The sequence below is a fragment of the Etheostoma spectabile genome, chromosome 18, assembly GCF_008692095.1.
Source record: "Etheostoma spectabile isolate EspeVRDwgs_2016 chromosome 18, UIUC_Espe_1.0, whole genome shotgun sequence".
Taxonomy (NCBI): Eukaryota; Metazoa; Chordata; class Actinopteri; order Perciformes; family Percidae; genus Etheostoma; species Etheostoma spectabile.
Window position 1 is genome coordinate 18,729,699 of NC_045750.1, and position 72,089 is coordinate 18,801,787.

The 72,089-nt window shown below is 41.5% G+C and overlaps 3 long non-coding RNA genes across 3 annotated transcripts; 1 reads left to right on the forward strand and 2 right to left on the reverse strand.

Moving 5' to 3' along the window:
- The first annotated feature begins 683 nt into the window (after nt 1–683).
- Nucleotides 684–8,759, forward strand: LOC116705985 (uncharacterized). Its single transcript, XR_004336110.1, has 3 exons — nt 684–697; nt 6,155–6,255; nt 8,748–8,759. It is a non-coding gene; the product is annotated as an uncharacterized LOC116705985 (long non-coding RNA).
- A 17,212-nt stretch (nt 8,760–25,971) lies between these two features.
- Nucleotides 25,972–44,006, reverse strand: LOC116705984 (uncharacterized). The gene is made up of 3 exons (XR_004336109.1): nt 43,996–44,006; nt 26,379–26,383; nt 25,972–26,057 (listed from the first exon to the last, which is right to left on the reverse strand). It is a non-coding gene; the product is annotated as an uncharacterized LOC116705984 (long non-coding RNA).
- A 5,601-nt stretch (nt 44,007–49,607) lies between these two features.
- LOC116705971 (uncharacterized) lies at nt 49,608–59,200 on the reverse strand. Its single transcript, XR_004336096.1, has 3 exons — nt 58,916–59,200; nt 58,192–58,197; nt 49,608–49,618 (listed from the first exon to the last, which is right to left on the reverse strand). It is a non-coding gene; the product is annotated as an uncharacterized LOC116705971 (long non-coding RNA).
- Between the last annotated feature and the right edge of the window lie 12,889 nt (nt 59,201–72,089).

A 72,089-nucleotide genomic window follows, 5' to 3' on the forward strand; every position in this document is an offset into this window, starting at 1 on the left:
AATACAATATAAAAGCAGGAATTATTGCTCCTCAGAACTTTTAAACCAAAAACAAGCTTACCATAGACAGGCAGACGCCAATCTATTAGGAGGAAGGACAACAGTGTTGACACATGAGGACAAAACAATAACTACATCACTTGTAAACCAAAGCAGGGAGTAGGAGGCAGCGGGCAGGTTTTGAAGGTTTATCAAAATAAATAGATTCACACCAAAGGGTGGCCTGAGGCAGGCAGGCAGGCAAAAGTATCCAAACACAATTCCAAAACAGTTAGACTAGGAAAATCAAAAACCCCATAAGAACAGAGAGACGCAGGGCCGGAAGCACATAGACTAAATACACAAGGTAACTGGTAACATGTGACAGGAGGGCAGATGAACAGGTGAAACACATCAGAGCAAGGCAGACAATCACAAAGGCAGGAAGTAAAACAAGACAAGACAAATCATGACACAGGAGAAACAGACTACAAAATAAAACAGGAAACAATAAACAAAATGACAGGGAACAAGCAAAGAGGGAATGCGTTAACAAAAAAAAGAATAAACACAACTGAAAACTATGAACTATCAACTATGACACACTCTCCTTTAAAGGTCCCATAACATGCTGTTTTTTGATGCTTTTATGACCAACTGCCACTTTGCTTGTTTGAAAGCCAAGCGGGACACATTTTCAAAAGCAGAGAAAGAGGAGGTAACCTTGCCCCTTATGACCTCATAAGGAACAAGAATCGAGATCGGTCCATCTAAGCTTTCATTTCCTCAAAGACAAAGCAGGATACCCAGGGCTTGGTTTACAATTATCACCATTTCTAGCCACCGGGGGACCATTTAGCCTATTAATAATAAAAACCTCAAGTTAAATTTTCATGCCATAGGACCTTTAAGGAAAAAGGAGTAAAAACTACCAACTACAAACGCTCCACCCAGCACAGTCAGCTGCCAGCCGGCACAAACAAAGGAGGAGAGGAGAGTCGCAAGGAACTAAGAAGAGAGGGGGGTAACAGTGGGTACTTCTTTTTTTCTATCTGTCACTTATTCAGTTTCTCTTTTAAACTCAATGTTGACTGAAGGGTGATTTATGCTCCTGCATCAAATCTATGACATGGCTACGTGCGTAGTTGAAGATGTGGACCCTACACCGGATCCTACTCTCGAAAAATGTAACTACACATCGCGGCCACGCACGTTGCTCGGTCTTGGGTTGGTAGCATTGCATTTCCCCCCGACTCATTTCCTGGATCTCATTCTCTATAAACAACATGAAATCAAGGAGAGGGTTAACTTTTCCTGCTACAGTTTTCCCACCGTGGTCTGAAAGTACAAGTGAGACACTTTGTTTCTCTTGCTATGACTCTAAAGTCGCTGTTCGCCCCGAAGCTAATCACCTACACAAGCTCTGTGTAGAGCCTCCGCAGGACCATGAATCACACTAAATTTGTAACGATGTTCAAACACTGCTTGCACAGAGACAGATGTAATTTCAACACGCGTCAATAGCATCACGCCAGAAAAGAGATAGAAATGGCCGCGTCCACCCCGGGTGTCATGTTTCCATCACTGACAGTAAATAGGTGTGACTACTGCAGAGTCATTTATCCTGGAAATAAATGCCGATGGTAACCTTTGCCAAAAAAAATCTAAAAAAACAGATGTTTTTTCTTTGGCTCAAGTTACCCTGTGAGTAATCAATGTGTCACTAAGCTCCTAGAATAACCCGTTTTGTGACGATTTGCAGATGAACTTCACCTTCACTCGGGGCGCCTGGTTGGCTCACCTGGTAGAGCATGTGCCCCATGTACAAAGGCTAAGTCCTCACCGCGGTGCCCACAGGTTCGGTTCCGACCTGTGGCCCTTTGCTGCCTGTCAGTCCCCCTCTCTCTCCCCTTTCATGTCTAAGCTGTCCTGTGACAAAAAAGGCTTAAAATGCAAAAAAATGAAAAAAAAAAAAACGTCACCTTTACTCAAACTGGATCTCCAGAATCACATTTCTAACTTCTACCTGCACCAACACGCCACCATCAACCTAGCCCTTGGCATGTTTTTATTTTTATTTTTTTTAATTCCATACAATTTATGTTCTGAATAAAGCCCACTGGGCTCGAATCTGCCTGGAAAATCTGTTATATGTCAACTCCATTATTCTCCTTGCCTCTACGGTGTGAGTTGTGCAATAAAGACAAAAAAAATCATCAAAATGTAATCTGTGAAATCAAATTATGCCAAGCTGATATGCACCTGTTGAAAATGTGCTTCCTAGAAAGTTTCCTCTCAAAAAGTGACAGAAAACAATGGACCAGACACTCTTATTTTTACATCAGTCTGCCCATCAAACTACCACAGCTCAGTGCCAGGTAACTAGTCAGTGTCATCAACACTGACAGCTCCCATTTTGAGTCATATCCATCGGGATCTTTTCCATCATTGCCTTTCAACATGATGTGATCATACACATCATAAATGTATAACTGCAGTGTCATCTAACTCATTGCCATATATTATTAACATATTTCCATTGGTTTTCCTGCAAAATGAAGGATGGTTTTAATTTTCTATTTCATTAGACTGTGGCACATTTAGAGAATATGCTGGGGACTATTTTGTTTGCTTGTGACAAATAATCCTCATTTAGAAGAATCCCTTTAAACAGATGATTCTTTTACAATAGGTTTGAGGTGTTTGATACTCCATCAAATGATTCACTAGAGCCCCTTTCAAACATGCACAGCAAACCTGAGATAATCTAGACATTACACAGCAGAGCTGTACGCGAGAACGCAAATGTCCGAACAGTCGAATCAGACGGACGTTACCCTGCCTGCTCCGGAGTCAGTGTAATTTCTGATTGAGCCCTAAGTGTGAGAATTCCCAGCAAGCTACTGGGCGTGTTGGTGATGTTTCATGCAGCTAGCGCGATCTGCGTCCTGTCCTGGTTCCTGCGCGCTCCACACAGGGGCCACCCCTCGTCTAAATCAAATGGAATATGTCCAGTAAGTGAGAGCCCATCTGACATTTACAACCTCCTGTTGTGTGCTACGTGTGTGAGTCGGCAGTATTTGCTACTGAAACTTAGTTGAGAATATATAGAAAAGAAAAAAATGTGGAAAGACAGGAGGACAGGAAGTGCAGTCCTTGAGTTAATGTACTTAGTGACATCCCACCAGTGCTAAAAAGATTGCCCACCGCTCAGTGACTTAAGGTAGTGAAGTACAAGTACCAGTGCAGTACTTAGTTACTTTCCACTGTGCCTACACATGACACTTATTGCAGCAGGTCAGCAGTAGGTTTGTGTGTGTGTGTGTGTGTGTGTGTGTGTGTGTGTGGTGTGGTGTTGTGTGTGTGAGACAATAGATTTTGACTGAGCTGGCACTGCGTGTTCCATATCGTATCTCTGCCCAGGGGGTCCAGTGGGGGAGAGAGACAAACACACACCCATCTCCTCGGCTTCTGTGTCCTGAAAGCTATTAGAAATGGAAAACAGTCCGTATTAGCTGAGTTGGAAAAATCTATCAGTATCATGTTAATGGCGTCCACAGCTGTAAGGATCCCGCCCTACGCCGGGCAGGCAATGCATAACTTGCTGAGCAGTCCGAGCCTTTGAAAACCATCATCAAAATTCAACATATTGCCTAGATAGAAATGCTGAGTTGCTGCATATTGCAGTGCTCCTCTGATTCATTGAAAAGCAATCATCCATTTGGGTTGAAAATTAGGATAAATCCCTGATGTAAACTCCAACAGGCTGGAACGTTTTTTTTCATCTGGCACAAACTGACAGACTGACAAAATAAAGAGCTGTTGAACACTCACTAAAACACACTGTAAAAGTCTCTTTGACATCTGTACTGGGATCTCAATTCATTCTGCTCAGCTGACCTTTATTTGCCTGAGCGGGGCACTAATTCCTGAGTGGCAATCCAAAAACACTTATTATGTGATCTCATTTTAATTTACTTTGGCAAGAAAGCTAATTAGTTACAATTTTTTTTTATGATTATGCAATGAGAAGTGCAATTCGGGTAGTGAATATTAGGAAATGTGGGCTCAGAAGCATTTTGGAATGAAAGCTTTCAGTTGGGAGCTGTAAAAATCACAGGTTTGAAAAGATTCACGATGAATGGAAATTGAAAAAATACACAAGAAAAAGCATCACATCGCACATGGACACAGTTTTGAAGACTACCTTTCGGTACCTCTGTACACTTTGCCTCATACCCACCAGCGGAGCAATTTCCTTCAGTGGAAACAGCATGTCAGAGTGGAAGTAATTCCAACTGTGAGCAGAGTACAGCAGAGTGATCCACAGCAGCTCTGACCCTCCACAATACCTGCTGTTGCTATGTCACAATTCTAAAATGCAGCCGGCACTGGTCTTTCTATCAGCTTCAGTAATGACAGACAGCCTGAGGCAGGAGGGAACTCAACTGGCTGCGAAGCTCCCTGCAGCTCCACACACACATGACTAATTACAAGGTTTCACTTCTTTGATACTAATTTAAATATTAAATCAAGATCGGATTTGTATTTGCATATTCTTCCTCCACAGCGCTGCGGAGGCGGGTCTGGCTAGTTCACACAGCATTCTTGGATGGAGAAAAATATACGCTGGTTTATAGACATTTCCAATCACCAATCACAATCGTCTTGGGTGGTGCTAAGCTCCGGACAGAGCCACGGTGCCTCTGCTAAATAGTATCAGGAAGGAACTTGTTTTGGTGGAACATGTGTACGTTCAAAAGTAGTTTTAAACGTCAACAGAAATCTCAGATTGGACAGATAGTCTAGCTAGCTGTCTGGATTTACCCTGCAGAGATCTGAGCAGCAGTTAACCATAGTCCTCAGAAATCCACCGGAGGTTAGAACGCCAACACAGAGACAGAGTAAGGGGACGGACATCCTGTCGACAGGATATAGATATGACGGACATAGACTTGACTGACCAAGAACCTTTTCAACACACATATGTGTATAACATTAAGATAGACTTTAACTAAATATCTGAATCTAAAGCTGATGTAAAATCATAAATTGGGTCTGGCCCTTAGCCCTGGTAAAACACACAGGCTTCCTCTGTGAAACATCCTGCAAAATCGCACAGACCGACTGTGACAGTGTGGTGTGGGGTGTGTTGTGTGTGGTTTAGTGACCAGCGTACAGTAGTGATAGGAGCCATAAGTCAGCACTGGTTTACAAATCCCTCCTATTATCGAGCAGCAGCAGGGTGTCTTTATTTCCTGCCATGCTCTGCGCTCCTCACTCTGGCAGGCTGTTGTGCTTCCCAGCCGCTCTGGCAAGGCATCACAGCCCCGGTTTTTTGGAAAGAGCTCCACCGCCCCCGACACTCCTGGGTAGTGCTGAACTTCTGACCCCCGTGGAGACAAGTGTCACTGCTCTGTAATCCCCTCATCCTGTGTTAAAAAAAGAAACAGGTACAGCCTTGTTTCTGCTTCTGCTGCAAAGACAGCCAAGCTCATCTACATTACAGAAAGAAAACAGCATTTCTGTGAATTTCAGTGTATGGCGGAGAAGAGAAGATGAGTGGGCTTGAATTTAGCCATCTCTGCTTACCATCTGTTTTATCCGTCTCATATTGCCTGTGTGTAAATAAGCCTGTTTCAGCATGTTAAGCCGCGAGAACAGGCGGAGCTTAATGCAGATGAGCGAGTAACCAACTAATCCCCTTAACACATGGGACAGTGGCGGCACCAGCTCTAATTGATTCCTGAATTGGCTGGGGATGAACCTGCGAGGGAAATGAAAGGTTTGAGACTCCTGCGTGGGATGAGGCTTCCAGCAGCTGCAGCAGCAGCCAGAATCTCCAGGTGCTGCTCATCCCAATTAATAATCACAAGATAAAAAATGCAGATTGTTGCTGTCTCCACTCCTTTAACCCTCATGTTGTCCCCAGGTCAAACTCTACAACAGACATTTGTTTTTTTTTTTCAATCAAATTCCCCAAAAATGACATGGACGGTTCCATACAACGCTCTTCACAAGTAAGATTAATGATCAGATTGCTACTTTCATTGAATGGTGTTTTTTTTATTACATCTTTTTTCTACAAAAAACAATGAAATGGTTTTCTAAACTTTCACAGTTTGGGATCATCCACTCAATTGATATTATTTGTCGAAATCATTTATAATGTCAGATGTTTTTAAAGGCCCTGAACACCCATCCAGGTGTTTTCAGTTAATGTGGCAGATTGGGCCTCTTCCCAGGACGGTGTGGGTGTCTATAGACTGATTGAGTGTCCCCTCTTGGTGGTGTTGCACCTGTTAGGGCGGGACGAATGACACCTGTATAATTGTTATTGGTAGAAAGAATTTGTGACCTAATAAGTTCTCATCAAAGCTCAGGCTCATCTTCAATCTGAGCAGAGTCTAATCAGCCAGAATATCTGAAAACACCTGTGTGGGTGTTCTGAGGCGTTAACTCAAAAATGAGACATAACTTCATAGGAATGAGGGTTTTTTAGACCACGAATTTAAAAAACTTGTAAAACTAGTGGTTGTGGTAGTTGATGTTAGTGGTGAATCCGACAAAAAAGGGCAGAAAAAAAGCAACGGAAGGCTAAAAAAAGGGACAACATCTAAAAAAAGGGGTTGACCCGGGAGGACAACACGTTGCATGGTCGACGGGAACACAAGGGCACAAACATTTTCAAGCTTGTGACTTTCAGAGCGAGGAGATGTTTGATATCTTGCTCCCTCCTCCTCCCATCATATATTTATAGAATCTCTTTCAGAGGCTGGGAAGGCAGAAAAAGAGATTACGATGGTTCCTCTGAGGACTGTCCTTTCGTGCCAAACTTCTCTATTTTTTCCCTCTTGCATCCAGGCATCCCTCCTGATTGGGCTGTCAGACTTTTTTCTCCCAGACATCTCAATTTGTAAAGATTTGAAAACATATTTCTATCTCACGCTGTGTCTTTCTCGCAGCCGATGCAAGCAGACACTGCAAACGAAAGCGACGCATTACACTATCAAATGTGAGCACCAACCCTTTGGTCTTCAGTGCTTACAAATGGAAATTTGTATATCCCTTTCAGTGTGATAAGTGTTTGCATGTGTTTAACAAAAAAAGGCCACCTCTGACGTTGACAGCTGATGATTATCAAGTATCTGTTTACGATACGATGTATGTAGCTGCGAATGTTGCTTTTTAGCAATCACTTGTGAATCTGCAGTATGTCTAATTTGACATACAGCCTAACACACGCTGCCCTAATTAGCAGTAACTGCATATAATCTTGGCTCCATCAGTGAAAGTCCTCCTGCCCTACATTCTCATCCAGCATCAATGCTTTTCTGAGAGTGAGCCAGTAGTTATGTTTCCATCTAATTGTCAAGCAAATTTAAAACAAACTTTTAAAATCTCGCAAAAGAATGTGACTTAGAAATGTTTCCAAGAACTGGTTTAGAGAGAATAAACTAGACTACACAAAGTGTAGTTTTGTCATAAGTTGATATCATGCATGGTTGTAGAGAAAGGTCCAGCTAATTGGGATGGACTCACACTTGGCCCAGTTGCCTTGGACCGTGCTAGAGCACAACTGTCCCCTAGCCCTTCCTGCCCCCCTTCTGGCATGCACTCACACTGCAATAAAACATGTGTGAAGCGCTCTCGTACAACGCAATGGAGTCCATCACTAATGCTAACTACGTGGCTTATTCAGAGTTTTTTGGGGCACGAGGACATGCGAGTGAATATAAATGTACTGTATTTTTATAGCGCTTTTCAACTACTACTCAAAGCGCTTTTACATCATACAGGCACCATTCACCATTCACACACATTCATACACTGTGGCTGAGGCTGCCGTACAATGTGCCACCTGCTCATCAGATAAACACTCACACACGTTCACAGTCCGATGGCGCAGCATCGGGGGTAACTCGGGGTTCAGTGTCTTGCCCAAGGACACTTCGACATGGGACAACTGGGCTAAGGATGGAACCACCAACCTTCCAATTGGCAGGCAACCGCTCTACCACTGAGCCTCAGCCACGTACCTAACAGGTGTATTGTCTCTGGCGGACGTGTAGAGTTTGACATGCTTTTATTTAATCAATGTCTCATATAGCCTCCCCCTTACTGTTTGGTTGAAATAAAGCTCTAAAAACAGTCAGCAAAAAACAAATTTTCTCAGCCCTCATAGAGTTCAGCAAATCATGCAAAACAATGAGCACATGTTATAGCAACCTGTGTCACATGCTGGATATGAAAACGCTCTGCTTCTGGGGTCATTTCTGAGTCTCAAAGTTGGCAAATCTGCCAAATTCGGCTTTGAGTGTCACTTAATTGCAGTTTACATTCTTTTTGGTGTGGCACACAACTAGGTGGACAAACATTTATTGTGGAACCTAAATTGATATGCGGGCTGGATCTATATTTGTGAAGGGCCAGGGTTTGGTCCAGGGGGGGCCTTGAGTTTGACACATGTGGTTGAGCATACCTGGCCAGTATGGAGCGATCCCACTAACCTGACCTTGGGGTGAAACGTGCTTTGGCCCGATTTTAACATGGCCAAGTGTGAGGACGCCCTAAATTGCTCTAAATCAATGCTGGGATGAGATTGTTTTGTCAGCTAACCAAATAGACTTTCAACTGAAATTAGTTGAAATTAGTTGATTTGTTATTCAAAGAATTTGTCTGCCTAATTCAACAGCGTACCACTGGCTTTTGCAAGAAGAAGCACCGTCATGAAACTAAAATGAAATCCTCTATTCAGGAGAGCAGAGGACTCTTACTGAAGATCTGAATGCCGTAGCAGAAATTAACATGCAGCATAAGTGCAGCTGAATTTAGGAAGTCAAGCATGTATTAAAATGTGTGCATGTGCTCATGTGTTCATCCAAAGTAAGCACATCCCCTTACCATTTCACCTATGGCAGTACACACCACAGCTGACACATACTGTAGTACCTCTTCAAAGATACTTTCAGACAACAATAGGTCTTTTTATGTCTTTTCAGCTGTTCCTAAGTGCTACTTGAGATGTTTGGTTCCTGTAGGCGAGATCCATGTTAGGAAGCAGAATTTCCTCAAATGTTACGTTTGTATGAAGTGACTAATCTTTTTAATCCCTGAGTTAGAGTGGCCTTTGAACAGGGTGACAGAAAGATAGGGTGGATTAGGATGGAGAAAGGGCAGCCTGCTCTCCACAGAACAACCCTACAGGAGATATCTGAGCGCTGCAGAACACCCCCGATTTCCACCACCTGCAGAACGTCTGCGGATCGGCCCCGCTGTGTGTCGGCTCCGTGCTCCGCTGTCCGTCAACACCCACCAGGTCCGGATTTGTTGTGGAACCGCTGTGCCCGTGACTCATCAGAGGGCTGTGGATCACCGGAGCTGGGACGGAGTTGGTACGCAGCCGCTCCATAGTCAGGGAAAATACACACAATGACTTAAATGGAAACCTAATTACTCCGCCACCGCTCCGGAGCGGATCCACAGACGTTCTGCAACTGGTGGAAATAAGGAGTTAGAGTGCAGTGATAATACAGACTGAACATGCTTCACTGTGTAGATTCTGGAAAGTGGAGGTTTATAAAGAGCTTCAATTAGATTTTCAAAACAGAGAAATTGTACATGAGTGGCATATTTCAGATACTGAGTAGTGAACATAAAGTCAATGTTTTCCCCCAAAATGAAATATTACTCTCACATAAAAGCTAAAAGAAAGGGATAGGCAATAATTCAATATGATAATTTATTGCCTTTCAATGGAATCATATCTACAGCGCTGCGGAGGAGGGTCTGGCAAGGCCACACAGCATTCTGGGATGGGACAAAAATGTGCTCTAGTTTATTGGCATTTCTTTAAACTAATCACAATCATCTTGGGCGGTACTAAGCTCCGAACGCAAAGATGTGACTCTTCAAAATAGTCTCGGGAAGGAACTTGCAGCTATTTAAATTAGCTGGATGGAAGGTCACTTGCTCGTACCCGTGTATTGCCGTGTGTATTTTGTCCTTAGCAAATCCCCACCTAGCCGTCTCAAAACGTCCCAGTTAGAGAGGAGATGCCGTAAACATATTCTTTACAATCTTAACAATGATTTGCCGAAAGAACCTAGCAAGCCTGCGTTGTTGCATGGTCCAAATTTTCTTTTAAAGTGCCCATACTATGAAAACATCACTTTTTCTGGGATTTGGGGTGTTGTTTTGTGTCTCTGGTTCTTCCGAAAAAAAACTACCCATGCTGTTTTGAATGAGATACGGTTTCTGACTGTCCTCTGCTTTCAGTCTCAGAATCTTCACGGCTTTCTATGTCACTAGCCGAGATGAGGTGAGCCAGTAAGGACGCTGATGCTGCAGTGGAAACAAACTATGTGGTCAGTGAATTGATTGCCAAAGCGGGAAAACCATCACCGAAGGGCAGTTTGTGGCCGACTATATGTTGCAAGTTTCTGATATTCTATATAAGAGGAGCTTATTCAACAACGTTTCTCTATCAGCAAATACTGTGGCTGAGCGGATTGATGGACTATCATGTAACATCTATGAGCAGTTACAGGACAGAGCCCACCGTTTGATTGCGTTCTCTGATGCGTTTGATGAAAGTACTGCCAAAACGGACATTCCTCAGCTAGCAATTTTCATCAGGGATATTGATGACAAGTTTGAGATGACAGAAGAGTTGCAGAGTATGTGTCCAATGTATGGCCGTACCACAGCAAAAAAAATATTTTAATCGTGCGGTGCAATTGAGCGGCTTGGTGTGCCGTTAGACTGGTGGGCTTTACCACTGATGGAGCACCGTCCATGACAGGGAAGAAAAAACCGACTGGTAGCGCTAGTACAGAGAAAGTTAGAGGAAGAAGATGCTGGTCCAGCTATTGCTCTGCACTGCATTATACATAAACAGCATCTATGTGGCAAATGCTTGAATTTTGGACATGATGTCTGTCGTCCTGAAATGTGTTAATTATATCATGTCCAGAGGTATACAACCCCGCCAGTTCCAGGCCTTTTTAGAAGAAATTGAGGCACGGTACGGCGATGTGCTGTACTTTACGAAAGTGTGCTGGCTAAGCAGTGGACACGTGTTGAAGAGATTTCTTTGAGTTAAGAGCTGGCGTGAGGAGATTCATGGAAAATGGCAGGCTGGATGTTCCAGAGCTTGATGATCCAAATTGGATAATGGATCTGGCATTCCTTGTGGACATAACACAAGAACTAAACATCCTAAAGCTGCAGGGCCCTGGTCAGCTCATCGCAACAGCCGATGAGAGTGTGAAAGCTGGTGAAAGAGTTGGTGGAAGAAGGCACAGCTTTCAGTGGTGATGAATAGGTCTCTGCTATTGATAACCTGCGCAAAAGTTTGATGAACGTTTTTGATGACTTTAAGGTACACCGTGACACTTTTCTGCTATTTGCAGATCCCTTCTCAGCTGATATGGAGAGTGTATCCAGCATGAGAGGCACAGGGAAAAGCAGACACAAATGGAAAGTATTTCTGAGCAGTGACGTGCAGTCAGGGTAGGCAAGGTAGGCACTGCCTACCCTGCCAAAATTCAAGCATAAAAATGTTTATTAAATAAATGTATTTAATAAACTTGCATTTGTATTTTTACTGTTTATTCTGTTTATTCTTGTGATTTATATGTGTGTTATTCCAATTATTTAGACGGTACGATGACAATAGTAGCAGTTACGCATAATCAAATAGAAAAAAGGCAGAATAAGCAGTGCCTTTACTGCCCATTCAAGCGATTAGCAATGTTGCGCATGCGCACTTCGATCCTGTATTCTTTAACATGTACGTCAAAAGGCACAACTCTGCCGTGCCTTTGTACGTAAATGTGTTATGCCAGTAATCGTCTAAGTTAGATATTCAAAACATGAACCAATTAAAATCAGATATTCCTGTCCCTTTGCGTAGCTGACGTCATTACACCACTACGTTGTAAGCGCAATCCCCGCGAAATTCAAGTCAAAATGACAGCAGCGGAGTCCGCCGATATCACAGCTTTAAGGAATTTCTCAAAACTAGATTTTAATTCAAAAATAGAACTGATAGCAAGAGGGAGGTCTACGCCAGCCTTAAATGGACTACTGCAGCAAAAAGGACATAAACTCGTCCGGTCGTTTCAAACTGACTGGTATGGAAGAAAAGATTGGCTATGTGGCTGTGCTAACAGTCAGCGGCTGTACTGCTATCCCTGCCTGCTTTTTTCAACGAGTCAGACTGTTTGGACAACAACAGGTACTGTGATCTGAACAACCTGCCTGCAGCTTAACCAAGCATGAAAAATCATCAGCTCACATCCAGAGTCAAATTACGCTGAAAACCTTTGGTAATCTCGGATCGACCTTGCACTTGACGAGCAAAAGAGGCTGAATATAACCTACCATAATGAAAAGGTAAAGAAAAACCGAGAGGTATTAAAGGATCTGATAAATGCGACCTGCTTCCTTGCAAAGCAAGAGCTTGCTTTTCGTGGCAATGATGAAAGCGCTAGCTCTAGCTACAGGGGCAATTACATCGAGTTGTTGGATGTGCTAGCTGAGAAAGACGAGAGATTGGCCAGACATCTACGTACATCTACTGTATTTTCTGGAACATCTAACAGGATACAAAACGATCTGATTGACTCAGTGGCAGACGTGCTCCTCGCTGACATTAAAAGTGACATAAATGCGGCCCCCTTTGTTGCTGTGGAGGTGGACGAGTCGACTGATGTGACAAATAAAGCCCAAATATCTGTTGTTGTACGTTATGTATGTGGAGGTAAAGTAAAAGAAGCCTTTCTAGGCTTTGATGATGTCAGCAACGACCGGAGAGCAGCAGCTATTTCGAAGTATGTACTGAGCACATTAGAGAAATTCAACTGCTGCGATAAACTGGTTGCGCAGACATACGACGGAGCTTCTGTCATGGCCTCAGAGCTAAATGGGGTGCAGGCAAAGGTTAAAGAAAAGGTGCCCGAAGCTATTTTCACGCATTGCTATGCACACAAGTTGAATCTGGTTCTAGCCCAGTCCAAGAATGCATCCCCGAGTGCAGAACCTTTTTCAAGACAGCTGAGGGACTTTCTGCTTTTTTTAGCAAATCATCCAACAAACCCATCTCCTGGATGAGACTGTCAAACGCCGCATCCCAGAGCAGCAGCAACCAGGTGGAGCTCCAATTCAAGGCTGGTCCAAACAATTTTATTTCACCTTCCAGATCTACTGCCATGTTTAAGTTATCGGCGACAATCCTGACAACTGGGACGGTGAAACTTGGCAATGGCTGCTGGGTTTGAGTTGTGGCTTTCAAAAACGGTCAACCTGTTTCCTTCTGATGGCCTTTGAAGGATCTTCAAAACACTGATGCTCTCTTTAGCATCCTTCAGTCCAAAACCATGGGTATCGGATTCTGCTGTAATCGCATCAAAGACACAATGAAAGTGTTGGACAGCAAGCGACAGGATTTTGACCGTTTTCATGCACACTTTGAGGGAAAATGTGATGAGATGGAACTCGTTCACCACGAGACACGAGATGGGTTGTCAAATAAAACAGAACGAGCTCGCATCTACTACTGCATTCTGGACAATGTCAATGTTCAAATGAAGACCAGGTTTGTGGATAACTTTTCCGATCTGATTTCATTGGACTGGTAGATTACAAAAAGTTTGAAGAGATGTTGCGCCGTTTGATGACAGCAAACTGGAGAAACTGTCAAAGTATGCAAGGTACTTTGACTTCATCAGGCTGAAAGTGATCTTGTGTGGGTTGTATGGCTCCACAAGAACTGAGGGGCAAATCACCGACACAGCTTCTTGACTTTTTAAAAGAACATGACTTGGAAGCAACAGTTCCTGAAGCAACAAAGTTGCTGCAACTAATCCTGACAATACCAGCAACTACAGCTTCGGTGGAGCGCACATTTTCCACCCTGAAACGCATCAAAACATACAGTCGGAACCGGACCGGGCAAGAACGTCTTTCGGCCCTCGCCATTCTGTCTATTGAGAACAAGAGACTATGCCAACTGAAGGCCCGTAAAGATGTGTTTTACAACGCGGTGATAGAGGTCTTCACGAGGAAAGAGCGTCGGATGGATTTTATGTACAAATAATCTACCGATTGGTGAGTCAAACTATTTTGGGTTTAGTGCGATTGAATGAATGTCGGCTGCTAGCCATCTGCCTTCATATTCAGTTGAGCAGTGTATGTCTTCATTGTTGCTGACTGGGACTGACAAACATAATTGGCCGCTGTGCAATAATTAGAACAAAGATGTTTCATAACTTGCATTTTGATGCTGGACATTACTTTGTGTGTGTTTGTGTGAGGAAGAGAGAGCGGGAGGGAGAGAGAGAAAAAATATATCTGAGTCTGGCTTTTAATCCGTAGCAGTGGTGTGACAGTTTCATTCTTTTGTTTCTTTGAGACCTTTTCTGATTTTACTGTTCTCTATGTTCACTCTTTCTATTGGATGATGTGATTTTACTTATTCTGTTAAGCACTTTGGACCCTGCTGGTTGCTGTAAAGTATTATATAAATACATTAGATTGATTTTGATTGATAGATTGATTGGAAATGGCTTGCTATCGACCGTGCGTGTGTGGCGCGCTTGTGCGTAACGTTTAGCCCACTGTTTTGATTGAGTATTAGCCTAAACAATAAATTAGATAATCTGGCTTTCATAACTCAGTGCCTACCCTCTTACTGACATCACCGCACGTCACTGTTTCTGAGAGAGCTGCTTCCATCATTCACAGAGCTGTCCAGATTTTTTAGTCATGCACTGTGCCTTTTTGAAAGTACATACACCGGTCAAAAGTCTGGGGTCACTTAGAAATTTCCATACCACTCCATTAAAGACAGAATACCAGCTAATCTGAGTGGGGGGCTGATCTTTAATGCATTATCTTCTTTGCCCATTATCAACAACCATTCATCAATTGTTCCAAAGGCACGTTTGGTTCACTAATCTGATATTTAAAAAAAACTAACTGAGAAAACATTGGACAAGCACATAATGTAATCTGAGAACTGCTGCCCTGGTTAAAAAAACAATGCAACTGATCTCAGCTGGTAATGGAGTGCAATGGAAATGTCTAAGTGACCCCAAACTGTTAACTGGGAGTGTATATGTGTGAGAAGTTGTTCTCAACAATGAATTTTACCTAAAGCAAGTACAGATCAACGCTTCCAGATGTCCATCTTGAAGCAATACTTAGAGTTTCAACTGCGACGTCCATTAGAAGAAATGTGACTCAGCTTTGTGAGCACAAGTGCTGCCAAGTATCGGACAACAAACACAGCACAAATGGGCGCAAAGATGATTAGTTTGTTGAGGGCAGTACAATAACTTAAAATAAATAAAGTTAACAGTTAAAGAACAGTTAAAATGTGGATAAAAATGTATACTTGTGTTTGAGAGTTTGATTTGTTGTTAGTAGAAAGTAATAGATAGATAGATAGATAGATAGATAGATAGATAGATAGATAGATAGATAGATAATTTATTGATCTCCAAAAAATGGGAAATTATAGTGTTACAACAGCAAAATATCAGTCACACATACAGAATATAAATGAAATATTAGGATACAATATACATATATACATACATACATACAATATACATGAAATAATAGGATAAAATACAAGAACAACTATTTAAAATATAAACAAGTTGGAAATGTAGTAAACCTATTGTGCAAGTTGCACTTAGTGCAGTACTGTATATTGCAGTAATGCATTCTGGTATTTCATTTATCTGTTCTGTGCCAGATTTAAATAAGTTATGAGAGGCAACTATTTTTATTAGGTGTGAAACACACGTATATTACATATTTCTTTGTAATTTGTATTCATATTTATTGTCATTATTTCATTTATAAGCTGAGGTTTCTAGCACATGTGTCTAAAAAGACTTCCACTTTATGTTTACAGTTTGGTGTGACACAGTATTTGAAATAAATTAAAAAAAGAAATATCTGTTCTTTTTTTGTTAAAAAGTATGTGTTTAAGTGTTCTTAAACACTGATGTGGCCCTCCAATCAGATGACGTTGGCAGCAGTGGCCCCGCAACTCATTTGAGTTTGAGACCGCTGGCATAAAAGTGATTACTTAACAGGTTCCAGGAGTCTTTTCATTACCTAAATGTTGCTGGGCAACCAGCGGAGACCCTTGGTCTACTGCATCCTAACGACCAAGAAACAGCACGGCTAAAAGTACACATTGTTATTTTCACGTTAAGCTTCTTCTAATAATAGATTATAAGATACAACTCTTTAATTAGGCAAGTCAAGGCAGCTTACTTTGAATAGCATGTTTCAGTAACACAGAGATTCAAAGGGCTTTACATAAAACATTAAAGAGCAGTTAAAAACATATTAAATGAGATTATTAAAATGCTAAAATATATTTTCCAGTTGTAATGCTGACCTTAGCCAAGTGGCTGCAGCCACATATTAAATGGAAAGATATAACAGTGATATGGATACTGAAACTATTTTAAGTCTGAGCAAGAAATATATATATCTTTTTTTTTTCTTTAAAATGTCAAGCAAGTCCTCTAAACAAAACCCTAAGCAAAAACACCACATGTAAAAAGGATCTTGCGAGCACAACTTTGAATAGAGACGGACAACGACTGTCAATTATGCAAAAGTGTGCTTGTTATGTTTTATTGGAGTAAAAACCCCAAGTAGCAGTGATGCCGTTTGGCTGAAGTGAATTGCATCAGACCTCTTTGTCCCGTAGGCTCTGGCTCAATGTGAACTGATTGGGTCTTCATTTGAAATTGTGGGGCTTGTCAGGCACTGATGCCAGCTGCCGTTGCATATCTGCTACAAAGTCCCCTGTCAGAAACCCACCCCAGCCCAACAAGAGGCGGTCGCCAACATGGTGCTGTCTGCACACTTACACACGTAACAGATGAGTATTTGTTCTTTCTTTAAACTCCATAGAAAGAAACAAACAAATGAAATGTGAATCTTCTAAAAAAACAACACTGAGGTGAGAAGAATGATGTGGGAAAATGGCTTTCTGGAACCTTTTTTTCAAAAGGCTAGTTTATTTCTGTCAAACAATGTCTTAACATTTCATGGCTGCATGTGAAACAGTTCTGGCAAAGTAGCAGAAATCAATTATACAATGCTGAATCTATTATCCAAAGCTCCTCTGAGAGGCTCATTGATGTTCACATAACTGGTGCAGTAATAAGATCCAAAGAGCCGCCGTAGCGATTTGTCCCTCCTCATACTAAATTTAACAATATCTACTGCTGTATTTATACTACTTCTCCAAAGACCCACCCATTAAGACATTATTACAAGCCAATACATTACTGATAAATGCAGTCTTCAGCTGCCTTAATACCTATCATTTGTGGCAATGAAGTGAATTCCATCCAGCCTTCATCCATCTCGGCCTTTTTTATCCGTTTTTTAAATTGAATTAAAGTCGGCGCTTCGCTCAAAAGGGATTTAAAGCAACCTGCTCAGAATATTCCGGGTTTGTGAGCCTGGAATGTCAAGTAACAATCAATCCCCATGAAATGGAGCTCTGTGGCGTTGGCTGGAATTAAGGTCCTAACACAAAGTCAATCAAGAGGATCAGCAGACTGGCGAGTGGAGCGCCAACGGCCCTGTCGCCCAGATGTGACAGGGCCGTGATGTGATGGGAGATGAATGGTTGGCTTATGTTCCAGAGGATCAGATCTTACCAAATATCCACAAAATCATGGTCTTCCAATACTTTCTGTATTTTAATTAGTGTTGTCCCATTAGTGGCAAGACCTGAGGATGTTTGTCAGCAGGTAAAAACAGTGGTTTATATCCATATAAATTCAGAATGTTATTTTGGTTCATTTTTATCATTTTATGTCAAAAATGTAAGTTTTAACCAATGCTAGCAACATTATCCAAGACCACTTTGGCCCGGACTGAAAAAACTCCACTAACGGCGGTATATCCATAACATTTTGTACAGACATTCATGGTCCCCAGAGGATGAATCCGGCTGACTTTGAGGATCCCCTGACTTTTCCTCACCGTGAGGTTGACTTCTTTGGTTGGTATTAAACTAGATCGACAACTATGACATGGATTGTTGTGGAATTTAGTACGAACATTCATGGCCCCCAGATAATGAACCGTTGACTTCCATCTTTTGTCATTTCATCCAGCAACACCTCCAGACCAACTTTTCAACGTGTCCAAAACTTTGGGTTATCAGCAAAAACCTACAAACTAATGGTATTCCCATCCGCTTGAGAAGTATTTTGTGTTTAGTGCTAATTAGCAAATGTTAGCACGCTCAACATGCTAGCATTGTCATTTTAGCATTTAACTCCTTAAAGCACCACTGTGCCTAAGTAAAGCCTCACAAAGTTGCTAGCATGACTCTTAGTCTCATTTCTGGTTGTGTTCACTATTTTCAACAGGGATTTAGCTTCAAGATTGTGTGTAAATCATTTATGACTCTTATGGATTTCCAATTGCGAGCTCTCACCAGAAATCTTACAGTACCACCTTCTATCGAACTGCATCTAAATGCAACAATAAAAAACATATTTCAACCAAATTCCCATTAATATATAGATTATGTAAATTCTGTCCGACAGACCTAACTTGCCATCCATGGAGCCATGGTTAAAGCAGTGTGGCTGCGTGGCTGAGGGAGAAAAGACTGTGGTCAGTGACAGATATAGTTCAAGTGTGGTAATCATTTCCAGTGGGAGTGTCTTCACACAGTGCCACACTGCTTTTTTTTTATTTGCTCTGGAGGAAACTACTAGAACTGTTGGGTCCTTGTAAATTCTGTAAAGTGTCTCAAGATAACTCTTGTTATGAATTGCTACTATAAATAAAATTGAATTGAATTGAAGTGCTTCAACAGCAGTAATTTCTAAACACAGTTCACAGACTCCCACCACAGCATCCAGATCACTAACATGACGCGCGGCGTCTGAGAAGCCGTCATTGGAAACTGTTTGGAAAAGAACAGAGCAAATAAAAAAATACCTGGCAGCGGATCGGAAGAACCATCTGTCTATCACATACACCAGTCGTGATTGTCACACACACACACCTACAACTAAACCACTGCCATTGCTGCCAGTAGCTCCTCGCTGGACGCTGATTGGTTCGTCAATCTGCTAGTTCAGACACAAACGCATTAGGTTAGAGCCCGACAGTAAGGGTGATATTGTGTATCTTGTATCTTGTGACATTGTGAGAAACCGTGCAAGGTAACCAAAATGTACAGCTGGCTCCAACAGGCAAGACGACGTCATTCATCAGTAAGAGCCATACAATAATTACAAAAATGACTCATATGACTGCTTTCTGGTCTGGATCCTCCATGATTAAGGTTTGCAGATACAAAACATTAAAAGAAAGGAGAAAAAAAAGGACAAGACAGACTAAGCAATAAGAACATGACATGAGAAAACATGACAAGCATGTACGAATAAATAAAATAGTTGAATGCTGATAAATACAGTATTCTCATAGTTTTAAGATGCCTAAGAGTTTAAGTTTATATTTGTGCATTCTAATTACTGTAGGCACAAAAGACTGGCTGTACCTTGTAGTCCTAATTTTCCTTTGCAGGAGTCTGTCAATTGATCTATTGCTTCTTGAGAAATTCTGATGAAGAGGTTGAATCTGATGAAGAGGTTGAATCTGATGAAGAGGTTGAATCATTTAGAATTTGTTCTATCTTGTTTATATTGTGCTCATGCTTCAAAGTGACCAGTGCGGACTGTTGGTAAGAGACTGGATTCAATCTCAATTCCTCCTTCGTACGAAGTCTTGCAGCCGTATAACAATGTCACACACACCTCAGCTTTTGCTTTTAAGAGATGATGGAGATTCTCCAACAAATCTCCAGACTGCCCAATTTTTCAATGAAATGTAACATACTGTGGACCATGTGGTATGTTTATTATTTTACTAGGAATAAAAGTACCTTTAAAGTATCCATGGTCAGAACAAATAACAGATTGATCTACCATCTAGAGTGTTCTTCCTTTTTACTTTCACAACTATCTTCTGTGCTTGTTTGAAGATACTTGTATTTTTATACTTAGTGAGAACACGCCACCCACATTCACTGTGAGCTAAACCAATACTTTGTGCCCACAAGTGTGACATTCCTTTTTGCCAGAAGACCTGCTGAGAGCGCAGCCATGTAAAACTGTATCATATGGCGCGTGAGAATGCCAGTTTGAAGGACCTCATTATTCACTCAGAGGTCACGTTAAAATGGAACACCTTGTGACTTTTTCCTCTACTTTCCTCTTGCCAGAAGCATTCATGAAATTAGAAGGTGAACCATTTTAAACATGGCAACTAATTGCAGGCAGGAATAAAGCTGGCAGCATGGTGGAGATAAGCACCTTGTATGAATAGAAATCGGCAGTTACATATGCAGAAAATGTGGACCTTGCACATAATAGGTGTAAGTAGGAGTTGGCAGCCGGCTGAAGTGAACCTGGGTGCATGGTGAGAATGGGCCACCCTCAGGATAATGAAGTGAGGCACTAAGTGTAGAATTGACTTCACTGAAAATGTTTCATTAGCTGCACTCAGTCCCCACATTGTTCTCCTCCAGAGTACACCTGAGTCCAGATACGGAACTCCAGTTGTATGGAATATAAAAGAGAAAGGGAGTGTCACAAAATGAAAGGGTTAGTTCACTCAAGTTACAATAAACATATATATTTTTCACATTGATCTGCTAGTGTGTAACCATGTGAATAAATTTGTATGCCATATATATATATTTATAGTTTTCTGAGTTTAAAGTCAGAATCCTGAGACTGAAGTTACTACTGTTATTACTAGTCATAGTTCTATTATCTTTACTGTTACTTTAATTGCCACTGCATCACGTCATTCCATTATACCCACTGCTATAATTATGAATCATATTTCTCTCTCTCTCTCTCCCAACCAGTTGAGGCAGATGGCTGCACACCTAGAGGAAGTTTTTACTTGCCGCTGTCGCACCAAAAGTTTCCTTTTGAAGAGAATTGTTGGGTCTCTATAAATTAGAGTGTTGTCTAGACCTTCTCTTTCAGTAAAGTGTTCTGAGTTTTACTTTTTTTGAGATTTGTCACTACAAATTGAATTGAGTTCAAACTCAAAATTTGAACAAACCTGCTTCGTTAGTATTTAACACACAAAAGCTAAGCTAATCTTCAGCATGACCGTGTGGGTGTGCTACAGTTAAAATACAAAACATTTTCTCTTAGGCCATTATAAAATGATCTCACACCAAGCTGCTCAATTCGGAAAAAGCAGCAAAAACTATGTAAAAAACCCAACATTGAAAAAAGTGACAAAGGATGATTTCCATAATCTCCCAAAACCAACATCTGTGGTTGACAAAAGTTGCCGGAGCACAAATTATGCAATTCCACATGAAAGATACTAAAATACAACTGTGAATCCCATTCTGTTAAAATATACAGTCTCATTACTGTTAATACACAGATATTTCTTAGAGTGAATGTCTCAAAGTCAGTGTACAACCACTACCACTACTTTTTTTTGCCATTTTCAATCTGCCATTTTGAGGATTGTGCCTTTAAGGCACTGCAGCGTTAACATCCACGTTAGCTTTGGAAGATTTAACACATTTTGTTCCCAGCTCCGACAGTCCTTCAGCCTGACATGGTCATACTCAGATTCTAGTCAGAATATAAGTCTGATACTGCTCCATTGGGCTGGGATTATGGTTTTTCAACCAAAAATGCCTCTGCACTCAATAGGATCAACGTACAACTGATCAAAGCAGCGCAGTATGCAACATTTGTTGAACTTTTCACGAAACCCGCAGGAAGGACAGCAAAAACATCTTTCTGATCGCCAAATGCCTTGATTGCAGTTCTCTGTTACTCTTTTAGATTGAATGCGCTGTCGATATCTTTTATAACAGACACCATGGAGGAATCTACACATCTCGATTCTCAAATTCAACCTAAGCGCTCTTCTGTGACGTGGTTGATTACGTTTCTGTTGCTCATCTGTCCATTATTGTATAAACCTCACCCTGACAATTTGATTGGTCCAAACCGTTCTGGTTTGAGCATAGTTGTTCCACAAAGGATCAAGTCCAGACCGGACTTCCAGACCTCAAATGTTGTGGGCGGGGCTAAGTTCGGCTGGCATCCAGGCTATAAATCATTCACACCGTGTAATCAAATATAAAACTGTTTACATATTTGCTAATTTGCAGGTAAAGGGGATCACAAGCAGTAGATGCACCAAGGTGGAGTCTGAGCACTTGTGTTGCTGAAGCACGTGTAGTCAATAGTGTGAAACTATCACATGAATGTATGGTATGAATGTGCACACGGTACTTATCCGATGAACTCACACCTGTTTAGACAGGCGTTTGGTTGATCTGTATCCACACTAAGAAAATATGTGGTTTAAACTTACTGTCCATATAGAACGTTACTTTTTTCGAATTGCATATGTTGTGCTCCAACAACTTTTGTCGGCTATTGGGGTTGTTTTTTGACATCACTTTTTTTCTAACTTTTTTTTTTTTTTCGTTTTAGTCATTTTGTTTTACCTTTTGAGACTTTTTTTCAACATTTTTTAAAGTTTTTGTCAAATGTTCTATTTTTCTAACTGTAGTACACATCATTTCTGTTTTTTTTATTATGTGGCAGAAGTCTATGTAATGAGCAGCCTAAACCTTCCCCTTTCCCTAAGTACCTATAACACTTGTCAGGCCGCCATTGTAAATAAGAACCTGTTCCTAATGACTTGCCTGTAAAAATAAAGGTGGTATAAAATAAATAAAACCTTTTCCTGTTGTTTTTTCACTGATTTATTTCTTAGAGTGCACCTGGTCTGAACATATTGTGTAGTTTTATTTGTGTATCGGGTTCTCATTGTGTATGTTTTTTTTGTGTTATGCCCCTGTAAAGCACTTTTTTTGACCTATGCCTGTAAAAAGCACTTTTAATACATTTTACTTACTTGGTTGGGTCCGTGTGCATCCTAATGCACTTGACAGAGAAACCAAACTTGGACCTTCTCATGAAAACATGCTACAAAGTGCTGCTACTGATTAAAACCTCCACAGGGTACCTTTAAGCTTTGCAGTGCAGGTCTCTGTTTCAACACCAGGAAAGTCTTTTCAGCTTGTTTCTTCTTCAGAGCCTTTACAAGAGCATCTTTGGCTTTTGGCTCCTGCTTCAGGGCTTTCATCATGAAGATTTAGCTGCTTTGTTCCCTCTCCGAGGCCTCTGTAAGAGCAACTCTGGCTCATCTTGTCATCAGAGTTAGCTCAGTTCGGCTGGGACACAGGACATGTATAAAAAGAAAGAATTGAATACACTTTATTGTCCCAGGGGGGGAAATTTGTCTTGGACACAGTGCTACAATCTGTTGCTTTACACCACAAACATGTAACAGAAAATGACATTCTAAAATCAACATGAAATTAACAACAATTAACCCAAAAGCAGACACGGGAAAGAAAAAAGGTGAATATTTATTTGGTAAATCTGAATGTGGAAGCAGGTGAGTCCAGGTGATGGGGGCACAGGGTGAAAGCAAGTTGGCTGGAGGGGAAGAGCAGGTCCAGCATGGTTGAGGAAGCAGACGGCCAGGCAGAGGTGGAGAGAATTTCCTGGGTGACAGAACTGCAGACAAAGGAACAGGAAGCCGATTAGCAACAGTCAAAAACAACCACGCAGCAGAGCCCACTTTCAAAAGATTTGAGCTGATACGCAGGCACAACCAACTGGTTTGGCTAACGATCCGGCAGGGAATGGATGTCAGGTCACAGCTTTTATGGTGTAGAGGTGATGATCCGGACCGGGTGTGCAGACTGCTGATGAAACACAGGTGTGGGTAGTTGCAGAATCTCCCACCTTGCCTTGTAGCCAGGCAACCAGGGAACTCAGGCAGAAAACAGACTCATGGGGCGGGGATCGTGACAATCATAAGATCAACGAAGCATCTTAGGACAGGAAGGAAGGACACGTATGACTGCACAGACAATACAACATCTTAAAAACTGACTGCAAAATTTAAAGTGCAAAGTGCACAAAGAGCAAGTGGCAGCAGATCAAGCATCAATCATCACATCCATACTTATATTAAATAGACCCATCAAGACGAGACATACTAAGATTGACAGTTTCAGTGCCTACTTAAAACCTCCTAAACGTCTCAACATCTTTACATTTAATGGCAACCTGTTCCACAGACTTGTTGCTCCAAAAACAGACTCCTTACTTAAATTACTCTTAAGTCTAGGAGGTACAAAATCAGCAGAGCTACCCCTGGTAGAGTAGCTGTGAACATCTCTCTCTCTGTTAAAATAATGAATTAAATATTTGGGGCCAGCCCCATGCACAGTCCTATGTACCATGCACAGGTGAATCTGAGAGACTCGATATTCTACTTTTAACCACCCAATAGTCTCAAAGTGAGATCTCATGGGGTGGTTTAGAATAAGCCTCCGCCTCCCTTCAACACCCACCAGGTCCGGATTTGTTGTGGAACGGCAACGGCCATGACCCACAGCTGAAGTCACAATGACCCACAAATTCACGTATGATCATGCGATATAACAGGATGTAGTTTCTAGACACAGAACCACAAAACCTCTGACCTGTTGACTTCCAGCCCATCTCCGCACATTATGACATTTTTAAGATGTAGTGCAGGGAGATATGATGATATAACTTTTTTGAAAAGTAACCGGATGTTTTATGTTGTTTCTGTGCTCGATTTCCTGTCCTGCTGAATTGCTGCGGAGCTCTTCGTATCTGCCTTGGAGGGATGCGGATCACCGGAGCTGGGACGGAGTCAGGACGCAGCCGCTCTGCAGTCAGGGGAAATACACACAATGACTTTAATGGAAACCTAATGACTCCACCGCCGTTCTGGAGTTGGTGGACATCAGGGGTTAGAATGAAAAATGCTGCTGCAACAGCCAATGTGTCCATTACGACTCATTTGTCTTATTAAAGAGCCCTCAGGCAGGACACTAAATCTGTTAAACCTGATTATCATAATAATTAGATCACAGCATGTACATGGTTCACATTAATTACCCCAACAACAAGTTTACAAGAGTTGTTTGGTAATCATGTCAGAGCCTGGAAGGTTGTGTGTGTGAGTGTGTGTGTGTGTGTGTTGGTTGGGAATGGTTGGCTGTGAGTTTTCTGTTTTGTTTTTCCCCTGTATACTTCTGTTAGTTTCTGTCTCTGTTGTGTTTCCCCGTTCCCTTCCTCCTACACCAGCCAGCTGCATTCCACCATCACCTTTCCTACCGTACACACCTGCCTGCCATCAACAACAATCAAGCTCTGTATTTAATCCCTGGTTCCACTCACCATCGTCGCTTGGTTGTTGCTTTTGCCTACCCGGGGTCAGATGACTCAAGCTCCTGACTATCACATACTTACCTGTGTCTGACCACTGTTGCTTATCCTTGTCTCTCTGTTTTCCCAACAGTCTTTACTTCCGCCATCCTCCTGTCTCCAGTCAGCTGGCCGTCGTCCTACTCCCAGTCCCCGTGGCCCGCGCAATCCTTCCCCAGTTCTCCCTCGGCTCCTGGCGTCCGCCACCCCATTTCCCCAACTCCTCACTCATTTCCCTTTTTTTCCTGAGATTGAGCCAAGCGCTTGGGTCCATTCTGCTTTGTGGCATAACAGAGTGGGCTATTCTTCCACATAAAGAGAAGGGAATGTGTAGTCACTCAAGTAAAAGGTCTTATATTCTGCTCATTTTTAGGATCAAACTTGATTAGATTTTTCTACTCATATGTTTACATGCTTTGATGTTCAAAAACCCTTTATTTCCTCATACTGTCTGTCTGTATTCACCCTCTGTCTAAAACGCTCAGTTCAACACATGCTTGGTCAGGTGTCTTTGGCGGGACTCACGTCTAGCATTTTTGCTTGGCTTGGACTCTTGGCGTCACTATTTGACGCTCTGGGTCAATGACATATGTTTAACTAACAAGAACGGGAGAGTTAAGGGCGTTATGCAGAAGACGCAGCTAAGCTGGCGTGCGCAAATGTGACATCATGAGAGCGCCATAACTGTTTATATTCCTGTGTGGGTGCCGCAACACTAGTTGCAGTCTCAACAGATGTGGCGCTAATGAGAAAAAGGCTACCAACATTGCTATTTCTACAGACTAGAAGAAGAAGATAAAGGTAAACAACGGCAGCACTGACGTCAATGCTTCAATTTGATTGGTGAATCAAGCCTTTCATTAAAAGAACTCATCTTAACTCAGTGAGCTTACAAGAGAGACCTGCAGTCACTCTGAGAGTCCTGGCATCCAGTTACCCTCGAGCTCCTTCAAACTTCCTGTTTCTGCTTTGTCGTGCGGCGCTGGCAAAAAATGGAGTGGTGTACGCCCTCTTGACGCGCACTCAAAATCTTGGCGAACCAGCGAGATCTGCATCATTTTGACGTCACATTGGCACACGCATGCTTGGATGCATCAACTGTAAACCGGCTCTTACGGTTAGGAAAAGAAATGTACAAAATGTATGTTTCAATGACACACAAGACAAGAATGGAACACCAACCCCGGGCTCCTGGGTGACAATCCTGTGTAGTTTGACCCATCCACTCCCCAAACCTGCCTCCTTATGTAGATGTTTGGTCTTTCATACTTCTCTCTACTGCTTTAGTTTTTTATATTGGTCAACAGTCATATCAACGGCCCTGTAGATACCTGTATCATATCGTGATTTGTGAGGTCTTCAGTGTTGGGCAAGTTACTTTTAATAAGTAATTAGTTACAGTTACTAGTTGCTTCTTTCAAAAAGTAAATTAGTTACTCAGTTACAAATTATAGAAGCAACTAATTACTTCAGAAAGTAACTAATGCTTTACTTTAAGTAAAGTTTTAAATGCTCAAATGTGACCCCACCTCCCTCCCTCTTTAATGGAACATAAAATACATGTGCATGTTCAATTATTTATGATAAGTCTGACACTTATAACACGTAATACATTGTTAACAGAAACAATGTACATACGTCTAAACTATTTTAATATTGCTGTGGGAGAAAGTGAGACTAGCCTCCAATCAGATGCCATGTACGTAGATATTATGTCTAGTGGATCCATACAAATAACAACGTAGATATTTTGGAACTTTTGATATTTATTGCCCCTCAACAGGCCAAAACTGGGCAAAATTAAATAATGCTTGGTAAGCACTATAGAAAATAAATAACAAATACATACACTCTTTGTAGTGCAAATAATATAAGTGGCCTGATGTTTACACTTTTGCGCTGGTGTGTGCGTCAAGCCGGCACGTGCGTTTGTGTGTGTTTGTGTGAGATAGAGCGAGGGAGAAGTGAGAGAGTGACAGCAATTAGCTTCGGAGCGAGTAGCCACTCTAGACTCATAGTGTTTATGTTTTCTGACCACGGTGGGAAATCTTTAGCAAGAAAAGTCCCCCCCCCCCGATTTCATAATGCCATACCTGTCTCTCGTTGACTGACTCGCTTGTGTTGTTCATTGTGTCTTAGACTATGCGTGCTTATGAACACCCGCCCAACTCTACCTCTGATTGGCTTACCAGGAAATTTGACTCAACCTCAGCCAATCGTCAGCATTTATACACCTGTCTCGTGCACGGCCACCAACCAAGGAAGAAAAAAAGTCTCTCGGTTCAGAGATGTAGTTGGTCAAATGAAAAAAAAAAACCTTCAATTATAGTAACGAGCTGCATTTTTCGTCAGTAAGATGGGAAGATCAATCAATTAGATAACTCGTTACTGAAAAAGTAACGCCGTTACTTATAACGCTGTTATTCCCATCACTGGACATCTATTAGCTTAAGACCAGCTCTGATTTGTCACTTGTCGCTCTGACATCTCGACACTGTCTCTAGCCGACCACTGGCTCATGAGCCTGCCCTGCAGTGAGTGTTTGCTGTCAACATCTCAACACTGTCCATCAGCCTCCAACCTTCAGGCCTGCAATCTGCCCACTACTGTGTCAGTGGCACCTTGCTGACAATCCCATGAGTCACCCCGAGTCCCCCGTTTTCACCGCATCCAGGCATCAGCAGGCTGACACCAGTGTCCTGCAGTCACCATGATGTCAAACTAACACTGTGGAACTCCTTCAGCACGCACTACAGGATGAGAAGGACATTCTATAAGTCATCTATAAATATAGTCGGTTTTGCTACTCGAACTTCTGTCACAAACTGATAAACACAATTGGGATTCGACCTGTTGGTTCATTGGGTTGTGACCTTTGTACTTCCCTTTGTTACTGCTCAGCCTACTTTCAGCTTGGATCGATCAAATTAATCTTCTATTATCTTAACTTTGGGCTTGTCACATGATATTCCTACAGTATTTCAGGCCTGTGCTTGTAGATGTCCGATATATAAGGGTTATTCTTTTCATGGCTGAATTAGAATGATTAATGTCTGAAGGATGCTTGATAAGCCAGAGTACGCTGGCTGGTATTTGACTGTTCTGCCAGATCATTTGTTATCATGTAGAAGTGAAATGCAGGAAGGGAAGGTGTATGTTATGAGATTTATTGGAGGGTTTTTGAACCTCTGAGAGGGCAATTTGTTAAGCACTTGAATATAAGAATAGCTGATGAATAAATTGCGAGTGGCCAGTTTGCACATGCTGTCTGTTGGATAGGGTTGTTAAAGATAAAATGTAAATTTGAGTAATGCACATGTTGATATTAGACTGTATTTAGACATGTGGGAGGAACCTCAAAACATGCTGTTGAGCAAATGTTAGAGGCAAGACCTTTAGCAACCTTTTGTGTTATTACTAATGTCATAGAGACCGGCCACTTTATTAGGTACCCCATGCTAGTAAGGGGTTGGACCCCCTTTTGCCTTCAGAACTGCCTAATTCTTCGTGGCATAGATTCAAAAAGGTGCTGAAGCTTTCCTCAGGGAGTTTGGTCCATATTGACATGATGGCATCACACAGTTGCCGCAGATTTGTCGGCTGCACATCCATGATGCGAATCTCCCGTTCCACCACATCCCAAAGATGCTCTATTGGATTGAGATCTGGTGACTGTGGAGGCCATTTGAGTACAGCGACTCATTGTCATGTTCAAGAAACCAGTCTGTGATGATTCCGCTTTATGACATGGCGCATTATCCTGCTGAAAGTAGCCATCAGAAGTTGGGTACATTATGGTCAAAAAGGGATGGACATGGTCAGCAACAATACTCAGGTAGGCTGTGGCGTTGCAACGATGCCAATTGGTACCAAGGGGCCCAAAGAGTGCCAAGAAAATTTCCCACCACCATGACACCACCACCACCAGCCTGAACCGTTGATACAAGGCAGGATGGATCCATGCTTTCATGTTGTAGACGCCAAAATTCTGACCCTACCATCCGACTGTCGCAGCAGAAATCGAGACTCATCAGACCAGGCAACGTTTTTCCAATCTTCTATTGTCCAATTTCGATGAGCTTGTGCAAATTGTAGTTCATTCCTGTTCTAGCTGAAAGGAGTGGCACCCGATGTGGTCTTCTGCTGGCTGTAGCCCATCTGCCTCAAAGTTCGACGTACTGTGCGTTCAGAGATGCTCTTCTGCCCCCTTGGTTGTAACGGGTGGTTATTTGAGTCACTGTTGCCCTTCTATCAGCTCGACCCAGTCTGGCCATTCTCCTCTGACCTCTGGCATCAACAAGGCATTTCCGCCCACAGAACTGCCGCTCACTGGATGTTTTTTTCTTTTTTCGGACCATTCTCTGTAAACCCTAGAGATGTTGTGCGTGAAAATCCCAGTAGATTAGCAGTTTCTGAAATACTCAGACCACCCTTCTGGCACCAACAATCATGCCACGTTCAAAGTCACTCAAATCACCTTTCTTCCCCATACTGATGCTCGGTTTGAACTGCAGGAGATTCTCTGACCATGTCTACATGCCTAAATGCACTGAGTTGCCGCCATGTGATTGGCTGCTTAGAAATTAATGGTTAACGAGCAGTTGGACAGGTGTACCTAATAAAGTGGCCGGTGAGAATACAAAATTAAAAACAAATCCAGTTTTGTCTGCCATAGTGTCGACATGGCACCATCCTCTGGAGGACGGACAGATCAAGATGACTGACAATTGTTGGGATGGGAACTTGACCAACTAAGGCTACATTTACGTTGTTATGTTATGAATTTCCAGCGGAGTTTCTGAGCCAAAAGCAATCTCGGAGCACCAAGTGTTTTTTGTCTCCAGTAGAACTAATCTCCATTGAAACGACACACCCAAACCTCATATCTCATCAACAGTTTCGTGTTCTGCACATAAAAGGAGGCAGCAGGTATACGCTGCCCGTTGCTGGTTGTTGTCATGGTAACGTTAGTAGCTTAGTCTCAGAGAACAAGACGTTGTGACTGATAAGACCCAATCAGGAGGAGAAACGTTTGCCTCAGTGTCGATGTTGCCAAAGGTTTCCGTTTGCTGCCGTTGAGACTGAAACACAACGCCGCGGGTTCCAAACCAAAACCTGTTTTCTAACGTCTCCGGTTTAGGGGCTCGGAAACGCCAGAGCAGGGGGAATGAAAGGAAGAAACAGCAGAACAGGGGGAATGAGAGGGGAAAAAAGTAGCAGAATATGTGCATTTTTAAACCACAACTCAGCAATGTAAAGGTAGCCTAAGGCCAGTCAAGGTAGATCAATCCATATTGTAACGTTACCATTCTATAAGTAGAGTATTACTATAATACACTCTGCTGTCTTTGCTGTGTCTTTAACAGAACAAGGCCTGTGCTTAAACAGTGTATCTGTGTGTGAGTTGTCAATCTGCCCTGTACCAATGTCACCAAAGACACCTCCTTTTACATTCAGACGCGGATAAAAGCACGCCATTACCCTGCAGTCGACTGACATCTCAACCCCCCTGCTGGCTCACTGTCTTGTCAGAACCAATACGGTTTTCCATCACTGTTTTCACATACTCAAGCACACAATACAGTTTGCATTTCAAAGACCACATATAAAAGCTGAAATCAAAGCTAAATTGTCCCTTGCTTATTTCAAAGATGAAAATATTATATATTAATAGATTTCAGAGCCGTCGCTGTTTTGCGCTCCCACTTTAATCGAGAGTTCTTTTCAAAAATGAGGCACTAACAGGATTGCTTGTGTGTGGTGTTTAATGTTTTACTGTTCTTCTCACTCACTGGCCCTGTTTTGTCAGTCTAGCCTTCTCAAACTTGCAAAAAAGCCAAACCATAATTACATCAACACAACATGTAGGCCTTCTGTTTTTTTGCCCGTATAGAGGGATTCCACTGGGATTTTTTCAGTGAATACTGTCAAGTCAAGTGAGATTGCTTATCATTTGACTGGATCCATGAGGACTATCATTCAACAGGGATCATGTTGATTTTATAATAGACTCTTTACTATATTCACTGTACCCTGGCTGCAGTGTATTGAAAACCAGCTTTTATTTGTAATTGCAATTTATTATTAATCTCGCTAAAGGTGACACGTGTTAGGTTTGCACACACTGAGGGAGTGGACTCCAAATGCAGAACTCACAAAAATGCTCTGGGTTGTTTGCATTTCTTTAAACAGATCACCATCGTCTTGGGCGGGCGTCAGGCTCTGGTCGCAACAACAGCGCAAAAGAGTCTTAGACAGCTCACGGGTAAAAATATCAGACATGCCTTTTGTTTGGACGGCCACTGATTTTTTGGGGCTTAAAAACGCAAAAACGTTAAACCATCCTCTAGAGTGGAAATCTTAAAAATGCTCCACCGTCGTGTTTCCGTCTAAAGGGTAAAAATGCAAAAGTCTGAAGAAAGCTGTGTGTAGAGAGATGAGAAAAACGTTCAGGTAATTGTTACGGAACGGAGTAGGCTACAGAAGGCTCCTGTTATCCAAAAGATTTTCAATGTAATGGCTCAATAATGAAATGATTTCGACAAGTGGATAAGGTTGTTATAGTTCGATGACCATTTGTTGGCTATAGATTTGAGCCAGAGTAGACTACAACGTTAAGGATGAGAGAGAGAGAGAGAGAGAGAGAGGCAGCGGACAGAGGAGGGTCTGCTTTAACCTCCTTTGCCTGCTGCAAAGGATATTGGTAGTGCTCCCGTGGGTGCTGTCTTGGTCATCTTCAGATAAACATGCAACTCCACTTCCTCGTCTGACCAGACAAAATTGTCAATTTTTGTTGTTTTCTTCGCAATGTTTTGGTTTGGTGCTACTAGGTAGAGAAGTAGAAGGAAGGTTGCACGCAAGCAGGCGGGCAGACTTGGTGGTGTTGTGTCGCAGTGCTTCACACTGCCACCTAGCCGCCTGGAGTGCATACTACATTGAATTTCACACACCTTTGCGGCAACATATGCACACAAAATTTCACCCCCAAAACGCTTGTCTAAACGCGAAATAAAAAGTGATATTGCAATACCACTTTTTCCATTTTCTCTTCAGAATGTTTCTGTTTTAGCCTTAGGAAGGAATTTATTTTGGTGGAACATTTGCCGTAAAAGAAAAAGCCACATATAATGTAAAATGAAAGAGCTATATAAATTAGCTGGATACATGGTTAAAACGAAATTTGCTCTTACTAGAGTATCACCCTGTGTAACTTTATTTTGTCAACCGCAATCCAACAGGTCGGTCCAAAAACGTCCCAGTTAGAGAGTAAATGCAAAAATGTTAAACATATTCTTCATAAATCTTTAGAATTATTTCCCAAAAGAAAAAATATAGCCTGCTTTATTGCACAATCCAAAGTTTCTTCCAAAAACTTCTTCCGACATGCCATTGTCGGTGTGTAGCTTGAACTTTGTTTTTAAGACATACAAACATACATTTGTGCAGAGATGTCAGAGTGATGGTAGGGCGGTGCCTAGGAGGTGAGCTGGTGAACCAGCCCACTCTGTACTGACTGGTCCAGGCTGGATTAGGATCGGCCCACGCCAAGTCCCTACGGACTGAGTTACTGCAACTCCCAAAAGCAGACACATTTCCTGTTGAAACCCAGGTATCGATCCAGGGAGCAGGGATCTTTAGTCTAACACTCTCAGCTTGTAGACTTCCCTCACTGAAAGTGCTGGTGAGAGCAGTGAGACTGAGCCAAAACAGTTCATTTGTGGGTCGTGTAACCAAAACAAAGAGCTAAAAGAGGCTAAAAAATATGCTACGTAGAGATGAAAACAGCAGAATTGGGTGATAATTCTCTCTGGATTTGTCCCTTCAAGTGACCCTATTCATACTGTATGATAATGAACCCATTCTTCATTATTGCAGCAAAATGTATGCTATGCAGGATTTTCCTCAAAAACCACGTATAAACTAATACAAAAGTAATCCATCTCAATTACCACTAATGACCCACTAGAAGTGTGTGGTAGTGTCTGCATTTGCAAAGATCCTGCCTGTATCTTCTCTTTTCTTCCTTTTTTGCTGTTTCCAGGGCACTTATGGGTGTCATTCTTTGGGCAGTGGGTGTGTAGGGTCCAGCCAATAACAGCGTGCAGGGTATGGTGGGACTTTATAAAAAGGTAGGGACCATTGCATTGCTGTCTCCGTCTCGCTCTAATCTGCCCTCTGCCTGTATTTTTTCTTTTATTGTGATGTTAATGTGTGAGACGTTTATGGGCGTCTGCCTTTGGGCAGTGGGTGTGCAGAACCCAGCCAATAACAGCACTATGAATCGTTGTCTGTGTCTCTCTCTGCTCTTCTGTCTTCCTGTATAGAGCTGCAGGTCGGTCTGACCTGAGGGTGGGGGCGATCCACACACACATACACATACACACACACACACATAGAAAAGAGAGGCCACAGCTGTCAGGATGAAGTGTGATCTTCAACTGCATTCACACAAAATTCGGCAATGTGGCAACTTATCCAAAATATTGTTTTATTTACCTAATTCACTGCTTTGTTCTCGTTACTCTCTGGCTTGCTTGACCACTGCTGCTCTCTCTGTGTGTGTCTCTCTCTCCTTGTTGAGCTAGGACTAGTCCTGCATTGACAGACCCTCCTCACCAGTGCTGCAAAGGGGGGTCTGGCTAGTCCACACAGCATTCTGGGATGGGAGAAAAACGTGCTCTGTTTTTTTTTTTGCACTTCTTCAAAGGTGCAATTTGTTATACTGACAGCTAGTGTTGAAGTACAACTTCAAAATACGGAAGAAAGTTTTCTCCCCAGCCCCTACCTCCCCAGACTCGAAGTTCACGGAGGTTGCCAGGCTGAGACTGCAGCATCCACAACAATGTTGCTAGATGCTTGTCTCACAAAGCCAGACAGCACAGGATAGTAGCTAACGTTAGATGCTGGCTATGTTGACAGTCATACAAGCCCGTGCTCACGCGGAGCTCTTCACACAGTGAAAGGTACACTTTTTGGGCTTAGAATTACGATAGGAACTGCTAAAAACACAACAACCTGGGGGGTGGCAGTAGCTCAGTCCGTAGGGAGTTGGGTTGGGAACCGGGGGGTCACTGGTTCAAGTCCCCGTATGGACCAGAAAGTACGGAGTGTGGATTGGTGGCAGGAGAGATGCCACTTTACCTCCTGGGCACTGCCAGGTGCTCTTGAGCAAGGCACCGTACCCCCACAACCGCTCCGCTGATTCGGCTGGCAGCCCACTCACTCTGACATCTCTCCATTAGTGCGTGTACAGATCTTGTGTGTGTGTGTGTTAGTTCAGGACTGTGTGTGATAACTAACAGAATGTAAATTGTAATTTCCCCATTGGGGATCAATAAACAGATAAAAATTAAATTAGTAAGTAAGTCCTCTCCATCCAATGGACAGACACACTTTATTGGGTTAGAAGTATGGCAACTATCACTAAACACACTGCTAATTGTCCCAATTTACAGCCCACCCTTCTTGGCTTAAGCGAACTCACCGTTGTTGGCTACTGGCTACTGGTCCTCTGGAAACGTTGGCAGGGTTAGCATGATGGCGTTAGCCAGGACTAGTCGGATTCACTTTACTGGCTGGCTGTGTACTCTAGCTGTATAATTCAATGTGAATACACAATGTCAAAATGACATAACATGCCTGTCTTTTGTAGCTGTGAGAAATTAACCTGAAGCTAATGCTTTACTGTTCAGGAGGAAATTTGCCAACTCTGTTATTTTGGGTTCTAAGCTATCTCCATCTTTCAAATACATCTCCAATATTTACCCAGAGTTTGTTACAATATTTACCCAGAGTTTGTTACAAAATATGCCGTTTTCTAAAGGTCGGGTAGACTTCATATCCGTTGATCCTGTTTGCGCTGGCTTTATGTTTTTCCAGATAGATCTTGCAACCTGGCCTGGCTGTTGGCAGTTGATAACACACAGGCCACAACACAGGCAGACATTACATCACAGAACAGAAATCTCAAAAGGAGAAATTACTAGCATTAGCATTGTTGTCAGAAAAGAAAGTATTTCCACTTAGCATGTTTCCTTAATATCTGATGACACATTGGGGTCATTTTTGGATTTATAACAGTAAATATATTACATAATGGACCTTTAGACCAATCACAAACATCTAGGACGGGGCTAAATGCCGGTCGGAGACACGCTACCACTGCAAAATAGCCTTGGGAAGGAACTTATTTTGGGGGAATGTGTGTACGTTGAAAGGTTGTTTTAGTCATTAACTATGGTCCTTATAAATCAACCAAACATTACAACACAAAGAAAGAGGAAGGTAACGGACATCTGGTTGAATAGAACGTCCCTCTTTTCTGGCGGAATTTCCGGCAGCACCTGAACAATCCCGAAAGTGGAACGTCAGGGATATAGTCTAAGCTAATACTTAAGTGGTTTATTTACAAGTTTACCTTTAAACCTTTTTTAAAGACATTAGACAACTGCAGTCATTAGACTTTGCAAATGTATAAAAGCGGTCAGGGAGTTCTTGAAAAAGTTGACAACCTACTTTGACTCTGAGTTCAACTGTAACGCATGAGATGGGAAAGAAAAAGCCTGTATCCAATGTAATGTATCTCAACTCGACTTTGTTAGAGAAAGTAAATTATTCATCAATAGCAGAGGTTTTTTCAATGGGGCTAATTCTGTTAGTTATACAGCTGTGATAGGCTTAGTGGCTCACAAATATCTACACCCATTATATAAGAATCAAAATGACTGTATCATTAGATACTACATAAATTAAAAACTCCATTCATAAATGTTTAAGCAGATAACACGCGTAGACAGCAGTGGCACAGAAAACAGACAGTCCAATCTAAATCTACTCAGATGTACCTTCAGGAGTGAAATCAAAGCTGCTACGGAGTTAGCCAAAGTGTTACTGCCTTTAGTTCCTTTAACAGTGTACCTCACTGAGGCTTTGAGACACACTGTTTGCTTTCCATTTACATCACTTTCCTCAGTTGTAATTAACACAATGATTCAATGTCTTCTACTTCCCAGTAGACGACCCAAATGAGACTGTGCAAAGCCGTAAACACTGCTGAGGCATGCGTGAGATGATGCACATCATAAATCAGCTCTGTACCTCTGTAATGCACTCCTTTAAGTCCAAAGTAATGAATGTCAATTGAAGGACTCAGTGCAGTCTGAAGAAAAATAAAAAAAAATTAGAGTTCAATTATTGTGGAGCTAAAGCAATTGGGAAAGGTTTCCCAGCTTCGCCCTGCCTGGAGCGTACGTGGAGGTTGCTGTTCTCTCTATTTTCCCATCTGCATATGTCACCTGTAACATTAATTTGAATAATAACTCAATGCTCTTTTTTCACTGTTACCCTCCCCTCCATTGCCCTTGTAGCCTCTGCGTGGTGTAAAAGGTCTACTTATTTGCTTCCCCATTGTTCCGAACCCGTCTGTGGGCGTTCTAAAACCATTCGGTCTGGACACATACTGAATGTCTGAATGAATGATTTTCTACAAACGTCCCAGCACATGAGAACAGCTTGACTCTTTGGACCTCTTTGATAAAAAAACAAAACATAATTTGATGGTGTGAAATAGGATAACATGTTTTTTTTCTTTAAATTGCATGTTATTTGAAGTGATGAGAGAAGGTAAGTAGAGTGTACTCTCCTCCTTCTCTTCAGCTTTGGTTAAGTGATTCAGTTTGCATCTGCTGTGTGCTTACCTGCCTGCTTGCTTGTCGACTCTGCACTTTGCTTGAGTTTGGCCGAAACGCCCATCTGAAAATCTACAAATGCAAATTCAGATAACAGCTTTGTTGCAGTGCAATAATTCTGCTCTGACAGAACAACAGGAACATTTCAACCATTTCTCTTCCTCCAGCTCCGTCCCTGCTACTCATTAGGCCATATAAATAAGGCTCCCGCTGAAAAGTTTTGGAGAAAACCGCATCATGTTCGAATGTAGAATACAGACATCAACTTCCCCAGAATCCCCAACACCATATCTTTTTATCCCTTTTGTTTGAGATTTCTTGTGAAGCTGGCACACTTCAAAGTTGTCAGATTGACAGCGCTGCAGACTGAAAGATCCTATTCATCTGCCTGGTGGAATTATGCAGACATCTCTCTTGAGCACCACTTCACAACCTCCCTCTCTTTACTTTAAAAATCTGGCCTCTGCATGACACCCTGCAACATGCTGAAAAAAATGTGTCGGTTGAGGGAAAGTAGAAGGAAGAAAAAGTCTTGAAGACATAAAAAAATAACATAGCTTAACACAATATTGCACATCAGTTAAACATCCTACAAGTTGTTAAATGGAATAACACCAGTGAGCATTGTGAGTGTGGGATGTTGGATAAGAAGCGCTGAGGGAGAGTGTATGATGATAACATAAACTACAAGACTGCGAGAAAATGACAAATAAATCCCAGCACATAAGCATGGTTAATATATGTTCGGCCTCATTTTGTCCCTCACAGTTTGTGTTGCACATTCTTGGGTGATCGCTGGTACTCCCAGGTGCCGTCTCTGCGTTCAGACAAGGCTCGAGACCATCAGAGTTGCCCCTCAGCGGTCGAGCATGTGCAGAGCGGCGACTCACCCCTGACCTCCCTCACTCCACCATGCTTCCTGCTCCAGAAACTACTGCACTGCTTCTGTTATGTCATCCATCATGGCTGTCGCAATCCTATCATATGACAAACAAAGCCTGGCTGCCATGGTTGCTTATCTAACACAAAAGCACAGTGTTGTGTCATGAGGCAGAGTTTAATGTCTCAACAGTAGAGTTTGGGTAATAGGGTAACAACAGCAGGCTTAATATAAAATATTAAATGGCCGATCATTTAATATTGTATATTAATTCTGCTGTTGTTGCCCTATCACCCATCCATCTTCGTCCGCGTATCCGGGGTCGGGTTGCGAGGGCAGCAGCTCCAGCAGCGAACCCCAATCTTCCCTTTCCCGAGCCGCATTAACCAGCTCCGACTGGGGGATCCCGAGGCGTTCCCAGGCCAGGTTGGAGATGTAATCCTTCCACCTAGTCCTGGGTCTTACCCGAGGGGGCATCCTTACCAGATACCCTATCTCTGAGGGAGACGCCAGCCACCCTCCTGAGGAAACCCAGGGCAGGGTAATTTTACCTTTTCCTCAGTGACTTATAGGGGTCTGGACCCTCACCTGTAACCACTTTGCCATGGGAGACCTTACCAGGAGCACCAAGCTCCAGACAACACAGCCCTCAGGTTCATAGGGACACACAAACCTCTCCACCACGATAAGGTGATGGTTCTCGGAGAAGATTAAATGATCATTAAATGTGTTTTTTTTTCAACATTCTCTCATGGGTATTAACTCTTAACTCCACATATCAAAAACCACAAATATCTTATCTTGTTCTAAAAAAAGGTGACAGCCCTTTTTCTTTGCAAATACAAATGTTTGGTTTTTCATCACACATGACATTGCAATTAACCTTATTTAGTATAAATGGTAATTTAATGAAAATTACAAAAATTGTGGAGTTTCTTATATGCTGCTCAACCAGTTACAGAAAATGCATATGAAAAACTCAAAAGCAGCTTGCTTTACAAGAAACATGTCTAATTTATGCAGCGTAATCTGCAGATAACAAACCCTGAGAACATGAATCAAACCACTTTTAGTAAGTGAACAATTTTTTTGTGATTTGTGTGACCATTTAAAGCTGCTTAACTGATATTCTGGCCACTGAAAACACGACATCTAATGAGTATGAAAACAATAAATGTATGCATGTACATAGCAACTCCACCTTAAATTTAGACTTATATTTATATTTACTTTAGTTTTAGGTCTGTTTTGGTCTCCACCACCAACTTCCAAACCAAATATTTGGCTCTATAGTGGCTAGATTTTCCACTGTATAGTCAAATAAGTCTGCCATTTACTGCCTGATAGCTAGTAGAGTGTGTCTATCTAAGTGTTTTAAGCTGAAAACAGATCCCTGAATGTTGCTGGAAACAAGGTTAAAGTGTTTGAGGCTCGGAAAATGAACACTAAGAGCTTTGTGGAGCCAAACTGGAGAGTTGGGTAATAACTTTCTTGAATGAGCAACATATTTCACATTACATTTATTGTGGGCAGGATTTATGATTCAACACAACTTTTCATACAAGCACTGTCATTTATTTTAAGAAAAATAGCAATTATTCTATCCTAGTATTGATTCTAATCCACATGAGCCAATAATACAATTAATTATTCATAAATGTTAGCATATCAATGGTTCCAGAGTGGTTTTAGTTTAAGTTGCTAAAACTGGTAAAAACAATGAAGTGTACTATAGCCCAGTAAAGCTTTCCCCCAATATGGAAACATCTGATACCATAGAAATGACATCCCAGTTTGAATAAACGGTTACAGAGTTTATGACTGTGAATATGTGATTCATTTCAAGAGCAACTTACAACCTCTTATTACATTTCCTCTTCCAACCCGAGCCGGGATCAGTCCCACTGACTCAGCTTTGTCTGGCTTGCCTGGTAAACAGCAAGCATTTATCACAACGTGCTCCCAATTATTACCATGTGGATCTTGTTAGACATTTTATGTAAAACGCATCCCCCTAACAATTGTCTAATGATGAGCATACCGGTTTGATGACAATTGCATTCAGGCAAGTTGAAAAAAAGAAGTTTGTTGCAATGAGATCTAAGATTAAGACCATCCAGCGAAGATGCAATCAATATGTTGTGACGAAAGTAGCTTTGTAGTATAAGCTGCGATGGCTGCAGCAATTACCACAGCGTGATTACAAGACTAATTGGACATAACAATGTAATTGTGAGTTAAACCACCACAGCCACAGTGGTATGAGGAACATCCGCTGAGCACACATAGGATGAGTTTGCTTCTGAGCTGGCCCTTCCCTAAACAGCTTGTAATAATGTTGGAGGTATAGGCAGCGTTCACATCACATCCCTTCAGCAACCTGACACACCCACAACACCCCTTTGGCAAAACACACAACAGCTGTTCTGGAGACAGACGAACGATGAGGCGTAGGAACCCCTTGACCATTTCCCTCCGACGCCATCCATCATCGCTGACAGCTCTCGATCATTGCTCATTTTAATAAAACCGTGTGACAGGGTATTCCCCGGTGATCTGCTGTCTGTCTTGGTGACTTTGTATAAATATATATTATAAATCTATCTCAATGGCCAATGAGTCAGACCATATGAACAGGAGATACGGGTATGAGTATAGATTTGAAGGTCATATAGTGAAAACAGCCTATGAAGGTTCCTAGCAGACCTCTGAAAATGTATGTTTTGGGTCTTTGGAAGTCAAAATTTGAACAAGTGAGTCTACAAATACTGGAATCAACATATAACCCTTCAAATGTTCTTTAAGAAAATACAGCTACCTTTGGTAAAAAAAAAGCCTAAATTGCCAGTAAAGGCAGAGCATGTAACCGCTGTGTCCTCAAAGTTAGCTAGGACCTTATCAGCAACAAAAACAACAAATGTGGTACAAACCATTGTACTTTACCAAACCATAGAGGCTGCACGGTTCAAGTCACCCTATCTTTCAAGTTAAATTTTTTTGGGGGGGTTTTATTCCCTTTATTAGACAGGACAGATTTTACATGTGAAAGGGGAAGAGAGAGAGGGGGGAGTGACATGCGGCAGGGGGGCCACAGGCCGGATTCGAACCCGGGCCGGCCGCGTCGAGGAGCGAGCCTCTGTACATGGGCATCTGCACAGACCACTGCGCTATCTAGATGCCCAAGTCACCCTATCTTAGCAGCTTTAGAAATAGCAGTATGACCTGAGAGTGGTACTAGTGGAAGGTTATAGTTTAAACTAATGCTGTCAGTTTAACGCGTTATTAACGGCGTTGACGCAAACCCATTTTATTGGCGTCAATTTTTTTATTGATCGAGATTAACGTTCTTTTTGGCCAAGCAAACTTTGTAGTTTTTTTTCCACATGCTGTTGCAACGACTAGTAACGTTAGAAAAACTACAACAGCCACCGGATCTAGCTAGATGGGAAACAAAAGAACAGGCAGACCGTACACAGCGTTTGAGTTTGCGAGCCTTCCAAAGAGAAGTAACGTTACTTTTTGAGTGGACGGCGAACGCCAGACGCTGAAATGGACGCCAATAAGATTCTGAATTGAAAGTTTACTTTTTAAAAGTTGACAAATGGTTCCATTGACAAGACCAAAGTGATCTGTGTGTTTTGTCGTGAACTGAGTTGACTGGACATCAGCACGTCCAGTCTGAAATACCACCTGATGGCCAAGCACACAGCGGATGCTGATCCCCCGCCCCCTCATCAAAGTGTTATTTTCACCATTTTATTGATGGACAGTGTTACATTGTGTGAGAGATTATTTGCTCCCAGTGAGAATGTTAGTGTGAAATTGAACACAACAGTAGGCTTTATGCTAATGTTGTTTTCAATTTAAAAAAAACCTTTGCACAAAGCGATCCGATCCACTGTTCCATGTTGATAAGAGCATTAAAATTAGAAAACATTATGGGACGAAAAGAAATCAAGGTACAGTTAGAATAGATAATAATAAATAGAATAGGTAATAGTTAATTGAGATTAACTATGACATCAATGTGATTAATCATGATTAAATATTTGAATTGTTTGACAGCACTAGTTTAAAGCAAAATGATTGCTAATTGCTAACTTCATGGCAATCTGCATGTTGGATTATGACATATCATGTACTTTCACATGTTGGCCTTAGGAAGGCACCTAGGGAAAAGGGTTCATCCAAGAATGTGGTATAAATAAACGTCACTGCAATCTAATATTTATTTTGTCCAAGTGGAAATTTGACGTGAGCTTGTACTGGAATAATGGTCAGGGCGGTATAAATAATATTTAATAATATTTAATAATTCCTCCTCATTTACAGGTTACAATAAAATCTAGCCATTAGTTTTAAAAGTCATTTTCACATATGAACAGTGGATAATGTCCAAGGAATTAGTTTCCCTTTCACACATGTAGCACACAACAAGAGATTTGGCCTTGTCAGATGCATTCTCACTTACTGGAAATAACACCTTTGGTTTTGGCGAGTGATAGGACATGTAATGCGGTCTCTTGCCATTTCTTGAATTTGTCTGACGATTTCAGACAAATGTTCATTGCTTTCATGTTCGTTGCTGTCAATGCGATGAAAACGTCACCAACACGCCCACGTGCTTGCTATGAATTCTCACACTTTGGGCTCAATCCAACATTACAAGGACTTTGTACTCTGGAGCTGGCAGGGTAAAGGCCATGTGCTTGGGTGGCATGACATCCTGTGTGAACAGTGAAGTACTAAATTCAATAGCAATTTGCTGGCTGAATTTTATATAGTTTGCATGATTGATAGTTTGGCCTGAGGGTGACGCAAGAGCAAAGCTTGTAGGGCATCCAAAACCGAAAGGCTCATCCTTTGGGTAGCTAAAATTTGCTAATTTAATTTCATGGCATTATTTTTTTCTGATAATTTGTTTGTCTTAGTCCAAATTTCACCTAATGGAGGTTGAAGTGTAAACTTAAAGCGGGTGTGAAAAAACTGTATTCATTACCTGGGGACCGTGGATATTCAGTAAAAATTTGGCAAATTTTGAAATTGCTTGTTATGGATCAATGCAGAAATCAAGGGTACATTTTCAACTCATCATTTTGGGACTAAAAATATTGAATACAGTTTAATTTGGAATTTTTTTGTTTGCAAAATAGCTGGGAGGAGCCCTCGGGGAAGACCCAGGACTAGGTGGAGAGATTACATCTCTAACCTGGCCTGGGAACGCCTCGGGAACCCCCAGTTGGAGCTGGTTAATGTGGCTCGGGAAAGGGAAGTTTGGGGTCTTCTGCTGGAGCTGCTGCCCCCGCGACCCGACACCAGATAAGCGGACAAAGATGGATGGATGGATTGATGGAGGGATGTTTGCAAAATAGACCTTTAGGCTTGATAGTGGCATCAGAACAAAGCGTGTGGATTATTTATAACAGAAAATGTTCATCCAATGGGGAAAATGAATGTACTTAATATGTTTAACGGCTGCCAATTCTTATATTTTGTAAAGTAAATACATAGGCCTGATGTTGGCACTAGCATAAAGTTCAGGGATCCATGTTTTTTTAAAATTAATAATCACCCAAAGATGATTAAAATTTTCAGCAATTTTAATGAAAACTTGGCACAACGTTGGTGAAAAGGACATATTTTTGCTTGTTGCGCTCTGGTGTCGCACTAACTGCCTACAGCTCAACACCTCTAAGACAAAGGAGATGGTTGTTGACTTAGGGAGGTCCAGACCAAGACCCCGACCATTCTTGCTAGAGGGAGTTGAGGTGAAGGCAGTTAAATCATACAAATACCTCGGGCAGTGGCTGGACAACAAATTGGACTGGACAACACACAGCAGCCACCTGTACAGGAAGACACAGAGCAGGCTGTACTTCCTGAGGAGGCTGCGCTTCTTTAACATCTGCCACAAACTGCTGTGGATGTTTTACCAGTCTGTGGTCACCAATGTCCTCTTCTACACTGTGATGTGCTGGGGGGGGCAGCGTATCGAAGAAGGACACCCACAGGCTGGATAAACTGATCAGGCGGGCCGGCTCCGTGGTTGGCATGAAGCTGGACTCACTGGTGATGGTGGCAGAGAGGAGGACATTGGACAAACTGCTGGACATTCCTGACAGTGCCAGCCACCCCCCTGCACACCGTCATCAGCACCCAGAGGAGCCGGTTCAGTGCAAGGCTGCTCCTTCCAAAGTGTCGGACCAAAAGACTGAAGGACTCCTTTGTCCCTTATGCCATCAGACTCTACAACTCCTCACTCGGGGGGAGGAGGAAATAGGGCAGAGAGGACAATACATACATACACATACACACACACACACACACACACACACACACACACACACACACACCTGGACTTACATTAATACCTGGTCACTTTATCACTTTAACACTGGACTCAACACTGACACTTTTGATAATAATTTATGGTCTTTTTTGTCTTTATTTGACGAATATTCTTATTGTTATTATTATTATTATTATTATTATTATTATTATTACTGTTATTTTGTTGTCTTTATAGTGTCTTTTTATCTATTTTGTTTTTCTTGCTAAAACTGCTGCTGGAATTTTCAATTTCCTTGCGGGAGTCATCCCAAAGGATCAATAAAGAGAATTCTAAGTCTAATTAAGTCTGAGTCTACGTCTAATATTTGTTACAGAAATGGGCAGGAAGTCATGAAAATTGGCAGGAACAAACCTCTGAGCAGTGTGAATGTTTTTCTTCTTTTGCACATTTTATTTTAGAAATTACAGTGATCTGAATGACCTGAATGTCTCATCTTCTGCATCTTTCCTACAACGTCTCAAGCTGCTATTTCTGCAGAAATAAAGTGAAATACAGTTATGTAGTCTATCTTATGAACATTTTGCAGTCACTTGAAATATAGCGTACAATGCTAATGTTCCAATCATGTGCATGAATTGAATGTTCCAGCTGCTGTGGAGACCTCAGGAAGGTTGGCATACCAAAGTGATCCAGCTATTTGGAGTGGGTTGGGAGGCAAACTTCGTCCACTTCGGTTCTGTGAAAATATATTTCTGAAACAGATTATATAAGTGTTACTTTGGAAGGTCTGTGATGCTTCTCCTTGAAGAGTACGTGAGAAGATTAAGGAATTGTTGGAGCTCTTGCAGAACTTCTGAAAGCGGAGAATTCCTCAGATGTAATCTCCTTTGCTCGGATGAAAGGCCCAGTCATGATGGACCATCTCCTGCTTATGAGGCCTCTAAGGAGCAGGTTTGTAGTTTACAAGGAGATTACAATGGATTTACCACTGATCTCACACACTCTTCTGCAACTCCCCCACCCTTGCTACCTTCACCTCCCAAAAGTACCACACTGTGTGAGCTGCAGCCAATTGTCACCCGCTTTGTTATATAGCTATGTAGGTATGGGAAGCAGCGATGAGATCCACAGCTTTAAGCTAAAGTGAAAAACGTGCTCTCCGGTCAATCTGAGGGAGCTGCATTTATGATCCGCACAACAACACAGAAGGGGTTCTTCACAGGGATTCTTTCTCGGCTCAGGAGTTGGTAGAAATCTGGGTCATTTCATGATAATGGGGTGAGGATGCAGTCGTAAGGATAAGGTCACACTGGGGAATCGTTCAAATCCCGCACCACTCTTGTGTTGAAAACCCACTGTCTCTCTTCCGAAATGCAATATAGGTCAGTCCTGCGACTGTAGTGTGCAGCAAATACAGAGGATGGTGGGAGTTGAAGATGAATAATTAATGCAAGCGGATAGTTGGGTGAAATAATCCAATGTTTGTGTACCAAATCAATGGGATAAGAATCACTTGCTGGGCTTGCAGTGAAGCCTTAAAGGCCATGTATCAAGGGACAATGATAAATTGGAAGTGATTAGTTATGTTTATTGCTACAGAAATCACCCGTAAAAAACTAATAGGAAGCAAGAATTTCATCATGTTGCTTCACTATGTTCAGGTAAATTCCTCATGACAACACATTTGCTTATTAGGCCTCCATTGTGTTTGGCTTCAACCCTTTCTTCAAAAAACCTTGCTTCCAAATTGCTTCCTGGCTACGGCCCTGAATTTTGTTAGGCTAATTTAACATAGCTAGCATCTCTAGTCAGCTAGCAAGCTACATTGGAGATTTAGATTTTCTAAATAACTTCCTCAGCAAATGAATAAACCTAAGATTGTACCACTGCATTATAAAAAACATTTTATAATCACTGGCATCATTAATGGCAGTAAGAGAAGAAAGTATGAAGAAAGCGACTTGCACATTCACTCCTATCGTTTTGTTATCTGAAGGAATTTCTTTATATTAGCTTTCTTTCTCAGTCATATATGCTGTTTAATATTAAATGTCTGATCACATGATTAGATGTCCACTGGTAATTATCACTAGCAGAGACAATATTAAACATAATGTCCTCTTAAATCTTTTTAATTGTGATGAAAATTAATTTGGGCAAGTTGATAACATTACAAATTCACAAACAAATATGTTGTCTTTTGCACTGGCTTGCTGCTCCTGTCTGCAACCTAATTCCAAACTGTGGCCAACCAATAAGACTGTTTCAAAACTCCAAATCGCCCTTCACTGTAATAAGTGTAATACTTATTTTGAAACACTAATTTCTTTAATTGTTGTATTTCTCATTTGTGGATGAAAAATTGAGAATGATTGAAGGCTGCCTTTTCACTGTGGTACATTCCCTCTGTTTTCCTCCTCTGGAGTCTTTGTTTCCTCTTCGTGGAAGATTTCACTTTTCACTCCTTTGATCTAGTGTAATTGGCTTGTTTCATTTGTCAAGACGTTCTGTTACTGAACTTGCTGTCTCACTTCTCTGTTTCAAGAATATCTGATGTGACGTCTCATCAGGCTTGAGAACGCAACTCTTTTTAAGGCTATTAAGACCTAATTCACCAATTATGTATAGACGGTAAATCAAAGACAAGACTTGAGACTATTTTCTTCAAATAAGACCTAACAAGGGATTTGTTCCATGTCTTGTGTATTTCATGTTCATTTATTTTGCACGTTCCACAAACAGCCTATACTGTATGTCAAATTCATTGAGATAGAGTTCTTGTCTACATCAAATTGACTGTTATTTGCCCTATTCTATGCCAGTACATTGTTTCCTGAGCATTAAGATATCAAATGAGAATAAAATTAGAATGAACCACAGCCCTACTATCACATGATAAAGGAAGCAGAGGAAATAATGGATTTCTAAAAAAAAAAATAAAAAAGTTGATTTGAAGAGAAAGCAAAAGTCACTCAAATAGTACATGCATATAAACCTTGCTGATCTCCCAGAGGCAATGGGAGCCATCCCCTAATAAATTGTCATTTGTGTCCGAACCACTGTGGTTCAGACCAATCAGCATCATGTGAGAAGCTACGGGTGAAGTTTAGGCATTTTTCAAAACAAATAATGGCAGCTCCTAAAAAGCATCCGTAGTATCAGAACTGGAGTTGTTCTTCATTGGAAAAGGAGCAAAGCGCTTGCCCTTTACCAAATGGTTTCCAATGACAGCTTCTCAGATGGTTCTGTGTAACAGTCCATCTGGTGTGCCAGGTAATACAAATCATGCCCTTGAAAGCTTTTTTTTAATAACTTGATTGTCCACTTTCATTCTGACACAATATCAATCTGGTCAGTGGTACTAATGTGTAAACAAGGATTCATATCAGTGTTATTTTTGTAACCTTTGCCTATAGACGCTCACAGCATTCACACTTCCAAAAAAGCTGTTTCTGGCGTCTCTGATGCTCCCACTCGACTGTTCGATACAGCTGCCCTTTGAAAAGTGGTTTCTTCCTTCTGATATCCCACAGACTCCAAAGAGGCTGCCAACAGTTTATTCAGATTCCTCTTGATTATTATGCTTGCTATCAAAAAAGGAAGGAAGATTTTTGAGTGGGCTTTATTGATAGAAATTACCATAATATAGCATGATACCACACTGATTATCATGTCAGTCAAGCAGAGGAGGATAATGGAAAGCACCTCAACACACACAATTTTGCAATACATGTACACACGCTCAATATGTTGACAAGAAGCTGGAAATGTTTTACATTAATGTCATTCTTTTTAGCAGTGAGCAGGGCAGTGAACTACAATTTGAAATTCTATATTAAATTACAGTTATCTGTAGTGTTGTTTGGTGGAAGTAAATCGTTGAAGAACTACTTTACGCAGATGCAAAGCTATAAAATCCCCCAATTTAACATAATAGGCATAGAGCTAATTTACATTTTTCACACATTTTAGCACAGATAATGTGCCTGATCACACACCTGTTTTTCTTAACTTGCTGTTAGACATTCTGTACGAAGTGCGCTGCTGGTTTGGGTGGCCATGTTTGACCATTTTTACAGCGTTGTACTGCTTCAATCTCAAGGTCTTCTTTAAGGACTGAAGTAAGGGTTAAAGCCCGATCAGCCGCCATTTTCAGGAAACAATGGACGGTTGCCTTCGCCAAAGTCCATTGATAATAACTTTTTAAAACCACTGATTACAATTTTAATGCATTTTACAATCAAAATCTAAAGTTTTTACCCGATTGCCCCTGAGGGTTTGACTAATACCTGGAACAATCCTTCCCATCCCACAAGGTTCTTATGCAATGTAAGAGTACTCACTGCACCAGTAAATAGGACGGACCTAAAATATAACTTGCCATGCTCAGCTCAGATTTACAACGTGCCATATTGTTATTGCCCACATGGATTGTCACCCAAGTTACGGAGGAGGAGAGGGACTGCAGTTGACCGAGCAGTTTGTCCAGGAGGACCGGAACTGTTGCTCCTGGAAAACATTTAAAAAGCTTGTGTTCGGACTTCCGGATGACGATTTAAGGGAGCAGACGTCGGCTTCGGGTCTCCCAATCACAATTGCTTAAATTTCTACTTTATCATCAACCTTTCTTCTGTCAAACTGTCCCAGCATGTTACAAAGTAATTTTGATACCTTTGACACCAAAATGCAACAGCAACAGAAAAGCGGCACACAAACTCCAGCTGTAAAATGAGCCAGCACTAGCATAACTGGCAAACTCTCGGCCATAGCACGTGACGCAGCTCCTGCCAACGTCAATAGCAAAGGTGCTAACACTACTCCTAATGTCGACCAACCTGTCCGAGGAGATGCTACTGGCACAATCTCAATGTCGCAGCTGGTGGCCCGAGTTGGAGAAGCAGAGAGCTGGTTTGAAAAATGATGTCTCTGGGCTCATTCAAGAGTATTTAAAGCCACTGCAGACAGCCATGGATGCCCTCCAGGACACTATTGAGAACATTATTGAGAAGTATGGCCTCTACATCAGGCACTGGACTTAACTGACTGGACTTTATTCAAACATTACTTACAGTCACTCTCATGGTGGGTTCAGATATCCTTTCCCATTTCTTTTATTGCTGTCTTTCATTATTTTAGGCACAAGTGTTGAAGCAATCTGTATGGCATGTTAATATTATTACTTTAGGATTCCCCCTAAAGTAAGCAATTCAATACATGATGCTAGGTAACAGGCCATCTACTTTTGTTTTTGCTCAAAATGTCATATGTGCTTAATATTATAACATATTTTTTCTCTTTATCCTGACAACTTTGTTAGTCATGTGTTTAAATATCGGTGTTATTACTTTTGCACAAAATGATTGGGACCTCTATTGAAGATAGAGTCAATCAAAATGCACTCCCGGAAGAACAGGGGAGATATGGTTAGCCTGCAGTTTGCCTCAGTTGGGTAGGCAAACATAGGCATTTATTTTGTTTTGCTTTATTATGTTCTGTTGTTATCTTGGGTAATTGGGCGTTCTGTTTGGGTTGTAAAGGTATTGGGTGTGTGGATCCCTGGGCTTCAAATCCATTTCAACAGTTTTTAGTTTGTTGGACACCCTACTCTTTGGAGTGAATGCTAGGCTGTGGTGTGGCGGATCATGTATTCCTCCCCTTTGTTAAAACATAGAATATTTCACTGTAATTGAGCCCAACCTTTCCTTTCCACTTAACTTCCCCATGGAGATTTGATACTGTACTACTGACAAACGTGGGAATCTCTCTCCTCCTTGCTCTGGCACACTCTTATAGTGTTAATAAGGGGGGATATTATATCTCACACATCTTGGGTGAAAAAAGCTAGGAAGCAAGAACAAGAACAACTTCTCAGCTCAATACTTGACATATTCTGTCAATATTCTGCCTCTCCCACTCCAGAACTCTATAACAATGAGCTGGATCTTCAAACCAAATATGAATTATCATCGTCCGGAAACACACAACGTACTGTATATTGCTGAAATCACAAGGCTTTGTCTATGAAAACGGCAAAAAGGCTGGTAGATGGCTAGTGCATCAATTTAAATGTAACTCTTCCAATCAACAGATTACACAACTACAAAAAGAAGAGAGGGAGCTTACTACAGACACCCTTGGAAATTAACAATACCTTCAAGGCATTTCATTCAAAACTTTATACCTTGGATGCACCTAGTGATGATACCAATATGCAAAACTTTTTTAACGAATTTAATCGTCCCTATTATCAGTCCCGCACATAAAGCATAACAAGAAATACACTTTCGACTAACAGAAATTTCAAATTCGATTTCGGCGATGCAAAGCAGCAGGGGCCTGGGTCCTCATGGACGTCCAGATGAATTTTCAACCAAATTAGCGCCACTTATTCTAGAAATGTTTAATGATTCGCTGGGTACTGGGGCCCTGCCGCAGACGCTAGCTGAAGCAGCCATAACCCTTATACCGAAACCTGGGAAGGAAAGAACAGAATGTGGATCATGTAGGCCCATTTAGTTGTCAAATTGTCACATTAAAATTTTAGCTAAAACACTTGCCCGGCGCCTAAAATCAATTACAGATGAGGTGATCTCCCCCAATCAAACAGGTTTCATGACGTCGTCACTCTTTCTCTAACACTCGCAGCCTTCTTAACGTCATATATACTCCTGCATCCGGGGGGTACCAGAAGTGGTTATCTCCTTGGCTGCAGAGAAGGCTTTCGACAGAAAAGAGTGGGCGTACTTATTTGAATGTCTGCAGGCCTTTTGGTTTTGGCCCAACTTGGATTAAACTTTTATATGCCTCACCCTAGGCATCAATGGTCACGAACGGGAAGCAATCTGAAGTTTTTTCATTATCAAGAGGGACACGTCAGGGGTTCCCACTAAGTTCACTTTTGTTTGCATTTGCTGTTGAGCCTCTGTCCATCATGCTAAAATCATCCTTGGAAATAACTGGAATTACTAGATGGGGTAAGGAACACAAGGTGGCTCTTTATGTCAATGACTCATTGTTGTATGTGTCTGATCCGGTGCAGTGTACTTCCCACATAGTCCAGATGTTGCATAAATTTGGTATCTTTTCGGGATATAAGACTAACCTTACAAAAAGCGAGTGCTTCCCAGTGAACAACCTAGCTCTTGTAGTTCCACAAAAGGACCTGCCATTCCACCTGACTAAATCTGGCCGTAGATATTTAGGAATTGACATTACCTTGACTTTCCCTAAACTATAGAAAGATAACTAAATACCCCTCGTTGTTAAATTAAAAAAAAACGATCTACAGAATTGGAGGTCCATTAATCTTTCACTGGCTGGAAAGGTCAACTGTATTAAAATGAATGTGTTACCCCCGATCTTTTTCTGATGTCTCCCTATATTTCTCCTCAAATCCTTTTTTCAGTCGATTACTAAAATGATATCATCATTCATGGGGGGGGGGGGGGGGGGTAAAGCCCCTGGAATACAGATAAGGCTTCTTCAGCAACATCGATCGCAGGGTGGACTAGGTTTACCAAATTTGCTTCATTATGCACTTCATGGTCCAAAACTGTTGTGGTGTGAAATAGAAATTGAATCAGTCATTTTGACATCCCATTCCCGCCTTGGTTACTTCGAGTCTCCCTTTGTCTGCTTCAGCCTATACCTCTAACCCTGTTGTTATCAATACTTTACAAATCTGGTCACAATTTCGAAACCACTTTGGTTTAAGATATTTTTTTCATCTGGCGGCGATCTGTGAAAATCCTCCTTTTGTCAATCAACACCTTTGCCCTGTGGAAAAAAATGACTTCTCCAAATTTAAGGATCTCTACAGCAAAGGTGTATTCTCTACCGCTAGTCATCTCTCTCAAAAATTCAACCTCCTTGGCTCAAGTTGTTTCCGATATTTCCAGATCTGACACTTGCAAAATCTAGATTTAAACTTCCCCAATGCACCTCGACCTACTGCTATGGATGCCAAATTTCCTTCAATTCAAAAAGCTTCATTGCGAGAATTTATTCCAACATATCTCTCGGGGACACCTCTCTCAATAAAATTAAAGGGAAATGGGAGGAGGAGCTTGGGGATGTAATACCTGAGGAAACCCGGAGTGAAGCTTGAAAGAGAGTTAATGGAACTACTTCATGTGCTAGGCTAGGTGTAATTCAGTTTAAAGTCTTGCACCGTACCCACCTCTCCAAGGCTAGGCTGGCCAGAATTTATCCTGAGACTGATGAGAATTGTAGCAGATGTCATGCTGCCCTGGCAACATTAACACACTCGTTCTGGTCATGTTCTTCCCTCTCTGATTACTGGTCAGAGGTCTTCATAATACTTTCACAAGCACTATCCTTAAATGTGCAACCGAGTGCCTACGCTGCCATCTTCGGTATAGCGCCAGCGGACCAAAGGATTGACAATAAGCATAAGGACATTATAGTATTTACAACTCTACTTGCCCGCCAAAGGATATTGTTGCACTGGAAATCCCCCATACCACCTAGCACCTACTTATGGATGAGTGACTTCATGCTCTATTTAATTAAAAAGATTAAATAAACACTTAGAGGGTCAACAGACCTCTTCTATTTTATGTGGAACCCAGTAATGTTTTTCATAAACAAACTTAAAACCCTCCCTCCTAATTTATGAATCCACAAGTACTAGATCTTGAGGGGTGACGCATGATGTTGCACAGAAAGCATGCCTCCTCGTTTATATTCAAGCTTTACTTTCAAATTAGCTGCTTCCACCATCTTTTCTTTTCTTTTTGTTCAATTTGTCACACCTGTTGAATGGTATCGCTACCTATCAATGACATAACCTTTATCTATTTATCTACTTATTAAATCTCTTTAGGTTGGGATGCACCAGCTGTTGTAGGGTGGGGGGAAGGGATTGTATTTGTTTATTTGTTTATCTGTTATTTGAAAAATCCAAATGTACTGTCCTTCTATACAACTGTCTTTCTGTACCTTGTTCTCAATAAAAAGATAGTTGAAAAAAAATGGGCGAAGAGAAGGAAAGCTGGACGGCTCCTGGCAGGAAGGTGTACGGACTACACTGCATGACAGGACAAGAGAGTTTTGTGAGCCAGCTAAATCGGTACCGGGTGGAGGATTACCTGCAATGTCTGGTCGAGGAAGCCCCAGAGTGATGAAGCACGGCCTCTTTCCTGTTGAGGTCAAGGAAGGATTCCGCCGAACTGACCTTCCATTGGGTCCGTCTGCATTTTCCACCAGCGGAGGGTGGCCTACGGGTTTGACAGGCGTTGTTGATGCAACCTTGTCCGGTTGTAGAGGAGGTGCAGAGGCACCAACTAGGTGGAGAGATGGTCCCGTCAGAGCCCCTCTTGCGACTGCGGACCACCACGTCCTCTCTGCTGAGGCTCATTCACATACAGCAGCAGTTAAACTGAAAATGAACCACTTGAGAGTTGGTAGATTTTGCCGTACGCTGTAAATGGGTAACTGATTACATTGTTCAAGTAGCTTGTCCAACACTGGTGTTGTCATACTGCTGCTAAACACAGAAACCTTTTTTTTACGGTAATACAATGTGTAATAGATCAAGTATGAACAGAGAATTGTTTACTGTTGCAGTTCAGTCTCCACAAGATGTGTAAGATGATTGGATTCAGCCCATCGCAGATGATTTAAACCTTCATATCCGGTAAGAAGCAGAAAGAAACACTCAAAAGATGTTTTCACATGACAGCAGCAATAGTCAGCGGGTTGCACTTTTTATTCTGGTATTTATGTTTAACCTGGACTTTGCAGTATGACAACCATCAGCACTCTGAATTATTTATGTACAGTGCTGCTAACTACTGGCCTAAATTTAAAGTTTATTTCCTATATGCACGGGTCGAGGCAGCTTCTGAATACTAATGTAACATAAGTTCAGCAAGAACAGGAATTCCTGGCTTCACTTTTTATTTTATCACCATAATGAGGCAACAGAACTTCACTGTCATAGGAGCTGGCTTTGGAAGCTAAGGGTCACCATAAACAACAAAGGCAAGGACTTTATGAGACCCAAGAGATAAATAGAAGCTCCAGAAAAAAGTATTCTTGTTAGAGAACATATGTTTCGCTTGCATCCCGTGTGTAAAGGTCACAGGGAGACAGAATAATGGCTCTAGCGTATTCATCGCTGCACGTCTTCATCCAGGCAACCATCTATTTGCTGCAGATGAGGCGAGGGGACCCCCGCATCATTTATGATTGTGAAATTATGTACTCAGTTGCTGTGAGGGGAAAAGAGGAGCTATGAGTTACAGGGTTATGACTTTCCAGGGTCTAATGAAGACATCACTTTGCTGCTAAACTGCATAACATTTGCTGATTTGTGCCATATTTAAGAATATTATTGGACATTTAGACACAATTCGGGAACCTAGGAAACTATACAACATGTTTTATAGTTATATTGTCATCATTAATGCCGCCTTTTATCCATTTCCTCTTTGAACCTATAAACTGTGCATCCTAAATGGATGTTAATTGTTTCATGTTCTTTTCATTGGTGTCCAATGAGCTGTGAGAACACTGACAGCTTTCTTGCACTGCTTACAAGGATCTAATTTCACATTTTCACAATAGGGCAACTAAGCTAGCTAATTAGTGTAGAATGCAAACAGAAGGAGGAGGTAGTATTTCATGATACAAAACTGTACTGCTTTGTCATTAGCGGTTTCGGGGTTGACAACAAACTGATTGAGTGGGAAGGGTGGGGACTAATCTTTGGAAACTCACTTTGTAGGCCAGAAAGTGACTTTTGAAAGCCATTATGTCTGTACCACAACCCCAACAACCACTTGCAAATGTATCAATGTTATTTTGTGCTGTGTTTTCTCGAAAGTTATAATCAATTACTCGTTGTACTTTATTGCATTAGAGCTCAATAGGCAGTTTTAACTAATTGTTTAGCTATCTGGCACACAACTTAACTTTTCTACTTCACTCTCAACGCTCTCATAGCGGGTCTAAAAACCCAGTGTGAACTACCTGTTCAGCAGTAAACAGCAGACGGTACAGCCAGAGACCAAGTGGTTTTAACATAGTGGGGAATTTAGCAGTTAACGAGACGGATATTTCCTTTAGGAGTTGGTGGAGACCAAAGTCAGAGTAAAAACAGAGTGAATACTGGACATCCATTGTAACAAAAAAAGAGACTTTTAAAATGTTATTTACAAGCAAATTATAACAGCTATTTAGATAAATCTGTGATTTATCTGCATCATCATAGCAATATTTTGATAACGTTATTGTTGTCTTATTATCGCTTGATATTGCTATCAGATGGCACATATGTTCTATTACAACTTTTCCCAGATTTTAGCTTGAATGTGATGCGATTTATTACGAAAATGAATGGAAACAAATAAAATATCTTAAATCTATTCAATATGCCAAATTGACAAAACACTATTACATACCTGTTTTTATTTGCTTTAAAGCCTTTGGAAACACCGACTTTATTCGCATGAATGTTTTTTAGTGAACTTCAGTTAATCCGACTAAAAAATGGACGAAACATAGCTACTGTTTTGGACATTTAATAATAGTATTTCTAACATCACACGTGCACCTTTTGATTGGCTCACCTTTTATATATTTTTGTTAACTCGATAAAAAGACAGTCAATCCTGTTTTCTGGCACCGAATAGCGATTGCCTCTGCAGCTTTTCATGAATGTTTGGTACTGTAATTCAGTATGATGAGAGTGACAGACTGCTAAGCATCAGGAAATTGCAGGCTTTGACAAAACAGTGACTCATCTGAGAGTGAGAATCCCAAATGTCTTTTTTGGCAGCGGCACAGCAGCACTGTGTCAAAGCCAAAGGTCAAAGGTTCAATCTGTTCGGCAAAAGTTTGGATTCTTAAAGTGTGTCACACTGGATTGAACACAGCACAAGTCAGCAGTGGCTCAGGGACACGCTGAGAGCTCACATCTTACAAACTGGAAAATGCAGTAAAGCAGATAAACAGCCCACATGTGTTTGTGCTTTGAGGGGAGTGAGGAAACATCAAACAGCAAATATTCCTGTACTGTATATCTGCACTGATCTGTTCTACTTGTTATATTATATATTTCTATAACTCTTTCATACTGTGACATAACTATGTTGATGTAAAAGAACATATTGTATGTAAACAGTTTTACTGAAATATTGGGAACAAAGTATTGATTAATTCAATTCAATTTTATTTATAGTATCAATTCATAACAAGAGTTATCTCAAGACACTTTACAGATATAGGTCTAGACCACATTCCAGAATTTACAAGGACCCAACAGTTCTAGTAGTTTCCTCCAGAGCAAGCAACAGTGCGACAGTGGCGAGGAAAAACTTCCTTTTAGGCAGAAACCTCAGACAGACCCAGGCTCTTGGTAGGCGGAGTCTGACGGGCCGGTTGGAGTTAGTGGAAATAACAAAAATAGAAAAAATAGTAGTTTGTAGCAGTTCTTTGTAGTAGTTCATGGGATAGCAGGGCACTGTGCGGCGTTACAAGGCACAGCAGGACGTAGCTGGGCACCGCAGAGTGTAGCAGATGAACCTGGCACCGCAGAACGTGTAGCGGGACCATGGCGACAGCTGCTACCATGAATTTGGAGCATCCCTGATCCGAGGGAACATGCTGGGGAAAATTGCTTACTGATTACTTTGACAAGTTTTAGTTACTATTGATTGATTACTCAGCTTTCCGTAAAGTCATGGCCAGATGAAATGTTGATGTTGGCTTTTTGAAACTCCTCAAATCTCTTTTGAAAACAAACCTTAGCTTACTAAAAGAGTTTTATAGTTTTGGAATATCTCTTTCAACTTTTGTCGAACATCTTTTGGATACGCCAGTGCATCTTCCGTCCCCGCCACAGATTAGTTCAATTACTTTGCGGTTTCACATATTTTTATGCAAGAGTAATAGGAATTTAGGGAGATGGTGAGGCGACAAAGGACCACGATTTAGATTAGGCCGCTGTCAAGGACTGAGTTTACATGAGGAGCAACAAACCTGATGATGAGAATATGTTGGTTAAAGTGAGAGTTAAAGCAACACTGTAACTTTTCCCTCTTTTGCCCCCCCACAGGTTGTCTCATTGGGACTACAGCTCGGCGGCTGTAGTCCAAGGGAAAAATTACATAGTGTTGCTGTGTTGCTGTGGTAGGTTGGCCAGAGTGGCTAGGATAGTGGTAGGTAGGCAGAGTCAGACATTGTATTTTTCCAGGGCTGATTATTTATTTCCAGTGGTCTGCAGTACATGGATAATTAAATAATCAAAACTTACAACAATTACACATTCCAAAAAAGTAGCAGCGCTAACAGGCACGTGATCCTAGCAGCACAGCCTCACCTCCCTCTTTCCCCTGGGAGCTCAAATCCTTCTATTTATATAGGGTTGTCAATTCACACCCCACTGCTTCAGTCCATCCCATCCTAAAGCAGGTTGATCTACTCCATAACATTAATACCTTGCAATCTCTTAACCTATGGAACTTGGTTGCCAATTCCCTCCTATCCTACAGACTACAAAAAAAGTCAGGGTTATTCATACCTTTTTTTTTACATGATAACCAAAAACAACCATCAATTATCAATAAAATGGAACTGAAACTAACATGACTGTGTGTTTACTTTACAAATGACCTGTATGGGACAAGTGGTGAACAAACCCACTTAGTCACAGTTGCTTTGAGGATAAGAAAACTGATCAAACATCATTCTGCACAGTGAAGCTCAAAAAAGTCACATTAAGCAAAAAGACATTTTGAGTTAAAAGGGGTCTTTTATTTTTTTAAATTGCAGAAGATTGCTATTACCATAACAAAAACAAATGTCAGGCCTGGTGTAGTGTATGTCCACCACATTTCATTTCGGTAATCCTGTCGGATCCCTAAATTTCAACCGGATCTCCTTCCCCGTCCTCTTTCTTTGTGTTGGTGTTCTAACCTCCGGTGGATTTCTGAGGACTATGGTTACCTGGTCCTCAGATCTCTGCAGGGTAAATCCAGACAGCTAGCTAGACTATCTGTCCCATCTGAGTTTTCTATGCACAACTAAAACTACTTATGAATGTTCACATGTTCCACCAAAACCAGATCTTCCTGAGACTATGTAGCAGAAGTGCCGGATGGCGCGCTGCCCAGTTCTGTTTTTTAATGTATTGAAACTGTCATGTGTTCATTGCTTGCCTGAACATCTTGCATCTTGCCTGATGTATTTAAATATATTGGTTTGTTTGTAGAATGTACTTATGTAAATATTCATGACATATTTTTTCAGGTGCCACTACACCACTGCTTGGAAACAGAGTTAGTTAATTACACATATAGTATTTATATAAGCAGTACAGATGTCCTACATTGACATTCATAGCCACCTACCTGTATTTGCTGGGGGTTTGTTGCTATGGATACCATCCAAGGCTACATTAAGAAAACCTCTAGTTACCTGGACTCAGAGCAGGTGGTGACTCTGAGTGGCATTTCTTTATGTCGGTTGCATAAATAAATGGGCAGTAGGTACTGTGCAATTTGCCGTACTTTTTTTTAGCATTAGCTAATCCTTATCATTCAATAACTCCCTGTATTCATTCCTATTGCATACCTGACACAGATGTGGAGCATTGCTGGGAATGGTAATTTCAGTCCTTTACTGTATATTAACTCAGACATATCCTACTTTTCCCAAACCTCAAAATTACTTAAAGATGCAGTAGGTAAGCCTTCTAAAACTAACTTTCTGCCATATGCGCTGTGGCTGACCCTATGTTCGAGTAGAACTAGATGAGGCATGTCATTTAAAAAAATCTGGTTCCTCTGGCATCACCTACAGCCTGTAGTGTGATTTGCAAAAATCCACCGCTCCCTGTTCAGATGCACCAATCAGGGCCAGGGGGGTGTCTAACTTCGTGTCAATCACTGCTCTTGCACACACATTTCAAAGCGTCCTCCCCTCCCCCTTCCATAGGCACGAGCTGCAGATAGGTTTCCTCCCCTTTCCCTCCTTTCACACGCCTTTTATCGTGCACAGCTCTTCCTTGTAGGGGGCTTAGGAGACTGTTTGGGCAGAAAGGGGGAGGGACTGAGAAGTTGTTAAAGTTCAAATTTTTTTGTCCTGGCTCTTCACAATCCTACCTACAGCACCTCTAACGCCATCAGGCAAAATCAAATTAATCTAATACACATCAAACTAACAAAACTAGTTAGCTAATATGTGACCTGCTAGGACTGCAGAGTAAAACAGGTAATGGGATACAGGCCTGAAACTTGATTAGAAAGCTGTTTAATTAAAGATATACATTGGTAAGATTTTCAATTACATTTTGCAAAAATATGGCTTAAATTACAAAAATGAACGATGTCCGACCAGTGTCCCATTTAGCCTGCACTGTATTCAGTGGAGTGACCAATCAAAGCAGACTGGGCTTTTTCGGAAGGAGGCCTTAAAGAGACAAGCGCAAAAACTTTGCATTTCATTCCGTCATTGTATATTCAGACCGTATCAGAAAATATAGTTTTTCTTAAATATTAAAGCTGGTAAACATGTTATAGTATGAACCCAAAATACAAGTATAAATCTGCCAATGAGCATAATATATGACCTTTAAGTTGTATTGGTGCTACATAAACCTTTACATGGATGTTCATTCTTGACATTGGTACATCAGTATGTATGGCAATATAATCGCAACCCAAGGTCTACTTACGGACTTTTCAACGCTGTATTTTATGATCTTCATTAATGACCCATTTTATCGCTTTGGTTTTTGTTGCTCATTTGAGAAGTCTATTGCTGAGTCATGGTGCGTTCTTGTGCTGGTGAGAGGTTCTGAAATCTGAGTCATGTGGGAGTTGGCTGCTGTACAGCATTGCAGTGATGAGACTGTGGTGTAGAAATCGAGCCCAGACGACACTAAACAAACAAACATGGATATTGTGGACAGTAAAATATGATTTTGACAGCTGCTTGCTTTGAAAATGAGGCTGCTACTATCACTACTGTTAAAGTAATCACACTTTTATTATCACCCATTAATTCTGCAACAATGAGTTAAGTGCATTGAAATATGACTTTTGATTGCAAGAAAATAAGATAGTTTTGATTGTAATAGTAGTGCAAAAACTGCAGCATTTAATAAACACTTAACTCTAAAACAGAGTAATGTCAGTTGCCTAGTTAAGGTGGAGAGGGTGTGTGTGTGTGTGTGTGTGTGTGTGTGTGTGTGTGTGTGTGTGTGTGTGTGTGTGTGTGTCAGGGGGTGATCATACCCAGCAGGGAGGCAGCTGGGGCCCTCTTGAGACGTGAGCCTATGACCCTGAAATCATGCGCTCCAAGGCTCCCAAACAACAGACCAAGCGGCTGAAATCAGACACGTCCCCCCCTCCCCTCCCCTCCCCTCCCCAACCAAACTCCATTTAGCATGTTGCTGCTGTTCTCACTGGTCACCGGGGTCCGCTCGGGGACAACCTGGGGAAGACGTCATTTCATTTCCAGTTTCCCCAGTCCTTCAATCCCCCAGCCCCCCCCCCCCCTCCCCACCCACCCAAGTAGCAGTTTGCAGTGCCAACTGCTACTTCACGCCTGACATTGATCTGTACTTCAAAACCACAACAGAGCCTCACGTTCCATCCCTCAGCTGACACAAACGATTTGTAGAGATGGCTCCTGCGCAGCTGACAACCGGCTAAGCCCCCCCCCCCCCAACCCCCACCCACACAACTTTCCCACCCCATGTCAAAAACTGACAAGCAGTGTTTTTGTTTTGCAATGCAAAGCAGGTTTTTTTTTTGCTCTGTGATTTTCTGGTATTTGAGCACATGACCAAACCACATGTGCCACACACAGGCAAACAGGAGTGTCTTTTCCCATCACAATCAATCCACAGAAGAAAACACAAATAACAGTGTGATGCTCTTGCGACTAAGACTGAGGGTCAATGCAATTCACTAACTTGATACTGCCATTCATTTACTATTTATACTTCAAACTTCAACTTCAACTTTATTTATTTGTCATTTTATATGTACAGAGTGCATACAGAACGAAATTGCGTTGCATACAGCTTATAAATATTGCAATGATATTCCAGGTGCAATGGAATACATTTCCGGATTATTTACAAATAGTTATACAGAAGTGCAGCAGTGATCAAAGTGTAAAACAGTGCAGGGGATGAACAGTGTGCAAATGGAAGAGTAAAAAAGAGAGGAACTGAAATGGCTAAAAGTTCAGCAGCATTTAAATAGAACCTATTTTATAGAACCTATTTTTGCTATGAAATGTCTTCTGCTGGGGACGTTTTCTGGGAGCAAAAGTTTTTTTTTCTTGTTATCAGTTCTGTGTATGATCACAGGGTGGATGCCTTCAATGCCGTAGATGAAGTATATTAATATATAAATGTAATAATACACTGTGTGGAGAACTCATTGAATTACAGGCAAATTGACTTCAAACCCGGCTGCTCTTTTCGCTCATATCTTTAAATATGGTATTACAAGGTTGTAATCCCATGTCATGAACACCAGATAGTGTATCCTGCAGATAACTGACATCACATTTCAAAGACACTTCACATAACCTCTCAAGGGAAGATCCTTGGAGACCAAAGATAGGATGTCAAATGTTGTGGGTGTGAGTGAAGAGTCTCTCTTTTTCGCGTTCCTTCGACTCATCACTAGGCACAACAGAAGCCATGTACATATCATTGGGGAGAAATGTCAAACACATTACCATGTCAAACGTTTTCAATCATCATTTGTAGCCAAGAATTAGGCACATCTTATACTTTCAACTGGGTCGGCATGACGTAAATATTGTCATTCGCCCATGTTTGCGAGGGTCCGCGTGCTATGTTGATGTCCACGTGCAGACAAAAATGTGTGACTGCGGAAAAACTGTACATATAGCAAGTGCGCTGACTACCCACGTTATTATAATTGTTAAGTGTGTAGTAGGACCCGGACACAGAACGACCACAAGAGGGAGTGATGTAACACAAAAACGGGATTTATTCTGATGCCAGAATAATCAACACAAAACAAAACATACAAAATCCAGACACGGAGGGTGATGTGGGAGATGAGGGAGATCCAAGACAAACGCCGAGAGGGAACAGGAACACTGTGGCAGAAACACAAGGTGAGTACAAGAGCAAGGCAACGGAATACCAAACAGCTGTAGTACAAGACCAGTTACCACGGGAAAGTAGGTAACGAACTGGCGCCGAAGAGGTGGTCGGCCCAGGTTTAAGTACAGATGGAGTGGTGATGATGATGATGCTCAGCTGTGTAGTCAGACGGAGGAGGGGGTGAGTGGAAACGCCTCTCATGGAACCGGATAGGAGCGCCCTCTGGCGGCCGACGAAAAACACAGACAGACAAACAGGAAAAACAACAACAAGGAAGACAGCGGACCCATAACAATAATTTGTTTTAAAGGAATGCAAAGACAGTCAAATGGCGTTAAACTTTATTGTCACCAACTGGAATGGAGTGTGGTATGCGCATGCTGGAACACAAGACCAATGCAGACCCTCAATTGTAGTATAAATGGAACTGTTTGCATGTAAGCATGACTGGCACAAGTCCGCTGTGGACACAGAAATATGAAAAGTAGTGTTGAGCCTAGACCATGCGCTGATCATTAACCACAATCTACCCAGTTTGGCCCGTGGACCTTTGTTGCACATTATTCCTCATCTCTCTACTTTTGGCTATAGTAAAAGGAAAACAACTGCCCAAAAAATATTTCTATTGAAAAATTGGTCCAATTACACAAAAGAAAAACACAAGTGGACAATTAGCAACAGTTAAGTGGTGTTAAATAAAACCCTTCAATAGTCAAATGTATTTGGAAAAGAAAACTGAGGCAAACTAAAATAACCAGTCTGTGGCCAATAAAAATATAACAAGTTGTAATATCATCAGAAATGATCCATGTTATATCTTAGGCTTCTTGGAATGTAAATGCAATTCAGTCAGTTGTCCTCCAAGGGACCCACTGAAGACTTTTGGGGGCTAGCTTGTCTTTCCCTTAAGCTAAAAGGTGACCCTGAGGATCATGGGACCCTGTCTGCTGCTTAACCCCCAAACTTGAACCTTTCTGGGAATAAGGGAGTGTGATTTACCGAGTTCCAGATCCAAGCAGTTCTCAGCGACGTCATTTACCGAGTGCGAAGAGATCCCAAATCAGACGTAGAGTTTTTTTAGAGTTTAACTCCAGGCTTTGCTCCGTGTCCTATCAACAAACGGCAGACGTTTCCTAGGAGCCTCTGTTCATCCCCGCTGTTGACTAATTCTTTACGCCTCTCCTGTGCTATTCATGTGTGTGATCCTAATACGCCCATAGCCCTCTTTATACACGTAAACTGCTGCTAAATGGAACAGCTCAAATGGCTCTTAGATTGGTCTCTGCGCCCAACAATATCCCCCGAAACACAGCAAGGGAAAGGGACACAATATTTGACCATGCATAATTCATGTTGTGCTTGACTTTTAACGAGGTGCTAAAAATCCTGACGTGTAGCCTACTCAACACTCAATACCGAAACATAAATTCTTAATATTTTTATTTATGAACTGCATCAGTCCGAGGTGTTTATCTATAATAAAAATCTTGAATTGCAACACAGCAACATAACGTGGTTGCCCTTGTAGCTCATATAACATGAATTAAAGTCTAATCCTGGGGATTTTCTTTCTTTTTTTTTAACATCAATATCCACATCGGCTCATTTCAGCAGCTCGCCTGATAGCGATAAGCTTGTGAAATACCAACCCAGGGCGCACACTTTATTCTCTTTTGTTCAAGGCTATTTATCTGAAATGTATGGGGAATGTGTGCCTCAATGCATTTCAATGTTTTTTGTCTCTTTGCCAGTGCCTCATTGCATGCCTATACTGTCATTACAGCACTGATCTGGCTGCAAAATGTGTTGTTTACCAGGTAAAGGCATATTAAGGTATGTTCCTTTCCTTTAACCAGTCGGAGTGCGTACTTGTGTGGGTGTGCTATCTCAAAATACTGTCACGGAGAAGCTGTTCACCACTCACATTCCTCGCCTTGCTATCTCTCAGCATGACAGCCACTGAGTAACTAGACGATATTGTCTGAGCTCCTGTTAAGCGAGGAAAAAAAATTCAAATCTCCATGTTTCTGGACAATGGAAATGATTCCATGTGCTACACACTCACGTCTTTGTCCGCCTGCCGGTCTCTATATCTCAAATACGAGTGGCCATGCGTTTCACAAGGCGAGATGAATATTGTGACAAGGTTGTCATGGCTTTTTAAAATGACATGCCCTATGAGCAACATGGCCTTACTGGTTCACACACATGCAGCAGTTGTTCTGTGAGTGTCCACCACTGAGCTGCCATTAAACTGATATTTGCAAGGAGTCGTTCATCCAGGTAATATTCATGTTTTTTATTAAGACCTTTGTTGGGAGGTAGGAAAACATCTGTTCAGGGATAAGAGACACAGGATTCAGACGAGCCAACACCTACACAAATATTTGTATTTTGTGATCAACATTTTTCTTTTAAATTTAATTTTCCTTTCCCTTCAGTTGGTGTGGAAAAGAGGTTCAATGAAGATGTTAAAGTATTGAAACAAAGCAGACAAAGGATGGAGGACCTACTACTTAAAAAATACCTTTTTAAATGTGGTTTTACAAATTAGAAAATTAAAGTTCCTCTTACTATTTTTTTTAACATTAGCCGCCATAAATTTGTGGTCATACCATACCAAGTAAGGCTGAGTGTACCCAATTAAACATAAAATTACAAAATTATTTTTAATTTTATGAGGAAGATTGTGTTATTTCAACTTTTCATAAGAAACATACTTGTTTTAATTATAAACCTATCATGTTCAAACAACACAACTGATTTTGCAGAGTACAAGCAGAGATTTTTTAGGGGACTTTCACACCTAATAGTAAGAACCAAGATCTGGACCACGGTTCATGTTTTTGGATTTGATTCGATAAGTGTTAGGCTGGCAGTGAATTTAAGAGCAGACAAGGAAAAAAAGGTTGGAAAACAGGAACAGAGGTTTGTTTAATACAATGAAAAAATGGTGAGAAGAAATCCTTTGGGACTGAGGGCAGGCCGAACCGGTGGGAGGCAGGTCCAAAAAACAATGATAGGGTCAGGCAGGCTTACTGGGCTTCTAGGGCTAAGGCAGGGATCTGAAGCAGGAACAAAAAAAAAACAGACAAAGTCAAAAAAGCTTAATCAGAGATATTAGCGGAAAAATACTCAATGCAAAACCACTAGAGGAGGCCATAGTGAATGTCACCACAGAGGGTGAACGGACAACCTGGCAGAGACTGGTTGGAAAGCCTTCACTTCAGGTGTGTAGGAAACCACACGTGTCTAGAGGAGGGAGAGAGAGCCAGGAGTGACACACCCACCCAATACAGGAAAGGCAAAAAAAAAAAAAAACAGAGAGAGAGAGAGATAGAGGGAAACAGACAGGAGAGGCAGCAAGCCAAACCATGATAGTTGATGATGGTTTGACAATGCAGTCATGCAAGCGCACTAAAGAACCATACGTGACAAAACTACGTCCTCTTGTCATCACACACGCGAGCCGCGTCTCCCGACAGTTGGAACTGACTGGTGACGGGCTTCTCCGTCCTCTCGTGTCACATCTTTGTGTCGGAGCTTTTCCAGCTGACTGCTGCTCTCCCCGTGCTGCCATATTGTTCAGTTGCATTGTTGAGAAGTAAGACACAGGAACTTTACTTGGGGTTTGTACAGTGGTCCTGAAGTGCAAACCACTGCACCCATTCACCACAACACGATAGCAGTTTCTCACAATACAGCTTAAGGAAGACTGAAACAGAAATGTTAAAAACATATTGGACACCGTTCCTCATTCTGATTGGTTGCAATGTCTGTAATTTACAATAAGGTCAGTGTACATTTGAACCAAAAAAAGATCAAATAGAAATAACTTGTTTTTTTGTTTTTTTTCGATTTTTGTTTCAATTAAAAAAATAAGTAAATAAAAATTCAGAGCCAAATTTCCGTTTTCGGTTTCTGATTTCAAAAACAAAAAAGGAGAAAACCAAACTCAAAAAAACGCTCTGATATGGATATTTAGCAAATTCCAAAAGAATGACATTACGAGAGGAGGGTGAGGTGATGTGGAGCAAAATATTTCAAAATAAAAGCCAAGTGTGTAGAATGGCCATTCTATAACATGCATTGTAATGTCATTTCCTTGTTTTTTGTTTTTGACATCAGGAAACAAAAACGGAAATACAGCTCTGCATTTTCATGTTTTTTAAAGCATAACCAGTCAGTACCAGGTTCAGTGTCCAATATGTACTTACTCTTTCTGTTCCAGTCTTACTAATGCTGTCGAGTTTTGGTAATATGTTGTCCCATTGTGGGATTTGCTGCTGTGGTTTGGACTTCAGGGCCACCGTAGTTTTGAGCAGTTGCAGCATTTATTTATTCCCCAGTCCTGTAACACACAGATTTACATTGCCATACCTTTCTGCATTTGGTCCAAAAGTCCTAACCATTCAGTTGATGCTTTCACACTGTAAATGTTTCACACTTTTTTCCGGGCCGAGACCATCTCTTTTGGTCAGAGAAAATTTGGCCATTTGGTCCAGGGGAGGTTTCACCTCTGTAATTTTTGATTTGGATCAAACTGAAAAGTCCAAAAGTACGGACCAAATGAAGTAGGTGTGAGAGCCCCCTAAATTGACTCAATGCTTCAGAACCACTTTGGCTGCTTTAAAGCCAGCAATGACTTTGTGTAACCGAGGCTGTAATGCATTTTTTAAAGGATATAATGGACTGCTAATTCTGGAATTACACTCTCCAAAAAACTCTGTAGTATTGATATATTTCACCCTAAGGTCACTGTGCTCAGTTCCACCACATTAAACCAACTGCTACTATACTCTTTAGTTATTATCATGATGGCCATCAGAAACTTGATCGGAAACACATAATGGACATCCTGTTAGCATGACTAGGCTAGTTACACATGCGATGACCCTAATTAGTGGATTGATCTGAGCTAAGAATGAGATGTGTTGACCAACTAGCACTGACCTTGTGCAGAGCTCCACCATCCACTGGCGTGGGTCATAGGGAAGTATTCCCCGCTGAATTCTATTGATCTAGCTGTGTAAATACCACTTTAACACTCTGCAGATGTTTTCCAGGAAATCCCCCCTTATAAGTCAGAATTTCAGGATGAGAAATAATTAATTTAAACTTGGGCTGCTCCAAAGTCCACAGGCTGAAGTCATGCTTAGGTAAAGGCCTGTATGTAAAGCTCCTAACCAGCCATTCCAACACTTTACTGTCTCTTTGACTGACTTTTATTGTCCATGTTACAGTGGCCTTTCATGCACGCTTGTGTGCAAACATACAGACACACCATCGTCCTCTGTCAAAGCCTGAACCCTAAAACAAAATGTCCCAAAAATATGATGCACCTGCCTGCTGTGTTTGCTCCCATAGAGCTGAGCCATCACCCCATCCAGTGACAGGACTGTTAGTTGTTTCTGTTGGCTAACTCGCTGCCTGCTCTGTTTTCCTTCAACATCTGGAGCCAGCTTACATGGTGCCTTAACACAGAGGCTTGTTTCAGCCATTGCTGGCCATCTGGGGAATGTCTTCCATGCAGATACTGTGCGAAAGATTGGCCTGTTTTTGGAAAGATCAAGGAACATGATGACAAGCTCTTCAATGGAAAATGCATGTTTTTGACTTTCAGTAATACTATTTAACATTTTAACATTGATGTGTCCGAACAGTGATACAACAAGGTTTATATATCTGCAGCTCCAAACACCTGGGGATCTGTTTTTTATGACTCAGCTGTTTTGAAGCCCTGTCCTAACCAGGAAATGACTAAATTGCACGCGAACTGTGTGCACCCCCAAGTTCATTTACACTTACGGTCTTGCTTATGCCTCATACCCTCTCTTTAATCATATTTGAGACATAATGTTTACATGGAACATGTAGCAGAGATTGAGTTTCTGGTCACCGTGTGCGTGTTTGTGTGTGTAGGGATGTCTTTGAGTCTACATCCCTGCGAGCTTCTGTCACATTTAGTGTGGATCAACGTGTTTGTTTGTGGCTCCTTTGTAACTGCTGCATTGCTGAGTCTTGTTGGTCTTATCACCACCAAGACAAAACAAGTCTGAATACCCATGTTGGACATCCACCATGTCTGAATTTCGCTTCCAGCAGTACAAACTATATACAATCCTTATATAATGTACCTTGATGCTGCCTTTTTTTGACAACATCACACATCATCACTCCAGTTCACTCCACTCCTGTGCTGTTCACATGTGCCAGTGGTGGGACTTCTTTTAATAGGACCCAGTGAGCATATCTAGGTTCCTGACCAAAACGCCCAGATAGCAAAATACGATTTAATCGGGAGTGTTGCTAGGCAGAAGTATTGAATCGACACACTGATGCCTGAAATTGAAACCAAATTGAAAATGGCACGCTATGTAATGAATAAACGTTAATCTCGCATTGCCAGACCTATCTCCACAGCATTGTGCAGTAAGGTCTGGCTACACCACAGATACATTCTGGGATGGGACGCAGCAACGGTAGCTCAAAATAAGGACACGTCCATCAAATGGATTGCCATGCCATTTGCTAGAGATCATTTGTGATCCTCAGAGGATGCATTCTATTGATTTGGTGTTCCCCCTCACTACAATCCCCCATTATAGAAACTCAGGATAATTTTATTGCAAGTTATCACGGAAAAAAGGCTTATTGCTGTTTGGAACTTTAAATTCTCTTTGTCCTCTTTCGCTAATTACCCTTGATAAAGTCAGGAGCATTTAATTATGAGTATGTCTTTGTGGTTGTTCTGTTAAGAAGCTCCAGCATGAAATACCACTGACAAATATCTTTGCGTTATTGGATGTTATTTGCTATAACTATTATGATCACACCAATAAAGGGTGAAGCTCCCGTCTCTGGTCCCCACTGCCCTTTGATTGCTGAAAGGAAAAGTGTGGGTAAATTACAGGTTAGAGACAGAGACATGCTCTCAGTAAAGAAAATGGAAACCAAATTGAATGCAGAGTTTGAAAGGAATAACGATGCGCGATGTCTGTAAGTCTAAGCATTGAAATAAGCCTGAATGGGGCATACTGACAGTTTGTTGAGGTGTGTGACATGTCCCCTCCTCGTGACCTTTGTTGCATGTCATCCCTTCCCTCGCTTCCGTCTCCCTGCTGTCGCTGTCCAGCAGAGCACAAATGTCACCAAAGATGATCTTGAAAAAACAACCAAGAATTAACCACGACAAGTCAGCGAAGTGCTTCAGAAACTCCACACACCACGCTTGGTATGGGGCTATTTGTATTCGTGCTCTGATGCCCGTCGATACATCTGTGACAACAACTGGAAGTGGCTGTCGTGCAGCTTTGCTCTGTATATTGTTCAAATTAGCAGAGCCAATATCTAATTTCCAGTCAGAAGCAGTCATGTGAAGTTGTGGCATATCAATTGGGTTGAGTGCATACGTGCCATCAAGATGACTTTGAGCGAGTGCACAGAGAGTCATTAGATGGAGGGCTGTCTGCTGTGTGTGGATAATGTGTGAGAGAGGCCCTGTAGGCACACAGCAGGATCTGAGCTGCAGCGAGTGCAACTGAAACACTATTTCAATGACCAATCTACTGAGTAGATGGTGATTGCCACACCAGCTTACATGTAAAAACGTGTAGTATAATTGATGATGGCGGACTCTTCAGTTGTGAACTTTGTTAGCAAATATTTCCTTACATTTTCACGTTAACAGCATTATAAGGTGATAATAAATCCGATTTTGTGTATTCAGCTTGTTGTACAGCTTTACCAACTTTAGACACAGCAGAAAGAAAAAGAAAGCTGGTCCACATTGATGAAGGCCAATGCAATTTGCCAAATTTGCGTGAGGAATTGCACATATTCCTCTCTGAGGTATAAGACCAGAAACACATGGCATGCTGAATTACCGCAAATAGCCGTGAAGCAGAGCTATTTTTGTTTCGGTGGCCAGGTTATTTATTCTGTGTGCCCACAGGCGCAGCCCGTGCACTGCAGCCATCATATCTCCTCTATATCTTCTGCGAACTGCTAGTAAATGTGTCAAGCCAAGCAGGTAATCACATACAGGAAGGCCACAGGGCAGTCTTTACAAAATAAACCAAATTTCAAAATAAAACTGGGTTTAAGGTGATGTTGGCTTTCTTGACGTCTCAACTGTGTCTACAGTGAGATGCGCAATCGGGCAGACGGAGAGACGGAGTACACACACACACACACACACACACACACACACACACACACCACACAAAGAGAGAGTGAGACCTTTTGTAGCGTGGAGAAGAGAAGGATCACTTTGTGACGGGCGGAGAAATGCACGTCTGGCATAAACAGCCAGTGTTTATACCAGTTATCCTGGCGTGACACAGTCAGACGGGATTGCACAGATGTCATACGCATTCTCCAGGAATAAGTGCAACTTTCTGATAGGGTGTTACCAATTCCTATGGATTTTATTTGCATTTAATGTGGATAAGCATCCAAAAAACGTTGCTCCAGGTTCCTACGAAATCATGCTAACTTCTGATTTTTCCTCATAATTGTTAAGTGTAGACTTTTTTTTCACTAACAAGGTTGTTTAGTGGATTAGCTTCAGATATACTTGTTGCAACACAAAGGACAAAAGACAGCCGAGTTGGTTTAGTTGGTTAAAGCATAGGGGTAGAATTCAAGAGGATATGTCGTCTCCAATATTTAGAAGAGGTAGATTTGTCCCTCACAACCCACTTCCCAAAAGAGGTACAAATAGATGTAGATTGCTTGACATTAGATGCCTGACATTAGATGTCCCTCCTCCTCTGTTATCTCCGATATCTATTCTGCTAAGGGCTTTGTCGCCCAGGATGGTTTTGATTGGTTTAACCCTTGTGTTGTCAAATTTGACCCTTTTTCAAAGTTTTTAACATCACAAATATGGGTTTTTTACAACCAAATTGCCCAAAAATAACTTGGACCCATGCATGTGCATTGTATGGAACCCATACACCATTCTTCGCAGGTAAAATTAATGATTACTTCCATTGAATTTGGGGTGTTTTATTCAATTTCATAGCATTTGAATTTTTTTCAAATTATTGTCTCCTGACCAGTCTGTGATCCACTCAACATCCTCTAATCTGAACCATTTTTTGAACAGTTTTCTTTTTCTAAACTGAAAAATGAAAAAACATCGTCAACCGAAAACTCTTGCCTAGCTAGCTGTCTGGATTTACCCTTCAGAGATCTGAGGAGTAGTTAACCATAGTCCTCATAGGTCATAACGCCAACACAAAGACAGAAGACGGGGACGGACATCAGCGAAAAGACACGCACGCAACATTCATCTTACATTTCACCCATCAAGGGTAAAAGAAAAATAATAAATAGTATACAACATTTATGAAAAAGTGCTTCATACCATCAGTATCTTTATCTATAGTACTAAAGCTCCACACTCCAATCAATATTGTTCCTCTTGGGAGACTGCCACTGTTTTCTTTACAGCCATGTACAAATATTTACCATGTGTTGATAACGTCTGAACATACTGCCATAAAAAAACTGTAAGACCAACTTTTCATTAAATCTGTCCTAGAACATGAGTGCCACTGACATGACTGATGACATGTCTGAGTAGCAAAAGTAAGTCTTCTGAAAATACCAATACAATTTGACATGTAAGTGTCCTGAAAATACCAATAATATATGACATGTAGTATCCCATGTGGGAGATATGGCACTGGGTTAATGGCTTCACAGTGGTAGCAGGACTGCATTAGGCTTGCAGAGATTT